Source organism: Camelus dromedarius, chromosome 3 (assembly GCF_036321535.1).
Source record: "Camelus dromedarius isolate mCamDro1 chromosome 3, mCamDro1.pat, whole genome shotgun sequence".
In the NCBI taxonomy this organism is placed as follows: Eukaryota; Metazoa; Chordata; class Mammalia; order Artiodactyla; family Camelidae; genus Camelus; species Camelus dromedarius.
This window is the reverse complement of record NC_087438.1, coordinates 83,045,082-83,117,170: the sequence shown is the minus strand read 5'-3', so window position 1 is coordinate 83,117,170 and position 72,089 is coordinate 83,045,082.

The following is a 72,089-nucleotide window of genomic DNA, read 5'->3' as shown; positions in this document are numbered from 1 at the left end:
CTTTCGTGATTTACTGTGTGAGTAATTCTATTTTCCATCTATTGATACTTGTACATCATTTGTCCTGGCAGCCATTATAAATTCCTGAGGGGGGGATTTATAGCAGAAAATGCTACTCACCCATATAAAACACTTTTCATACATTTATTTACACCAATGAACCTCATCTTTGTTATCTATGAGTTTAATTGAAAATGTTTAAAGCATGCTTTATTTTCTTTGTGCCCAATGCAGATATTTACATATTTATATATGCATGATATATAACTATATATAGTATATAATTTCTTATTTGTGTACAATAGATAATATATAATATGCAATTCTATATGTAAATATATAATTAGTGTCTCTATCTACACAAACACTCTCTGTCCTGCTATGAAAACTATTACTAGAAAAGACTGTCTTCCTTGTTTTTCTGAGATTAGCACATTAAAATAGATGTTTAACAAATGATTTTTTAATTTGGTGGTAAATTTGATTAAAATTAAAATAGTGTAGAAACAATATATTTCCTTATAGTTTAAAGACCAATATTGTGTCTTTATATTTGATTGTCCAATACCATATCTGGGTAATGTTTTTGTTTATATAATAACATATGATATTTATTTTATTTTGCAACATGTCTTAGTATATATACATATGCTTCAAGGTCTCATGCCTCATATAGATTCTTTTTTTTTCATGCTTCCTTTTCTAGTTTTGTTCTCCTGATGAGCTCATCATTTTGATGGGCAGAGCTCTGTGTGGATTAGCAGCCAATTCTTTACCTGTATAGCAAAGTTTTTTAACCTCATCTTTTTGTACTATGAGTTATTGTGCAAAAGTATCCTTTTATTGTTAGAATGTATTTCAATCACACATTATTGCAAACATGTGGAACAGAGGAGAAAACACTTGGATTATATCCCAAAAATGTCTCAAAGACCAAGCAACAGGATTACATTGTCAAATCAACAGCATAAAAGGGCAATGGAGAAAGGCATAAAAACACTAAGATTACTTAAGAGGGTCAGAGTATAATCAAATATTTCATTTCATGTAGTGAATGTATCGGTTATCCAGTCTATCTTCAGTTAGGGAATCACAGATTAATTTTTCTTTTAACAATCATTCTTTTGGTGTTGTTCACATTTACATGATACTAACAAGAGTTTTGCAAAAATGCAACATCCAACTCAAATGATGATAAAGTGATCATGGCACAAATGGAAGTGCTCCAAGGCGAAAGACGTTAAGTGTTGTTGGTGCCATAGCCTTGCAATTCTTGTTTTTTTTGAACCTTGTTTAATGCCATTAACATTTTTGTCAGGCAATTTCCCTTTTGTTTGACTTTAGTGGAACTCTTTCCAAAATAAATCCAATAACCATATGACAAAACAGTTATCTCAGAAACTTGAATGTTATTTTCTATTCTCAGCATATTTATGATCATTTTAAAAAATGCAAATAAAAGTTAGCAGCAGGCCAGTGAAACTGAATTAAATTTATGAAAATAAACACCTCAAGGATTTTACTTGTGCTGAAATATTTCAGTTTCTAAATTAAGTGAAACAGGTAGTCTAAACTTGAAAGGGGAAAAGCTTGATAGTGACTTAGTGAATCATGATTTTAGCAAATATTCTAATAAAGAATACAATTGCTAAGTTCTTTAGGAGAGACTAGTGTGCCAATAAATTTATTAGACAAAAATGACAATTTTATATAGCCAAGAACTTTGGGGGAGAAATAGAGAGGAAATGTATTCTGATTAAAGAAGACTGGATCATAGAAATGTTGAGGACGACTTGTGCCCTTTAGTGACTTTCTATTCTGCCGCTACAGCCTAAGAAAAGAGTGAAGTGATAGATTCCTTACTTCAAGATTCTCTTTTCTCTGTAAAGGATTCCATACACAGAAACCCAATGACTCTCAACTACCATGCAAAGTAGTTTCCACCCTCTCAAGCTCACTCGCTTAAAAACTGTTCCTTACTGAGTCAATTAGAGATATTACCAAAGGAATTTGAAAACTGACATGTAACATAGACATTTGTTGGAGTAGAATTACTTTGGCCGGCCCCTTCTAAAGAGAAGGTCCATGTATTTCTCTTGTTGAAGTCCCCCAAATTTCCTCAGTCTTTCTCTTGACCTCTGTTTTCCTGCTCCTTCTTTGATTCCTAGTCTCTACCCCAGCTATTTTTCAAATAAACAATGTTGTTATTATTGCTGTTAATTTGTCCAGAGTTGGTTCCTATTGCCTGTCAATAAGATGGAACCTTTAGTTATACAGATACTGTTACAGAGAGTGAATTGTAGGCAACAGATCTTCAGGGACATGTGAAATATTTAGAACAGAACATCAGGCCAAGGACGATTGAGATATATTGAGTCCCTTCCTTATTTTAAGATGGTAAGCAGCCTGTGGTGCCTAGAGTCAAAACAAGTTAATCAGGTTATGTTCTGTGATCCACTGGCCATGAGTTCACTGAGGATGAAAAATCTGAAGATTTGAATAAATGACAATGTAGAAAATTTAAAGTAAATACAATAGGACCAGAGAAACAGAGATATACACTTTTTCTGATAGCATTAAATAATATAAAAGATTCAAAGTCAGATTGAAAATTCTGGACAGATGTCACAGAATAAATTCATAATTCTAAGGGTTGTTAAAAATAGGTCTACTCCATCTATAAATAGAACCTTGTGATTGTTGGCTTTCATCACTGTGTCCTGGAAAGGCAATGGCAGAACTCTGAGTAGCTAATTTTCATTATTTACTTTAACTTGAAGAAGAGATGAACCCACCAGTGGTTAACAGTGTAAGTCAAGTGGTCAGGGCTTCATATGAAAGATGGAGGGTTAATGGCAATGTGATTGGAGAGAAAAGTTATAAATGAACCTTTGGGATGGTCTCTAACTTAAATATATCTTTGTGAAGGCTTACCAAAAGAATCTCTCAAGAAGAAAGTCTTAACAACTAAAAGGAATTAGATGACCCATTTTGTGAATATCATTTATCCTTCTTTGCTATCCAGGTCACGACTTGTTCAAGGATCCTAAAAAAGCTGCAATGGGACAGGGAAGTAGACTACACATGGGCATGATGACAATCGTCTTCCTTCAGCAAGGTCAACTCTACCATCACTACTGATTCCACTATTACTGCTGAAACCCTGTTTGGCAGTTGAGTACACATGTTTTTAGCAATTCAACAGCCTTGATACTCCTTTATACTAACATGCATCAAGGTAAGCCGCAAGCTCCCTGGTGGCAGGCAGATTCTATTAGATTCTTTCCACTATAAAGTGAGCAGTATGTTTTTTTCTTGCCTATTTATGTATTTACTCTGAATTTACCTCTGACAGCATTATCTTTCGTGGACTTACCAAATTCCCTATATATGATGATGATATCCCTCATAGAAGTACATGAGCACAACAAACACTCAATGAGGAAATAAATTAATGAGTGCACATGTTTGAGATTCATGTATTACTTTCATGTATTCCAATATCTGTTATTTTCATGTATTCCAAGATCTGGGAGCATTGAAGAGTAAGAATGCCTTATTGAAATCTCAGCAGTGGTGATAATCAGCTTTTCAAGGAAGTCAGGAAGTCATGTTTTGGCTGAGACTTGAAGGTTAGTAGGTACTAGTCAAGCACTGAGTAGAAAAGAGAGTTGCAGGTTTTAGGAACAAGTGGAAATATCTCAAAGTAGGCAAGAGCTTTGTGTGTTTGAGGAACTATCTAACTGTTTTGTATATGTGCGTGTTTGAGGAACTAACAAGTTGGTCTGATGAGAATGTTAAGTGAGAGAAGGCACTGGCCAGATCACACAGAGCCCTGGGGCCATGTTACAGACTTTGGACTTTATCCCAAGTGCAACAGTAGGTTTTTAAAGGGTTTTAAAGGAGGGTGGTGCTACTTGATTTACTTTACATTTTTAAAAGACCACTTTGTTCCCTAGGAGTAGAAGACTGAACAAAAGAGTAATTCACAGATTTTAGGTACCAGATACTCAGGAAACACAGCTGTCATCTGCAGATAAGTGCTGTGGGCAGATGGACATCCTGGCCCCTGAGAAGACCATCCTCCCTATCAGAGTGCACACAGGGCATGGAATATCTGCACACTGCTCCAGTTGTTGATTTTCAAAGTGCCTTTGAAGCTTACTTAAACATTCAGATAATTGATTCATGATGGCTCTTGGCTCTATAGCTTACAATAGGGTAAAACTTATTTTGACTTGAAACGTTTGAACTCAGATGCAAATCACCTCAACCACGGAATAACTTCAGCATAACTCCTTGTGAGCTTTTGACTTAGAGTCATATAGCACCCTCAGGGGCCTGTCAAGGGCTGGTTGGCTGCAAACACACAAGTTTAAATAGCTGAAATGAAGTACGGGAGAGTGTTATATAAAACTGTCTATTTCTGTCTGGAAGCTTGTCTCCTAAGACAACAGTCTTAGTATTTATAGAGTTGATGCCTAGTTACTATTTCTGAGAGTAATTAGAAGGTGGGCTGCAAAGAAGCCTATTTAACAACTTTTTAAGGCTGGAATTTAATTGACCCTATTACCATTCTTAATCATTTGAGTTACAAGTATTTCATGATATAGACTTTCAAGAAGTGTTAAATGCCTGCTATGTATTGCAAGCTAATGCAGGTTAATTGTTATTTCTACTTGATTCAGTCTTGGCAAGTTGTATGTTTCTAGAAATTTGTCTATTTCTTCTGGGTTGTCCAATCTGTTGGCACATAACTGTTCCTAGTGTTCTCATGATTTTTTGTACCTCTGTGATATTGGTTATTTTTTCTCTTCTTTCATTTCTTATATTCTTTATTTGAGTCCTCTCTCTTTTCCTCTTGGTGAGTCTGGTGAAAGATTTATCAATTTTGTTTATCTTTTCAAAAAACCAGCTCTTGGTTTTATTGATCTTTTCTATTTTTTGTATGTTTGTGTCTATTTATTTCCTCTCTGACCTTTATTGTTTCTATACATCTGCTGTCTATCGGTTTTGTTCTTTTTCTAACTCCTTTATTTAGTAGGTTGAGTTGTTTATTTCAGAATTTTCTAGTGTCTTGTGCTAAGCCTGTATCACTGTAAATGTCCCTCTTAGAACTGCTTTTGCTGCTCATATGACTTAATAAGAAAAAAACAAACAACCCAATCCAAAAATGGACCAAAGACCTAAACTAGCAATTCTCCAAGGAAGAAATACAAATGATCAATAGGCACTTGAAAAAATGCTCAATATCACTACTTATCAGAGAAATGCAAATCAAAACTACAATGAGGTATCACCTCACACCAGTCAGAATGGCCATCATTCAAAAATCCACAAATGACAAATGCTGGCAAGGCTGTGGAGAAAAGGGAACCCTCCTACACTGCTGGTGGGAATGCAGTTTCTTGCAGCCACTGTGGAAAACAGTATGGAGATTCCTCAAAAGACTAGGAATAGACTTACTATATGACTTAGGAATCCCGCTCCTGGGCATATATCAAGAAGGAACCCTACTTCAAAAAGACACCTGCACCCCAATGTTCACAGCAGCACTATTTACAATAGCCAAGCCATGGAAACAGCCTAAATGTCCCTCAACAGATGCCTGGATAAAGATGTGGTGTATTTATACAATGGAATACTATTCAGTCATAAAAACTGACAACATAACGCCATTTGCAGCAACATGGATGTTCCTGGAGAATGTCATTCAAAGTGAAGTAAGCCAAAAAGAGAAAGAAAAATACCATATGAGATCGCTCATATGTGGAATCTAAAAAAAAAAAACCACAAAAAAACCACATAAATACAAAACAGAAACAGACTCATAGACATAGAATACAAACTTGTGGTTGCCAAAGTGGCAGGGGGTGGGAAGAGACAGACTGGGATTTCAAAATGTAGAATAGACAAACAAGATTATACTGTATAGCACAGGGAAATATATACAAGATCTTGTGGTAGCTCACAGTGAAAAAAAAAATGTGACAATGAATATATGTATGTTCATGTGTAGCTGAAAAATTGTGCTCTACACTGGAATTTGACACACATTGTAAAATGACTATAACTCAATAAAAAATGTTAAAAAAAAAAAAAGAACTGCTTTTGCTGAATATCATGTATTTGGGAAAGTTGTTTCCATTTTCATTTGTTTTGAGGTATTTTCTGATTTCGTCTTTGATTTCTTCATTGAAGCACTGGTTTTTAGAAGCATATTGTTTAGCCTCCATATGTTTGTGCTTTTCCCATTTTTCTGCCATTTATTCTAGTTTCACACTGTTGTAGTCAGGAAAAAATGCTTAATATAATTATTACCCTCTTAAATTTCTGGAGACTTATTTTGTGGCCCAATCCACAATGTGTGATCCATTCTGGAGAATGTTCCCTGTGCACTTGAAAAGAATATGTATTCTGCTTTGGGGGGGATGGAATGTCCTGTAGGCCTCTATTAAGTCCAACTGACCTATTGGGTCATTTAAGACCACTGTTGCCTTACTGATTTTCTGTCTGGATGGTCTGTCCATTGATGTAAGTTGGGTGTTAAAGTCCCCTACTATTATTGTTTTATTGTCAATTTCTCCCTTTATGTCCATTAATATTACTTTATATATTTAGGTCTTCCTATATTGGGTGCATATTTGTTATCAAGTATAATAGCCTCTTCTTTTATTTATCTCTTTATCATCACACAATGCCCTTCCTTGTCTTTCCTTATAGATTTTGTTTTAAAGTTAATTTTTCTGATGTAAGTATTGCAACCCCAGATTTTTTTATATTTCTATTTGCATAAAATCCCCTCACTTTCATTCTATGTGTGTCTTTAGTTCTGATGTGAGTCTTTTGTAGGCAACATATAGATGGCTCTTATTTTTTAATCCAATCAGCGATCTAATGTCTTTTGATTGGAGCACTTAGTCCATTGACATTTGAATAATTATTGATAGATATGTACATATAGCCATATTATTACTTATTTTCTCATTGTTTTTATAGTTCTTCTCTGTTCTTTTCTTCTTTTTGTGGCTTCCCTTGTGGTTTAATCGGGGTTTTTTAGTGGCATACTTGTATTCCTTTCTCTGTAGCTTTTGTGTATCAATTGTAGTTTTTTGATTTGTGGTTATCATGGGATTTACATAAGTTGACCTGTATCTACATCTTAAAATATAGAGCACTTTAAGCACATCCTAAAAGAGCTACAGTTTTTACTCCCATCCATCACTTTTTGTGTTTTTGATGTCATATGTTATATCTCATGTTTACCTCTTTACTGACTGTTGCAGTTATACTTGGTTTTTAAAACTTTTTGTCGTTTAATTTCCACACTAGCTTATTTAAGTAGTTGATGCATAGTTTTTAACTATATGTTTGCCTTTCTAATGATATTTTTCTTTTCTTACAGATTCTTCTTTTTTATAACCTTTTCTTTTCCACTTAGAGAAGACTCTTTGATATTTCTTTTGGGGTAGCTTTAGTATTAATAAACTCTTTTAGTTTTTGCTTGTCTGAGAAGTTCTTTATTTCTCCTTTAATTTTAAATGATAATCTCTCTGAGAAGAGTATCCTAGGTTGCACTTTTTCCCTTTCAGCCCTTTGAGTATATCATTCCACTCCTTTCTGGCTTGCAGAGTTTCTGAAGGAAAAAATCAGCTAATAACTCAATGGCGGTCCACAGATTTGACTGACTTTCTGTGAGTGCTCACCAGCTGTCTGTCAAGGCTCTCTCTTACCACTGTGGAGACTTCACATAGGGAGCTGACCACTGGTTAGGGGTGTGCATGTGTTGAAACATGCATAGCTCTGTGGTTTCCTAGTTGGGGACATCTCCAGCTGAGGCATCCCCAGCAACTTGTGGGTGGGCATCTTGATGAAATACATGATACAGTTAGGCACCACATTCCTTTTACAAGCATACCTTATTTTATTCTACTTTGCATTACTGTTCTTCACAGATAATGCATTTTCACAAGCTGAAGATTTGTGGCAACCTTACATTGTCAAATGATGGTTAATTTTTTTTTTTGCAATAAACTATTTTTAACTAAGGTATGTACATTGTTTTTTAGGCATAATGCTATTGCACACTTAATAGAGTGCAGTATAACATAAACATAATCTTTATATGCACTGGGAAACCAAAAAATTCTCATGATTTGCTTTATTGCAATATTCTCTTTATTGTGGTAGTCCGGAACCAAATCCTCGATATCTCCAAGGTTCACCTGTAATATCCTCCGGGAGTTTTATCTACCACTCTTCCTGCCTCTTCCCATCCCCTAGTCATGGTTCAGTACTCTAGATGGTGTGAGAGAGAAATTAGTCATTTTGGCAGCATCCCACAGAATAGAGGAAGCCAGGTACTCACTCACACACTCTCCTTTTCCCTAATGAGGTAAATCATAAGTCAGGGAAGATATTTCTTGGCCCAAGGCTGTACTTCCTTGAGGGAAGGGATGTAGGTAAGGTAAAACTCTTTTTCTTAACAACTCCAATGGACCCAAATATGTACAGATGATCCCCAAATTAAGGTGGTTCAACTTACAACTTTTTAATTCTCAAATGGTGCAAAAGCAATATGCATTCAGTATAAATCATACTTCAAATTTTGAGTTTTGATCTTTTCCTGGGCTAGTCATATGTGATATGATACTCTCTTGTGATGCTGGGCAGTGGCAGTGAGCCACAGCTCCCAGTCAGTCATGTGATCATGGCAGTGAACAATGGATACACTTACAGCTATTCTATACCCATACAACCATTCTATGTTTCACTTTCAGTACAGTAGTTAATAAATTACATGAGATATTCAACACTTGGTTTAAAAAAATAGGCTTTGTGTTAGATTATTTTGCCCAAATGTAGGCTAATGTAAGTGTTCTGAGTATGTTTCTGAGCAGGTAGGGTAGGCTAAGCTACGATGTTTGGTTGGTCAGGTGTATTGAATGCGTTTTCAACTTAACAATAATTTCAACTCATGATGAGCTTACTAGGACCTAATTCCATCCTAAGCCAAGGAATTTGTGTTTTTTCTCCAAAAAAAAAAAAATGCTGGAATTTCCCTTCTGGAAACCCACTTTTCTACAGAGGTTCTCTAGCCCATGAGTGTTTATCTAAGTTAACATTCTCCAGAGCCTCCTGGACCATGGCTGTGAGAAACTAGATCTGGTTCACAGGCCACTTTAGGGTCCATAACCATAACCTGGGATTGTCTGCCTATTACCTGACACAGAAATGGACAAGACTCATCCTCAGTCTCTTGGTATATGGTGATAAATCCCCCAGTTCCCTCAAAGCTACTTTTGCCTATGGATTTTGTTGCTGATGGATGGAACACAAACACAAGACATCTTGTGCCCCCATGATGCTGACTCACTCCTTGTACACCTATTTTTAATTATATTTCCTATAAACAGATATATTGGAATTTCAACTAGTATCCATATCTTCATTTCTGCTTGCTTGTTTGTTTTTACTTGTGTGTTTACTTCCTTTGCATGTATTTCAATTATGGATATGTAGACTTGATTTCTCTCTTTTTGTTTTGTCCTATTTTGTCTACATTGTTTGGTTTTCCTTATTTTACTTTTTCAGGATTAATTTTTTAACTCCATTTCCTCCTTCTACCTTTCAGAAGTTATATACATTGCAACTATTTTAGTGCTTGCCATTCTCCTTTTAACATAAATACATAATCACTCAAAAGTTAATCAGAATCTTTCCTAGCCTACAAAAGTAGGATCCTGGAACACTGTAACTCTTTTCACATCTCTCTTTTTGGCTTATATACTGTTACCCAATATGTTACTATTGGTATGTTTAACTTCTAAAATTAGATAATAATGTTGATAATTCATATGATTCCAGACATTTACCAATTTTTTGTTCAATATTGCTTCTTGCATCTCAGGTCTTCCTTATTGAATAATTTGTTTCCTCATTTGTAAAGTACATCCTTAGTATTTTATGTAATAAGATCTGTTGTTGGTAAGCTATCTCAGTACATATTTGTCTGAAAATTCTGAATTGCAGCACTGATTTGCAGGAATCAAAGTGTCCTTGGTTTTCATTATAGTCATAGTCTAGGGCATAAGCAGCCTCTCCATTTGGCTCTTTTGGTCAAGCACTTTGAACAGTGTTTAAAATATCTGTAGATGACAGGGAAAACATGCAAACTAGACTAGATGAATCACAGCGGAGTCCTTCTGAGCTCTCAATTTACTCTTGGACCATGGTTGAATCTAACTGCCTTGTCATGGGACACCAGGTGAACATTCAACTTCAAATGCCCATCATGAATTGGGTATTTTTTGATCCAGCAAGCCATAAACTCTGACATCACCAGGATCATTCCATGTAATTTGAAGTAGATGACATGCTGTAGCCATGAATGAACAAGTTTTATAGCAGATCCAATTAAATTTCAAAGTTTATATATTATGTACATGCTTATTATTCATTTAACAAATTCTGTATTACAAATTATCTTAGTAATATTCATTTATTTAATTATGAGGATCTAGATATAGAGAAAATGTTTCCTGAATACAGGCAACAAAATGCCTACAGTTTTATTGAGTTAAGGCCATTATGAACTCACTTAGAAGCTGTATGTTCAGGGCTATGTATCAGGCGGCACTGAAGATGAGTACATCTGTAAGATTACCAAGAAGTTTTGTGTAAGCAAGGAGGCAGAGAGAAACAGGTTTAGACTAGTGGAGGGAAAGTTGAGATAAAAATGACAACTGCATAAAGAATTTAGGGGATGACTGAAATGTCAAATGAGATATTTATTAAGGTGTTTTCCCTGTGGAGTTTGGTATAAATCTTTTTTTTTTTTTAATCTTTCCTTAAATCTCATACACATATTTTGGTAAAATCTACATGCTCACTAATGATTTGGTAGTGGATTTAATTTCAGAGGATTGTAATGAAAAGCCATATCCTGTTTCAAGATTGGGGGTAAAAAAAAGCTTTTTAAGATGTGATGCTCACATACAGGATACACATTCAAACTGTTGCATATGAGTGGCCTCCAGAACACCTTCGTTACACATGCATTCAGATTCTTAAAGCAATTAGGAGAGTTTGCATTTTATATCAATTGAACATCAAACTTTAGGGCCCTTAGCATATTTATTTCAAAATAACTTCAAAGTGTAACACTGTTTCTAGTATTAATTTGTTGATTTATTCATTTATTCAATCATTTTAAAGTATCTTAATGGAGACAAAATTGATATATCATAAAACTCTCCCGTTTTAAAGTATACAATTTAATATTTTTAGTATATTCATCAAGCTGGGCTGCCATCACAAACTAAGTATAGAACATCTTTGTCCCCTCTAACAAAAACCACAAATCCGTTTTCTCCCTCCAACACCCCTATACCTCACCAATCACTAATCTAATTTCTGTCTTCAAAGATTTGCCTATTTTGGATATTTCAAATAAATGGTATCAGACAATCTGTGGTTATTCGTTGGTGTTTTTTCACTTAAAAACTGTTTCCAATAATCATGTAGTTGTAGCATATATTAGCAATTGATTTTTACTGGTAAATAATATTTCACTGTATGGATATGCAACAAGTTATTTATCTATTCTTTGGCTGATAGACATTTGGGCTGTCTCCACTTTCAGCTATTATGAATAATGCTGTTATGAATATTCATGTACAGACTTTTGTGTGGATAAATGTTTTCACTCTTCTGGGTAAAAGTGTGGAGTTCTATGATACTCTATATTTACATTTTAAACAAATTTCTATATTGTTTTCCAAAGTGGCTGCATCATTTTATATTATCACCAGCAATGTCTGAGGATTCCAATTTCTTCTCATCTTCAACACCACTTATTATGGTCTGTCTTTTTAATTATACTCATAATTGTGGGAGTTAAATGATATCTCACTGTGGTTTTGATTTGCATTTCACAAATGACTAATGATATTAAACAGATTTCCACATGCTTTATGGCCGTTTGCACATCTTCCTTGGAAAATATCTATTCAATCTCTTTCCCATTTTTAATTGGGTTATTTGCATTTTTATTATTGAGTTGCAAGAGTTCTTTTTTTTAACAATTTTTATTGATTTATAATCATTTTACAATGTTGTGTCAAATTCCAGTGTAAAGCACAATTTCTCATTTATACATAAACATATATATATTCATTGTCACATTTTTTTCTCTGTGACATAAGAGTTCTTTATACATACTAGATACAAATCTTTTATCAGATAGATGATTTAAAATCTTCCATTCTGTACATTGGCTTTTTACTCTCTGGATGGTATCATTTGAAGCACAAAACAATTTTTAAAATTTTGATGTAATTCAATTTAACTTTTATTTTTCTTTTTTAGTTGATGCTTTTAGTGTCATGTCTAAGAAACCTCTGTCTAACTCAAAGTTAAAGAAAGTTTATCCCTACTGTTTTCCAAAGGATTTTATAGTTTTATATTTAAGTTTATGATCCAATTTGAATTAATGTTTTTGTATGGTATCAATTCAGGGTTTAAGTTCGTTCTTTTGCATATGGATGTCAAAGTGTCTTAGCATCATTTATTAAGAAGACTTTCATGCCCCATTTAATTGTTTTGGCAACCCTGTGAATTGACCATAAATGTAAGAGTTTATTTCCAAACTTTTACTTCTATTTCACGGTTCTATATATCTGTTTTCATAACAGTGCTACACTCTCTTGATTACTGTAGATTTGTACTAAATTTTGAAATAGAAAAGTGTCAGTCTTCCAACTTTATTCTTTTTCAAAATTGTTTTGGTTCTTCTGGATCTCTTGCTTATTTGTATATATTTTATTCTTAGATTTTCAAATATTACAAAAGAAGAAGCTAGGATTTTTACAGGGATTGCACTGAATCTTTAGATCTATTTGGGAAGTATTGCCATCTTAACAATATTAAAGATTCTGATACATTAAAATGAAATGTCTTTTCATTTATTTAGATTTTCTTTAAATTCCTTCAATAATTTTTCGTAGTTTTCAGTGTACAAGTGAGTTTCTTTTGTTAAATTTATTTGTAAGTATTTTATTCTTTTTGATGCTATTATAATGAAATTTTTTTAATTTTTTGAATACTTATTACTAGTGCATAGAAAAATGTATTTTCTGTATGTTGATCTTCTATCCTGAAATCAAGTTAAACTAATTTATTAGTCCTAATAATTTTTAATGGATTAATTAGAACGTCTGTATACAAGTTCATGACATATGCATCTAGAACTAATTTTACTTCTTCCTTCCCAATCTGGATGTTTTTACTTTTTCTTGCCTAAATGCCCTAGCTATGACCTCTTGTAAAATTTTAAATCAAAATGTCAAGAGTAGGTATTCTTGATTTGTTCCTGATTTTAAATGAAAAGCATTAAGTTTGTCATCATTTTGTGGCTGTGGATTTTTTGTAGATACCCTTTAACAGACTGAAGAAATTGCCTTCTATTCCTATTTTGTTGAGCATTTTTATCAAGGAAAGATGTTGGATTTTATCAGATGCTTTTTCTGAATCATTTTAGATAATCATTTTTTGTACTTTACTCTGTTAATATGGTGTATTTTATTGTTCGGTTTTAACTATCAAGCCAAGTTCACATTTCTGTAATAAATTCCAATTGGTCATTGTGTGCAATCCTTTTTATGAATTGCTGGATTCGGTTTGCTTTTATTTTTTAAAGTCATTAAACCTACTAATGAATGACAAGTATTCTGCTACATGATAAGTTTGAAATTATGATGAAAACCATACATAATCCTTTCCTTCATGAGTTCTTGGTTCAGTTGGGGAGTCAGATTTTATTTAAATAGTCATATAAATTATTACTAACTACCAATGAAAACAAACATAATGGAAAGGAACACGGCTTTATGTGAGGCTATAACAAAAGAAGAGAACTAAACTGAAATGTGGTATGTTTTTCCCTGTAATTTGAAGTATATTTAGTTACTAACTAGGAAATGAAGGAGAATTCAAGAAATTCTAGATGCATTCTAGGAAGAAGAATAGCAAAGGAAAACTGAGGGGAAAAAAGACTCAGCAAAGACAGTTATTTTTAGAGAGGTCTGGATAGAGGCTTGAGACCTAGACAAAACTAACACTATCCAGGCCCTTCTAGGCCATGTTAATAATTTTCAGTTCTACACCAAGTGCAATAAAAAAACTATTGATAAATTTTAAGAAAGTGAAGTAACATGATTAGGTTTTCACTTTTAGAGATAACATAGTCTGCCTTGTGGAGAATGGATTGAAAGAAGGATTTAATGAATGTCAGGAAGTTATTCAGGAGGCCAAAGACATTATTTCAGGAAAAAGATGCTGCCTGATATCTTGGTATAGGCTGGTGGCAGAGGAGATTCAGACAAAAGGAACTGTGAAATAAAGTGAAATTATACCACTGGCTTATTTTTTTAATTGTAACAAATTAATAAATGGTATAATTCAAATTTTTCTAATTTTATCCTCTTTGATTTTGTAGAATTCACAATTTTCATAAAATACTTGTACCCAAGTTATTCAGACATTAGAGCTTTATGTCATATGGAGATAACATGATGATAAACAGAAAATAAAAAAATATTTTAAAATTTATATAAATAATTATATACTGCCAAACAACTAAACCAAGCTTGCTTATCAATGTTCAAACTGTGTGATGAGGTGAATGGAGAAAGAAAAACATCCTTCAACTCAATTTGAAGGAAAAATACTCCCAAATTAATCTAATATTTTCTAAAGCATGTGTGTGCTATTAAGATAATTAATAGGCTTTTTATACTTTTGCTTTTACAAAATTGCTTCAGTTGTTTTAATGTTTATAAATTAGTTAATATTTTTATTATTTTGGAAATGATTTCCTGGTTTTTGCTGTCATTTTGGTTTTTTGCATAACATTTATTGCTGGTACAAATTTTAATAAGCAAGAAATTTATTTTCTTATCACAAATTCTAGTTTCTAATATTTTTATTTTACAAAATCACATTTGCAATGATTAAAACTAATTTGCACAAAAGAGCAATGGAAAATTAATTTTAAAAACACATTTGGTTGCACATATGTTAGAAAGAAAATTGTCTTAAAATGGCTTAATTAGAACAGTTTGTCATCTTACTAGAAACTGGTATAATGGCATTATTTTAACCACTCAACTCACAGAAATTAAAAAAAAAAGTGTGAGAGACACTCTTTTGAACCTTTGTTCTTCTGTGTCTTCAGAACAGTTCTATCTGTCTTATTATCTCCAAGGTACTTGTCACTATAAAACTGAGATATTCAGAAAGATGTTATACTAGAGCATAAAGAAAGATCAGTTTCTCAGTTGAGTGAAATAATATCTATTCAATGTTTGGTATATGCAAACCCTTTTATCTACAAATATGAAATTTCTCTGAAGAGAATTTGATTTCTAACAGTGAATTTCTTATTCAAATGTATTGAGCCAAATGCCCAGGGATGGCCAAAAGAGTAGACACTTTGTCCAATATGAGAAGAAAAGCAATGCATAGTTCTCAGATAGCGTCATATTTTCCATGGCTCCCAGAGGGCTTTTCACCAGTGACTTGATCTCTACAAGGTAACTACTCACATGCTATTTTTCTATCAGTGTCTCCTCCTGTTATTTCACACACACACTCCATATTCTGAGCAAATTAGGTTATTTTATCTTTCTCAAGTACCACCCATATTTTTCTTATTTGGTATCACTGGAAGATACCACTGCCATATCCCAACAACTCCAAAGGTCCAAATTCTTTCCAAACCTCAAGTAGTAGCTTCTCAAATGTGCTAAACTTCCCCTGACCTAAACCCTAATAGCAATCATTTTACCCATCTTCGTATTTCCATAGTGATTATCTTCTTCCTCACAATGACCTTATAGTTATTTATATACTTGACTAACTGATGTACTCTATGAGATTATGAATTCCTTTGCAGTCTATTCCTTCTTATTTTCATACTTTACCTCTTTCTTTGTCTCAAATAGGTCTTGGTGCATAGAATTGTCAAAATGAATTGCCTTCACAGACTTACTGGTAGGCTTAAGCTTATGACGCATATAATGAGTGAATGAGTGACTCACAGATCGAACAGAAAGAAAAGCCTGCTGCTCTCAGCTTTTAATAGTGCCCTAGGGATGCATTTGGAGAAAGACTTCCTCTTATAGAAGTTTCTTACTTGTCAGAAGGAAAAAAAAAATAGAAAGTAAGAGAAAAAGCCAAGGGAGTTAAGAATTTTGACCCAGAAAAACAACAGCGACACTAAAACAAAATTGAGGCAAGACCAAGAATGAAGTAATCAGTATTATCTCCTCGAATAAAGCTGAGACTTTCTACCAAATCCCTCTTTCACCCCTTCTGATGGAAATCTTTGATGCACAGCTTATTTCCAGAAACAAGTCCAACAAAGTAATTTAAAATTGTGGATTACAAAATATTAACTATCTGTTATGGCTATTTGTTATTTTCTGGAGAATCAGTGTTTTAACTCCTTTCCTATGCTTAGGAAGTCACCTCCTACAACCTTGTGGGATTATCAGACTGTGCTTCCTACTGTAGAAGCTAAAGTTTCAGATATTCACTCTTGGAGCCTTTCTTATAGCTAGAGTTCATGCAAATGACCTAGGCATTGCCAATCAGGTCTATGGAGGCGACAGACTAGAGAAAACTCTCTGGCCAAGAGGAAAATTACAGCAAGATCAAAATGCCAGAAGCAACCCAAGCAGGGGTGCTAATGTGGGTGCTAAATGTTCAGGGCTAACACTGCTGAAGTGCAAGGAGCATTTTCCTCGGCTTTGTGGGAGGTAGCTGTTATGTCTTCACAAATTGCATTCCATGAAGGAGTTTGGGGAATTTTTTATATTATGTAACTCTAAGTCTCCTGGCATTCTGGTAATTCCATCCACAACCTAATACTCTTTTAGCACACTATTTTCCTAAATGTTGCAGATGACTTCTCTGTCCACATCTCACTTACTTTTTATAGAACCTGCCAGTCAAATTCCAACTGGCAACACCTGATCTTTGCTTGAGGACTCGCTCTGGCTGCCTGAGGCCTCTCCCCCTGTGCACAGAGCAGAATAGAAATGCTGGGGAATTAATGGTCCACAGGGAGAGTCTTTAATCATTGACTGCTAGGAGTCAGTTCATAACACTCAGTTCTCTCCTCTTAGGGGTAATAATCTATGGGATTAAGCTACTATGGAAGCCTGATTAATAATGCAGTATCTTTTTGGCTTCCTTACCTTGTCTGTATCATTTCCCCACTCCTCTGCTCATGTTTACTGGGATCACTTGCCAAACAAACTATCCTCATATGAATCCTATTTCAGAGTCTGCTCCTGGAATCCAGACTAAGACACTTAAATAATCCAAAATTGGTTTACATGTTTAAACACAGAAAACTGACTTCCTTCCCTTATTAGGGAATTTGACATCACATAAAAATGTCTAGTTACACACATGACTATATATAAAACAGATAAACAACAAGGACCTACTGTATAGCACAGGGAACAATATTCAATTTCTTGTAATAACATATAATGGCAAAGAATCTGAATGATACCTGAAACTAACATTGTAAATCAACTACATGTCAATAAACATTTTTTTAAGCGTAGTCACATGGTAAGTGATAATCTAAGCTCTCATGATGCTTTTCTTTCTTTGCCTTTTTACATCTTTATTTGAATTTGAATTTTGTAAAAAAGTGTGGACATCGGAGTTATAGAGACCTTATGTCAAATACCAGATTTAGCTCTTACTAAGCAAGTGCTCCTGGACTATTTACCTAATTTTTTTGAATCTCATTTTCTTCTCAGAGAATGACTGTACTTATCATTATGCTAAAAATATATCTAAAAATTTTTCAGATCTCATACTAATGCTCAATATATGTACTTTCCCTTCTTCCTCTTTTTACTTTGGTCTCCCTTTTGCTCCTTTTCTTGATCAACTTTCTTTTATCTTACATAAACATTAACTGAACAAAAGTCAGAATACTCAAGGAAACGCAGTTTGGGTGAGGTAATGAACTATACAAGGCACTTAGAAACCTTGATAGTACATTTCCCCCAAGGTGCCAACTCTGATTCTTCATTTGATGATATTTTCACTAAATCTAAGTATTTACCCAATACTTATTCACCAAAGTTGCCTTATACATCCCTGCAATATAGATATAAATCATTCAAGAGCTACTTTTTGAACCCACTTTTTGGCAGCCCACATTTCACTCCTTCTCACATATTTAACATATTTATCATACATCCTTGCTTCTCCAAATATTTCCCCTGAATTATTTCCTTCCTTGGGGCTTCACGCTCTGGACTCTCCCCTTCATTCCTTTTCCTCATCTCTGTGCATTCTAACATCTTCTTGAAATCAGGACAACTAGCTTGACTAATCTGATAAACCAATTTAAGCCAAAATACTCTTCCAAATAACATCTGTGTTATCATTTGGGCTTTGTTAACTCTGAGGAACTACGAGAACTTTAAACATGGAAGCAGAATCTTTAATGGAGATTTATTTGGACAAGAAGGTATTTTTCACATTTTCAACTCCTACCCTACAGTTGACCATTATTCTAGCAGAATATAATCATGGCTCTAGGACTTTGGGATTATAGTAAATTTCTTATTCCCTTGACATTTTAGCAATTGTCAGTTGTCGTTCTGACAATTTTTCATACACTCTTAAAAATGAGTCTTCCATTTAGTTATTAATATAACAAATACTTTTAAAATGCTATTACATTCACAACATTCTCCTAGGCATTAAAGGGTAGAAAACAAAGATTCCTATCCTCTAAGAGCATAGGTAGTAGCTTTGAAATAAAAGAATATATGCATGAGGCTGTTATATGTTGAAGATTGTATATGACTTAATTTCCAAATGAATTTTATGCACAAAACATACTATTGGAGTTCTAGAATGCCAAGGCAAGTGGTTATTTGAAGAGTTAAGAACTGTACTGAGAACTGGGTCAACCTTTGAATGAAAGGAGTGTCTTTGGATACTGGAAGAGGAAAGAGATGGGCATCTCAGGTGGGGAGATTGGTTGCAGCAAAGACTTAGAATAAGACTGAGGGTATCTATACTGGAGAGTGAAGTGACCCAACTGGCTGAAGCAGAGTTCCAATGTTTAGATGTGAATAACTTGAGTGTGTCCAGATTTTGCTTGTTTAGTTACAGTGGTATATGTGCCTACAGGTTATGATATTTTGTGTTAGAGTAGATGGGAAATCACTGGATATATATTAGATATTTTACTGGATCAAAAATTTTACTCATATTGAAGGGAAAGATAATTGACATCAAAGTGAAAAATTATTCACGAGTATGTTGCAAGATTCAAATGAAACTGAGTAGAAAGACCTAACGTGAAAACACAGATTTGAGCTGTGTTAATATCCTATTGGTAGCTAAAGACCAGACTGTGGGTGAGCTCTTCAAAGACAGTGTTTAGAGTAAGACAAGCAGAGTTTGGGGACAGATAAAGCAAGAGTTGCACGTGAAAGAGTTTGAGTATTTGTGGGAGGAGTATGGGGTGATCTAAGAGACAGGTGTTACAGAAGCTGTACTTCAAAGAAGGAACTGTCACCACTATTAAAATAATGCAGTGAATTCATATGACATACAGATTAAAAGGTATCCTTTATATTTAACTCTTAATAAATGATTAGCAACATTTGACAATTTTAGGAAAATGGTGAGTTAGGAAGCTCAGGTAAGGTTAGAATTTTGTTTCCCTATCTCCCATATGTGGCTCATTTGTAGGCTGCAGCTTCCCTTAGGTGGTATTCTCTGACTTCCTACAAATGCTATTAAAAGTTCCTTCACAACCAGCTATCTATATACCTTTCATGTGCTGCTCAAGTTGACTATGTGACATCAAAGAAGGGAGGAGATTTTCAGGAATGATCCTAATATGAAGAAACCAGCATGCAGAGCAAGAGATTTAAAGGCCCAAGGGCAATGATCTTGGTATGAGCTCTACCATGCACAGATAAATCTGCCCCAAGGAAAAATAATGTCCCCAAGATGACTGTAAAGGCTTGAGTTGGAGAGAAATGACTTCTTTGGGAGTGAGGATCCCTTTTAGAAAAAAAGGCAAATACATACTAAAAGTACGAGGCTCATAAGCATTGTTAAGCTGTGAGCTTGAGACCTGTGGATTTTCAAATTTTTTAGTCTTCTACTCCCTAAGATAATTTTAAGTTAGATATCCTGTTTTTAAAATCAGAATTTAAATTTTTTATCACACAATTCAATGGCTTAAAAGATATAATTTTTATTTTAAATATAATTGTCGTATCACTTTTTAAAATGTATCCAAAAGGATTATAAATATAATCACAATGATATAATTACTCCATCATTTAGTTAAAAATATACAAACATATAATTTTTAATGTTCAAAAGTTTGATTGCTTTTTCCTCAGTGGAATTATATTTTCATTCAATTTTCCCCAAATATTTTCATCCTAATATATTTTTATGCTTGAGCATTTTTATTGAACACTATCATATTTCTTTGCAATAAAATATATAATTGAGTATGTATTTATACTAAAATTGCCTATGAAAATTAAATTTAAGTGTCTAAAATTTCTTCTGAAATTAGTTATTGTAATAATTGTTATTAGTAACCAATTGTTCAGGACATTATAAATCATTATAAGTAAAATTTTTAAAACATAAAAAGTAAAGTTCTATTGGAAATAGATCTACTGCTGCGACAGATGGGAAGAAGTGCTGTGGTACCTTTATTAATGGAGTTTTCCTTTAGCACCTGGGAGCTTCTGCATGTCTGGGCGATGCAATGTGTAAAATTTGGGAAGGGGAGAAAAAAGGTGATTTTCCAAGAGGAGCCAGGAAAGAACAGGCATGTCCCTTTATAGCAAGCATTTTCCCAGGAAAGAGAATATGTAGAAGTTGAGGCTCTGAAAATCAATTTCCTTAATGACACCCTTACTCACACACACTTCTGCTCTCTCTCTTTATGTGCTCTCAGGGCACTCCACTTAAAGAGCATTTCAAGTTAAAGAGTGAGGCTCTCCTGAAAAGACGGCATTCTTTCCCAACTCACCCAACCCATTTAGGGAAAAAAGTCTGTTTTTTGTGCAATAGACTCTCTGGCACAGGAGTATAAGACATATAATCTATTATTTTTAAAAAGCCATTATAGGACTGTTTTTAATTTAAGAAAAGGAATTAAAGGTGGGATTCCATTACTCCATTCCATTATAACTCATGAATCGCTTTCCTTACACAAGTTGCAACATGACTTTATTAAAAGGACTCTTTTGAAAAATCCACTCAAGCGTTATGCAAAAGACTTCAGTAGACTGAGCAAACTGGTGCCAAGGTTTCCCAAGAGAACACTATCACAGCAATGCAGCCGAATGCTGTGAAAAAGCAGGCACAGGTGTGAAGGTAGGAAGAAGAAGTGGGGTTGGGTTGTCAGTGGAGACAAGAGTCAGAAGTTTTTGGCATGATATAAATAAGTTCTCAAGGAAGACTCATAGGATTATACTTAAGTGTCAGACCACTAGCTGTGGAAATGGTTAAAGAGAAATGTTTACCCCTTAAAAGCAAAAAGCAGATAAAATGATGAGGAATGTGAGATCGTAAATAGACACTGATATCTAAGAGTTTTACTTAGTAGCAGAAGGCAAATGATCTCAGGTTTGGAACAGCCTGTAGAGTGAGGCTACTCTGTCAAAAATTATACAGAAATGATTTTACAAGAATGATTTTAATTTTTGGATGACCATATTGAACCCTGTTTCAGGAACATGGTGAAGAAAATGTATTATTTGGTGTTCTTCCGGAGGAAAGAACAACATAATAAATGTAAGATGTTGCTTTTAACATCAGAACTCATGCATCCCACGCTAGTAAAAGAAAAAAAAAAGAAGCAAAAAACAGAAACTAAGATAGTGAGCAAGGTATGAATCATATCCTGTTCTCGTAGAATTCTGTGGTTATATATGAATTACACAATTTGGTTATGGGAATCAGCCACTAGAAGTTTGTAAAAATGTTTTTTGACTGAACTGGGCAGAACCAAAAAGGACAAACAGTCTCAAGTAGAGGAAATTGCTACATCTTCAGAGTAAAACTCTGGCATTTACTTACATCTGTGTTCTAAATGTCAAATTCAACACAAGACAAAGTTTAACTGTATGTCAGGTCTAAGACTTGAGAAACACTCTCAGCACAGAGCCTGCTCACTGGAAGAATATTCAACACACATCTTTTTAATGAATAAATAAACTTATTAATGAATGAATGGTTAGCATCCCCAACAAAAAAAAATCATAAATTGCATATAGGGATAAATACTTTACATTTTCAGATGTTAGAAAATCTGGCGCTATTGTATTAATTTTAGGAAACAAACTTAAACAGAGGAAAGTAGTGACTTTAAATTATTTTAAATGTAGTTTCCTAGTTCTTTCAGTATATTATTATTACACATATTCTTAATCTAATTTATTTATGAATTATTTTCCTCCAAAAAAGTATAGGTTCAAGTTTAAAACCTCAAGGTTTTATTTTCAAAGGACAAGTTAAACTAAAGAACTAAGATGTACTTCAAGCAAAGCCACTTCAGAGTGGCAGTTTCCTTTCATTGCATTAATGTGATTTTTTTTTCTTTGCTTCTTAAGATGGAATGGAGCACTCAAAGGAGTTTAATATCCTATGTTGCATCTACTGCAAAGATTAAAACAATACATAGATATGCAAATAAATGAACTCTCAAATGAACTTTCTTCCTGAGCTGAAAAGAAAATTGAAACCAAGTCAATCTGACAAGGTATATATTTTATACACATTTTATGGTGGTGTTATGAAAAATCTACTAAGAAGACAGAGCAAAAGCATTTATCATATCATTCTGACCTCATTTTTTACTTTGTAAGAAGATGAAGTCGAAGAGTAAAAAATATTTCTCCCTTAGTAAGTTATTATTTATAGAAATTATTGAAACAACCATTATGAGGATTAGTTCCGGAAGCATTTCAGTGAGTGAGCATGCCATCTGAGTGTAGGTCATTCTTTCTGCTGAATTGAGTGAGGAGCTGAACCAGATATTCATTATCTTGTGTATTTCATATGTGGTTCATGAGAACTACATTTATAGTATTACTACAACCTCAGACAGATTGGGGGTCCACTTCCATTAGAGTTTCACAGACATTGACTTGGACTTAGAAAATATGAGAATTTTGTGTTTAAAAAATCAAGTGCACTTTGCAATGTATAGTTTTACAGTTAAATTAGTTATAATTTTGTTCCAAAGTAATGTTTTACTTTTGCTGAATTCATGTTAGTGTTACTTATTCAATTTCCAATTTTAAAGTTCACTAATATATTGCTTCAGTGAATTACACACTATTCTCTTTCTGTATCTCCCAAACTATGGGTGTAAACAACACATTGTATATGTACATGCAGTGTCAAATCATTTAAGTAGATTTTTGAAGAAGGTAAAAGTCCTCTATGAGTCACTTTTCCTTCTTCTCCAATCCTAGCATGAATTATCCACCCAAACAATTACCAGATGTTGCCAGCTCACTTGGACATAGTGTTCTGACATTCTGGTTGATCTGGGGTCTGTGACCACTGTTGGGAAGGCTCCCTACTTGCCGCTTGCTCCCTATGCTGAACTACCCTAGTCTAGCTCCAAGTAAACCCTGCTGCCCAGTCACCATCATCTGTTTCTTCTTGCCTATTTGCCTATGATTTTCCTTCCATAAAGGAATGTATATAAATATATACACTTTTTAGAAGAGTTCCTTCTCTCTGCCCTTCCACATTCAAATAAAACATGTTATATCAATTCTTAATATCTTCTTAAAGAAATTAAAAGGTTTGACACACTCAAAACAACCCCTTATGGTACAAATAACCAGAAACTTACAAAATACATCTTTCATATCTGATATTTTGGCAAGTGATCTTTCACAATTAATTTTAAGTAGGCAGACAGACAGACATTAATTTTTAATAGCATATGGTTGTTGAATCTAATTATTTAAAGATAAAATCTACCAGCTTCAATTCCTGATTGCAAATTGAATTTGACTCTGAGACTGTTTTATTTCTCTTGCTCTCTCTCCATTTCTATTTGTGTGTGCACATGTGTCTGCATATACATATCGTGTTATTCAACTTGTTAAGTATCTCATTGGTCTAATAGGAAGACTATTTTATAACTAACAAAACCTGTTGGTTCGTAGGTTAGTATTTTAGTACTTACAAGGTAAATCCTAACTCAGAACTCAAATTTTAGTACGTCTTCAAAGTTGTCTATAATTATTGGGTTTTATAATTAATGCAGGCTTTGAAACAATAACCATTTAAAAGTGAGCAAAACACCTGCCTACTGTTAATCTAAAATGTCCCCTATGTCATCTGATGGAGAGGAGAGCTCTAAGTATGCTTAGGTTTGTAATGAACAGCTCTAAGAAAATTCTCCCATGGTTGAATTGACCTTTCTAAATGTAGTATTCTTGGGATTAACATTTTCCAACATTCAAAACATACCTGCAAAATGAAATGCATCTGCTGTACAATAGAGATTGGAGTGCCTGTGCCTCTTTATACATGCAAATTCTTACATGGGATTTCAGATGTGATAAAAGAGTAGTTGTAATGCTTGGGATGGACTAAGTGATATTAGAAAGAACTCAGGTATGGAAATAAGAACAAGATTTTTAAGCGGAAGGTAGATTCAAATTCAGTTGGCAGCTAATTAATTTACTAAGAAGATAAAATAACAAGACAAAGAAATATGACTGAATTTCCATCAAAGACAACTCTAAAACAGAAAAAAAATTACGTGAGTTACCAATAAAATATAAAATTTAAGAACGTAAACAAATTTAATGGCCTCTGACTTGATCAATTAATTAAATCTTCTATAAAATATATACACAAACTCTTTCCTCTCATTTTAAAGTAAAGTCAAAATACTGATCAGCATGTGTTCAAATGTAACTTCTCTGTATAGTAAAGATGATGCCAAACTGTCTTGAATGAATGGAGTCAAGTGCTGGCTGGGTAAGAAAGCGCAGTGCTCTAGGAAACAGATCCCACTGACTTGTAACACCTCTGAAGCCTCCTTTTTGTCTCTAAAATAGAGCAGGCATGGAATCACAAAAAAACCTAATGAAACTCCTTGGGAACAGCTCCTCAGTCTAAAAGAAGCATTTAAAAATATAATTTCTGATCATCAGTTTACCTTTGTGATTACACTGCCAAGAGAAAGGATCAAATGTCTTCACTTTTGATGAAAATTTTCCTCAATCCCATATTTGGGTCATTAAAGTCACTCAAACCAAACCTAACTCAACAAACCAGACAGATAAAGCCAAAGTTTTTGTACTTATTCTGAGAACACATATATTTCCCTAATTTGTCTGGAAACTAGTTAAAATATATTTTAAATACGTATATGCAAATAAGTATATATACATATATACATTTCTGAATAATGGCAGCTTATCTAAAACTTGTTCTGCCAGTTTTCCTTCCCTTAATAGTATTTTTCATTTCTTGTTCCCCACTCCGGTTAAAAAAAAAAAAAGAGTAAGTTGAGTCTATGTCTCCATCATTGGTTTCATCACAGAAAAAATACTGTATTATTATGAAAGCAAATGTTCATATTTTAAAAAAGATTTAATATGTTCATTAAGTTATATTATTTTAGAAACCCTCCAAATAAGAATTTTTTTCTATCCATGCAACAAAAGAAATTTCTAAAAAATTTTTAAAAGGAGTGAAAATTCAGAAAAAAATTACCTATTGTTTCCTTTATAACAGCAAGTCAATTAAACTCAGGATGAAGTTTTCAGGTTAAAAGTTATTGTTTAAAGTTATTGCTACCTCTATTTTCTGCTCTAAAATCAGTGGAATTAAAAACAAAGAAGAACAGAAAAATAAGCTTTATTTTTAATGAAACTATAGAAGAACTACTAGCAAATATACTGAAATACAGGTCAAAATGAGGGATGATACTCAGGATTTAAACCATTTCAGATCTCAAACAGGACACAGAGTATTTCCAAATTAGGAGGTACAGCCTGGGGAGTGGAAAGGGGTAAACCAGTAATGTCTTCTTTGGAAAAATAAGGCCAATTGGCACATACAGGTTATAAGAAGTCCTTGTGCCAATGTGACACCAGCGGAGTGACAGGGGAAGTGGGGTAAGATGAAGAACATTATGAACACATTATCTGTGCCTCAGGCTCTTGTCACTGTGCCAGGGTGGAGGAGCGCGGTAAGTGAATATCATTTCTAAAACTTCTAATCTCTGGCAACCAAGGAGAAGTTTTAAAAAAGAAAACAAAACAGTAAAGAACATGTGACACACAGGGTTCTGCTATGAGTCAGAAATATCTTCTGCTATCTCTGTGCAGATATACCCAAGGGTAGAGTGTTAGTGAGTTTGTGTAACTGACCTGAATTCTATATGCATGTTTCCCAGCACAATACTCTGGCTCAGACTCAAGTGCCACTTACTGTTAAGCAGCAAGTTGGCCCAGAAATAGTATCTGTCATTCCAAGATTAGCAATTATTAGAAAGATACAGTATGTGATATATGTAAAGAAATTACAAGAAAATGTAAAAAAAAAGGAATGCAATTAATACACAACTTTAAAAATACTGCAAAGAATACCAAACTGAAGAAACTACTGAGAGATAATATTTCTTAAAAACGGAGAACGGAGCTGGCATAGCTCAGCAATGAAAGGAAAAGTAAAATTATTTAGAACATTTAAAAATAGATGCTGTATAAAAGAGAATGGATACTACTGAAAAAGTCAGTTACTGAGAAAACAGGTTGGATAATGCTCAAACAAAATGAAATAAAAACTAAACGCTGAAATTCATATGATTGTATATGCATAGGAAATATTTGAAAAATAACGAAATAAACTTAACAACGGTGCTTCTGGGGAGATTAAACAATTTAGGGGTCTTACAGGAAAGATAGTTACTTTTAATTACGTACTTTTATTTTCTCTTTTTATTTTTACCATTAAAGTTTTATTATATAAATTAGCTATTGTGTGCATACTCCACTACATTTATACTATATTAAACTATCCTACAGACGTTTGTAGCAGATTAAATTTGTACTTTATCCAAGTTAATGGAAACATGATTAGAAACAGAAAGTGTCTTGGCTTTCAGATTTGTTTATCAAAAAAGAAAAAAAAAAGCATTAATCTTTTACAATTTTCCACCAATACCTTACCCTTCCTCTTTTGAACTGAAAGTTTCTTTTTTTGTGTGTGTGTGAGATCCTAATAGAACAAATTGTCCGGAAGAACATTTTAAATTAATGGTTCCCCAAGAGCATGACTGAAAAAATATGCTGACCCTCTGCTTATCAATGCCCTTTGAAATCAGTACTGATTTTTAAAGATGATAGACAGTTGTTCTTTTGAATACCATACCCATGTTCCCATTCTACATTTGTTGACAATAGAACTTTGAATTAACTCCTTGGGAAAAAAATTGTACTTTATTTACGGATCTTTGTTTTATTTGGAATATTGTGCAATGACTGGTTATACCTAACATTATTTGATTAGAATTAAATGTAGATGGAAAAAGTACTAAGGAGGAAGAGAGATCATAGAACATGAGAGAAAAAAAGCAATGAAACAGATGTCAAATGATCAGAGAGCAAAATTATTAACAGCACCTTTAGCCAGATGAAAAACATTATTTCCAGTCTCCCAAGAAATGGTGGATCAGCTAAAAACTCTCTCTGAGACTTTTTTTTTTGATACATGGACCACGCTAACATGATATAAAAAAGTCAAATGAAATGAGATCACTTTATTTAATCAAATATGTATAGATTGCACATTAAAAAAAAAAAAACAACAGCATGCTTGATCCCTGTATTATGTCCTCCAAAAGCACAGCATGCATTCACACCATTGGGTCTCAACATACGGTAGCTTTTGATGGGCAATATTAAAGAAGATGGTTACATAGCTTACAATCTTAGTTAAAACAATTTTTGAACATGTTCATAAGCAAATTATTAAAGACTGTAATACTGATATTGAGAGTAAGAAACTAAGCAAACTGGGAAATGTAAGTAATATAATCAAAAAGGAAAGTAACTGAATACACAAACCGACTTGAAAAATATACAAACAAAAAATGATGGTATTATTTAATTGCTTTAAGTTAGATTTATTTTTCCTCTTTCACCTAAGAATGTAGTGCAATGGTAAACTTAGCTTTAGAAACAGAAATGTTGAAATAATCTACTTAATGGTTTAAAAAGATAATAAAGGTACAAATTTAACTAAAGATAAAAGATGAGGAGCAATAAATCATTGAGGAGAGAAAGTGATACAAATGGAGTAAACCTGATTTATTCCTTGAAAAAAGGACAATTTCCCTACTTAATCGCTGTAATTAATTCTTCTAAATTTAGACTTAAAAAACCCCAGATATTCATGGATGACTGATGTGGTGACTTGTGATTGGAAAAGAGAAAGCACTGTACACTGTGTTTTATTTTTAGTGGTTGAAAAAGAGAGGAAGAGAGAAGACATAACCTTTCATCTCAGCTTTTGTTCTGAAACAAAAAAGAAATCAATTTCCGGGGTCTAGAAAACATTTTCTAATTAAAAAAAAAAAAAAGTCAGATTCCCTTATAGGGCACAGTAAACACAGAAGGTTAATTTAAGTGTGAAAGAATTCCAAAAACAAGAATAAGAAAACAAAAATATAAAACCAGAAACTCAGTAATACAGAAATGGTGATTAACATCATCAAGAATGGTGTAGGCCTAATCGGATCCGCTACTGTGTCTGGAGCTTTTCTTTCTCTTTTAGGTACTTTCATAAATTTACCTTGGCTCATAAAAATCACTCCTTTCATTTTTGTTTTCAAATTCTACAATATTTTTGAGCTAATAAAGGTAAATCTCTTTTCAAATATACTAATATGTCACTGTAAATTTCGATTAGTTTATATTCCCAAGGAGTGTCTCCCATATTGATAAACTCTTTTTTTTTTTAATCAAACTTTATGCTTGGAACCCTTGGATCAAGCGCTCTTGGGAGGATCCTACTTTCCTAGTGCTGAAGCACCTCAGTCCCGGCATTTCCTGTGCATTATTGTTCCTTTCTTCTCTCAGCAGGCCCTGCATCTCCCCAATTAGGTTACACTATGACTTAACACTAATGTTTCATCTGATTAACAAGAAATGTGAAAATTTTGAAATTATTTCATCTAGCTCCTAATTTTTTTTATTTATTTATTTATTTATTTATTTATTTATTTATTTATTTATTTAATTTATTTTTAGCTCCTAATTTTATAAACATAGATATAGGTTCAGAAATTAAGACATAATTGCTGCTCATAATGTTTAATTTTTCCAATTCCTGTGTCATTTTTACTTGTGTGGCAATCTAGAATATTTTAGCAAAGAAAATTAGACCTATGTCTTATTTGGGGGTTACTTCATATTTTGCTAAGGTTTGCTAGAATGATTAAATTTGTAAAACACAAATTCGCTAACACACTTCGCTATCTGAAATCTCAAACAAATTTTTTTGGGTATATTTGGTTACGCTAATGTGTCACTATTTGGAGGACAGCTGGATATCTGCTGCGGTACTTTAAACCAAGTTATTTCAATGTTTTTACTTATTTTCACTTTAAAATTTTATCTGTCAATATCTCATGCTTACTAATAATAGCAGATGATGAAATCAAGAAAGTATGCCTTTTATTTTAAAGCAATCACCCTGTATTTATCAGTCAGGTCTACCAAGGAAGCATACATTATAGATACAATGATTAAAATCTCACTGATAATGACAGATAAAATGCATCCACTTTCAATAGTTTTATTTAAAAGAAATATGACTCTAAAGACACATTATTCTGGTTGGAGTTCTTCCCTTAGGGCAACATTGATTTAAATGATTCATCTTCATTTGTTCTAGTTATATGGAAGAAAACACCAGAATATACATTGACAGTCTTTTATATAATATAATTTCTATTTTGCACTGACCTAATTTTCTTTTTAGCTAATTAAAACACCCTAAATTGGCTCTAATAAAATTCCCTCAGGATCACTTGTAGGAAAAAGAATGGAGAAGTCTGTCCATGGTGTAAACCCATTTCCCTGTTTACAGATTTTCTTTTTTGTCTTTCTTTATGGTCAATAGAAAGCGAGCCTGATTTCCGACCAACATCCTGTGTGCTCTCTCAGGCCTTCCCATAGGCAATGAGAAGACACTGCATGGCAGGCTTCACTTGAGGAAGCTGCCTTCCCCACATCAGGCTTAGTACATAACCAGTGCACTGAAGTTTTTCAAGACAATTGCAGTCAAGGACTCGGGCCCCTCTGAGCCAACCATGCCCATATGCTCATCTGCCCTCCGGGCACATGAGACTCCATCTGGAGGCCTCCTTCTCTGGGGTCTTGGCTGATGCACTTCTCAGGTACTTCCACCAGAGACCTCTTTTATCCTGACTTTGGCTGATCTACTTTTTCCTCTTTGATTCGGTCACTCCTGGCCCTTTCCTTCACTGTTCCCATTCAACCCATGAGTCCGTAAAGAGGTAGAAGTCTTCTGCTGGGGCTTCTGTGCTGCATCCACCTGACCTTCAGCTGATAGTATTCCACGGGAAAAATGAAATACTGGGGAAGTGTCACCACTTTTGCCTCTTGCTTGTACTGTCATAATAAGTGGTCAAGTCTTGATTGTTACTTTCAGCTTTGTCCTAATTGACCACCTGACACCTGACTGCCTAACAGTTAAGTGTTTACCAAATTTCAGACATTACTTAAGTGATCGTGGAACTTGCTTTCTCTCATTGCCAATTGTTAAATGTACCATTCTCTTCAGCCAATATTCAGATTTTATGATAATACTTTTGAAGATACAAATATTTTTTGAGGTTAAAAGAATAATCAAAAAGGGTGGAACTTTAGGCATTATGATAAATGGTGTAAGGTTTAGGGGCATATACCTTGAAGAGCTGGAGTGTTTTAAACATATTGATAAGAACACTTAACATGAGATCTACTCTTTTAATAAATTTTTGAGTACACAAGACAGTACTGGTAATTATAGGCACAATGATGTACAGATCTCTAGAACTCATTCATCTTACATAACTGAAACATTATACCTGTTGAAAAGCAACTTCACATTTTTCCCTACCCTTGGCCCCTGGCAACCACTGTCTTACTTTCTGTTCCTGGGCAGGATTATTTTAGATACTTAATGTAAGTGGAATTGTGTAGATTTGTCCTTCTATGACTGGTTCATTTCACTTAACATAGTGACCTCCAGGTTCATCCATATTGTTGCAAATGGCAGGATTTCCCTCTTTAAGGCTAATACATGCCATACTTTATTTATCCATTCATCTGTTGGTGAATATTTAGGTTGTTTCCATACTTTGGCTATTGTGAACAAAGCTGCAATGAACATGAAAGTGCAGACATCTTTCTGACAATCCTGATTTCAATCATTTGGGATAAACGCCCAGAAGAGATGGAATTTGACCCATATACACGCACCTGGGTAGACACCTATTCTGCCCACTGACGGTGGCCACCCCCACTTCTCTTTAAAAGTTACACTCAGCATGTGGTTACTTATCTCCATAACTGCACAACCTCATCGTGTGTGCTCTTTTTTTTCTCTATCTTGCAGAGATCACCTGAGTTTGTAAGGAACCTGAAGGAAAAGCCAAAGTTGTTACACTGGTGTGTGGAAATCTACCCATTCTGTCCTTGTCCTTGGATATTTCTCCACCCTCCTTTCCTACACCTTCCTTCTTGCTTCCACAAGAAACCAAATGAAGACACACAGACTTCTGCTCCAGGACTTTGCATTCGCTCTTCCCCAACCAGGAATGCTCTTTTCCCAAATAACTCCTAGCTTGTTCCTCCTCTTTTCTCAAATGCTCTCTCTCGGCCACCGTATTAAAAGTCAGAACTCCCACCTAATATACTCCCTTCTTGTTCCCTGCTTAATCCCTAATACCTAAAATATCTAGAACATGGAAGGGACTCAATAAATATTTGTTGAATAAATGAAAAGAAAAAAATACACTGCAAATCAGGAAATCAAGAATATCCTTTGAAGTCACAAAAGGCATAATGTATTATCCCTGAAACTCATCTGTTACTTCAATATAGATAAGTAGTCTATTTCTAAAGTTCAAATACTGGTAGGATTGAAATAGACAGCAAATTCCTAAGTGGCTGTAGCTAAGAGAATTGTTTCAAATTGCAGTGAGTAGGAAGTAACGTATAGTCCTGGATTTCTGTGTACAGCCAACGAATTATTTTCCAATCATACCTGACCTGGATGCAACTCTCTTCCTACTTTAAGATAGAGCTGAAAAAATAATCTGCTCCTCCTTTGGCAGCATAGTTCAGAGAGAGACCCAGCAAAGATCAGAGAGCACGCAGAAGAGAGAGAATGAGTAAAAACACACAGAACACAGAGGACATTCCTCCTAATAAGTAGCTCCAAGCAGTACTGAAAAAGTGCATGAGCCTCCTGAAATTCTAGCACGCCACAGCCTCAGGGAATGATTAATAAGAAGAACTGCTTTAACTTTGAACCTTCAGCAATTGCAAAGATGCCAAGAATGGTCTGTAGTTAGTGGTAAACCTATTCCAGAGGAACTGACTATGGAAGCACAGGTTAGCTAACTTTTACCAGCTCTTGGCAGTATGATGAATATTATCTATGTATCCTTCACAGCAACTTCATGCAGTTGCGTACTATGACTTGTAAAAAATTAGGCTTCCTGCTCAAAATCACAATCTAGGAAGGAGGGAGTTCAGAATTTGAACCTAGAATCTTCTGATGTAGTATACGGAAAAGAGCTACTAAGGGATGAGCAGAGAAAACCAGGAACTGATAAGCGTATCAGGAAATGTGACAACCACAATGTTCATTTACTGTAGTTGTTATATATATGTGTATGTGTGTATATATATGTGTGTATATGTGTGTGTATATGCATGCATCTTGTTTAGGATATCACCAAATTCGGATTTAAATCATTTGCAATGAATAATTCTGCTGCATTCATAATGGCTTGAGTAAAAGAATCAAAACTTGATAAGCAGTACTTCTAGAGAGTTTTCTAGATTTCCTAGAGTGTTTTTTAACAACTTTGATTTTTCTGGTGAGCTATCTTTCATATGAGGACAAGATTAAAAATAACAATTTTTAATTACCACTACAGGACACTTACTATGTGCCATGCACAGTGACAAGTACTTTATATACACCATTTTAACAAATCTGTGTAAAAATAAGATAATTATTATATCCACATTAGATGTGAATATGCTAAGACTTAGAGAGATAGTATAACCTATCCAAAGTCACACAGATTCAGAATCAATTCTAGCTAACTTCAGAGCCCACACCAGTCACCAAAAAGGTGTGCCACATAAAGGAAACAGACTAAAGAAAATAAACTAGTATATTCACTTAACATTGAATAAAGATGGTTTGAAGCAATCATATTAGTGGTTATGAAAGCACTGGTCTGTCTATATAGCTTTTTATTTCATCATAACTAACTCGATGTCAGTTACAGTGTTAATGAATACCCACCATAATCTTCCTTGTATGGTTCACTGCTCATGTCCTCAGTTTCACGTTATCTGAGAACTCTCAGGATCGTTGGTTCATAGATTAAGAACAAACTCTCTCTAAGGAGTGTAGTGGAATGAGATCATGGTTGTGGGTGAGCACAGGTGGAACACAACGATAAGTATGAGCAATGGGTTTGGAATGCTGAGCTTGAGAATATACACATCGATAACTGCTACAAGTTCAACTAGGTGGAGGCAGCTTAAGGGGGAGGATCTTGAGATACACTTGCTTTTGGATATTGAGATATAATATGCTTCTGGATACATAGCGACTGGAAGATATCTAAAGAGTAAAACAAATCTACTGGTCATGGATGCAAGACCATCACAAGGTTGTATTGTATCACCATTCTGATTATGGGAAATAAGAGCAAGCTGGTCTCCTAAACATCAAATCCATGTTTCTTACAAGGAAGTTAACTGTGAGTCTGCCTTTGAGATGTGCTTTATCCCTGGTCAGTATGTAAGTCCCATATGCCTGTTTTATTAGGATAAAATAGTCAAAACTATTTAGTGCAAACTTCTATATTATAACATAACCCACATAAATACAAAGATTCACTTCATAAAACAGGATGCTACAATGGATTCAGGGTTGTAGAAGGAATTTTGATACTATTTTGATACTTATATGCACTCATTCATCCCATTTTGTCTCCAGCTTATGCTAGTTTGCATTATCATAGAGCATTAAATCTATGCTGTCACTTCTCTTAAAAGAACATTTGAATGGTGATAAAGTTTCATTAAAAAAAAACACAATATTTGTGTTGCTTTAAGAGAAAATTTAACAAAGAAAGGAAATATGAAGGATGAAATGAAAAAGTGTTAACAGTATTATTGAGAAACATGTCCCCTATCAATAAATGAATTCTTGTTTTGAAATAGGAATAATGGCAAAGCAATCACAAATCCATCCTGAACCCCTGAAAAGTGTTGCTTAAGATCTCAAAGCAGAAAAAGGACAAATATGAAAGCTCAAATTTATTTTATGGGTCAATTTTGAAATCATATATTAGGATGTCAATAAGGAAATATTTTCATTCCTCAAATAATGTTCATTCATTACAGGATATTCCATCAAACATGACCTGAATCAGATAAACCTGAAGCAGAAAGTTACTCTCAGCTGTAAACTACTGAAAGACAGGATCGTTTTTCTTTTTTTTTTTACTTTAACTGAACATAATACTTGAGCCAAGCTGGCTTTGGTTATGAGTAGAGTGTTCATAAAATATATCACTCAAACTAGGATACCTTTGCAGGTGAAAAAAGCACTTAGCCAGAGAAAGAGCTATAAACCAGGAGGATCATCCCAGGAACCTAGAAGTTACAGTCACCTTATTTATGAGGTATGACAGCACATCTATTGGAAGGACTAAAACTTTGTCCTCAATTGTTTCTAAATTTATTCAATTTTTAAATAAAAAGTATTGATCTGTGGCATGTAAGAGAAAGAATCCTGAATAGGATAATCCATTAAGAATTTAACATATTTGTATGGCAATTTTTAGTTTACTGTACACCAAAGGTAGAAGAAAACAGGGTTGCATCTAAACACTGAGTGCTCTGAATAAAAGAGAAGGAAAAAAGGCATGCGTAATTGTATTATATACAACCAATATTTACTCACTGCTACACTTGGCACTGAAAATGTTTCACTTTCAAATGGTGAAACAGTCACAAGAGATTGTATCAACAGTGCTATGATTAATCATTACTTACAGTATTGCTTTGCTTAGAAAAATATTTCACTAATAGAGAAGACAAATTTCTGTTACCGGAATGACTAAGATGAAAAAGAAAAGCAGTGCTAAATGTGGGGGGAGTCACATACACTCTTGTTGAGTGTGCAAATGGATGCTATCACATTGAAAACACTCTGGAGAATCATTTGGCATTACCTACTCAAGCTGAATATACACAGGTTTTATATCAAAACATATTTATCTGTATTTATCAAATTTATCTACATATTTATCAAATTTCTATCAAAACATAAATATCTATATATATTCACCAAAATAGATACAAAATGTTTATAGTAGCATGATTCATAACAGCTGCAAACTAGACACTATACAAATGCCCATCAATAGGAGACTAGAGAACAGATAAGTAAATGTTGATATATTCACACAATGAAATCCATCAGAATGAAGAAACTACAACTACTCTCAAAATATGAATCAATCTCACAAATATAATCATTAGCAGAAGAACCCAGACACGAAACACTGCATATTGTATGTTTCTATTTATGTAAAGTTCAAAGACAGGCCAACACAATCAACAGTGTTAAAAGTCAAGATGGCTCATAGCCTTAGGGAGTTAGTTAGCATTGACTGGAAGGGGTCAGAGGGAGAGCTGCTCTGTGGCTGTTGAGATTTTGTTTCTTGATCTGGATGCTCTCTACATGGGTGTTTTCAGTTTATAAACAATTTAATCCAACTGCAACATGTTATTTGTGCACTTTCCTTATGTAAATCATACTTCAATAAATAGTTTTTAAAAGAGGAAAGCTTCAGTCCCCTCAGTACTAGTGGAAATGATAATAAATTTCAAGTTAACAGGGTCTGAACCAAAGATGTTTTAAAGCATACAGAAGCATTAATTCTGTTTCAATATTTGGGAAAAGTAGCATAATGCAAAATATATTCCAACATTTTATAAAATAGTTTGACAGCACCATTTCCATTCTAAATCTCCTTTAAAAAAAGAATCCATTAATATTTCAGCAAAATTTGGAAATACAAAAAGATATAAAGAGTATAATCCAATTATTTAAAGTTTTTGTATATATATACACACATAATATGTATATTATATACAATAAATATAATATATAATATATATACATATAATACATAAATGAATTTATAATACTAGTGATTTTCCCCATATTTCCTTTTTTAATAATCACACATAATGCTTTTTAAGAAGTTATTTTTAAAATGTTTTAAAAAATATAATTGCAACAGTGTTCAGGACTGTTTTCTAGACAGCAGAAATAAGAATGTATTGAAAAGATTCTACTTTTGCAGGAAAGGAAAATTTTTGTCAGTGGCATTGCCTTTGGTAACTTATTAAAAATAAAGGATGCAAAACATAATTTGTGTTTTTGGACTAATGTCGCTAGAGGTTATACTCAGTCATTCATACTATATTTAGAAATGCTTGCAGAGATATATTGAAAAAAATTCTAGAAGTGAAATCATCTTTTGCTGACAAATGTGCAAAGACCTATCTCTTGCATTCTAAACTCTCATTCAAATGTTTGCTATGAGTGCAAATTTGTATAAATTAAATAAAAAATATTATAGTGAATTATGTTTTAGTTGGTAAACCTGTCATATAACAACTTTCTGTATTTTAAATTGGTATGTGTTTTTGCATTCCTTACATGCCTAATTACATTTAAAAAATTCTATTTATATGGCAATACATGGTTATTAAAATGTGGAAGTAAAACATAATTTGTATCTGATTCTATGTTATTATTGCATTTAGAACTAACACATACCACTAAGAAGCTAGCTAGACGTTAATTAATTACTCAACTGATATTATAAACCCTCTATGTTGTGTGTAATTTAGATTTTTAAGAAACTTTAAGCAATATTTGTAGAAATTGGGATTTGGGGGGTAGGCAAAGAATTTATTATGACTTTTTCAAATTTAAATAATTGAATATAGACTCAAAATACATCTGAAAATTCATTATGCAATCTATTTTTTAAATTGAATTAGATTTGGGGAAAAAGATATGCCTTGAATATGTTACATAAATATGACATTAATGCTAAAAACATATTAACTACATATTTGCCCACTTTCCGATATAGATGTTTATCTATGAAACACATCAGACAAATACACACATTTGTCAACTGCCTAAGATGATAATAATGAAGGATGCTAGAAAAGCATAATTTACTGCAGGATAGTTTTACAGATCAGAATACAGAGAATAAGGAGAAAATGAACCAAGAGGATGTTCAGAAAGATAGGAGAAAATGAAACCTGAGCCTTCCAGTTCAAACTCTGAGTATGAAATCTGATGACTTTATATGAATTCATGGGTAAGACTGAACCAGACTGAGAAGATGAAAGTCTTGAGCAACACTGCCTCCCACACCTTCCTCCCAAACAGTAACAAAAGGATGGCTCCCCTCCCCCACGCTCGCCCCGGCTTCTTCAAGATGCAGCCCCACTTGTCCCTTTCTCTGTCCACAAGCCCCAGAGAACCTCTTGGCCTTACTCATCCTCTCATCCATGGAGGACTCTGTCCCATACAGGAAAGGAGAGATTATTGAAGCCATGCCTTTCCTCCTCTCAACTCCTTTATTCTGTTGGCTGAGTTACAATAGGAAAAAAAAACCATCAAAAAAGCCATTGGCTTTTGCATTTTGTTTCTTTGCCTCAGTAGTTGTGAAACAAAACCGTTACGATGGGCAGGATTAGGGACTTCAATTAAGAATTTTGAAATTCATTTCTATAAATAAATTAAACTGTTAACCTCTGTCTAGTAAAGTCAATAGTCTGGACACCAGATTGGAACAAAGTTAAAGTCTTAGTATTTCACATGTTACTAGTCCATACGCAGAGATACTCAGATTAGCAACACAGAATTTCTTCCCTAGCTACCTTAATTTTGAATTGTCTCATTAAGAAATGCTCTGCTTAGAGCATTGATATTAAAGAGTTATATGCTAAACACTTACTCCTCTAGATTCCCTAAGTTATACACTTTAACAATTTCTAGAAAGCTGTATTTCAAGACTTTGTCGAGCTGGTTTTACTGAACCTTTACTTAATTAAGACTTAACGCTTGGCCTCAGGTCTTTACTGATGTCTTCAATAAGGGCAGTCTCTGTGCATTATGTCTACAGAGGCAGATTTATCATGAAGATGAAGAAGTTCAACTTCAGGGCCCCTAACTTCCTCAGGAATCTTCCAAGGAAGGCCGTGGGAGGGGTTCATAGAGTTGACAATTTTGGTAAAATTTGCAAAAGTGAAATATTTCATTAACAACCTGTTAAAACCACTGCCTGAGTCCATTTCACCTCCTCTGACACACTTTACCTCATATCTGACGGTATTAGTGTGGGCCCCAAAATGTTTGTATCTAAGAGGAATTCTGGTTGGCCATATATTTATTTTGGACTTAGTGGTTTACATTATGTGATGGCACTAACTTTAGTGGAAAATTGTGCAATTCCTACCTCTTCTGGCATATACTTTACCAGCTTTCCTGGTGTTCTGATACAAAGCTGCAGGGCCTGAGGTCATAACATGACCAGCATTCGAAGAACAAGGGTGGTGGAAAAGAAACAAGGTTTGAAACATACAGAGCCATAGCTAGTCTTTCAAAATCACTTCCAACCATGAAACAGGTAAAATTGCTAACAGAGAATTCTGTTCTCGTCGGTGCCAAGTGAATATAGAAGTTTCTACCTGCCAAGAACACACTGAACAAAACATCATAAACAATTTAAACAACCACTATACTTTATGTTTTTCTTTTCCATGGGAATTGAGGGAAATAGACTTGTCAAAATTTCTGTCTTTGTAGGACACAAACCTGTAGCAATACTATAAATAGTAACGAGTCTGTGTGTGAAGTTGCATGTTTTATGCATCTCAATGTTTCAGATCTTACCTTTGTGTATCAGGCACCTCTTCTTTCTCTAAAGTCTGGAAATTCCAGGCAAAAGAACAGGTAGATCATACCCAAAGCAATTAATCCTGAAATGGAAAAGATAAAGCTCTCAGAGAAATAATGAATAGATTCTTGGATTGTTCAATAATCCAATTAATGAAGAAGAACACATATACAAATACACTAGAGAAATACTTAAATTTCTTGCTGATTTAACATCAATAAATGACATTAATAAAGATAGTAAAATCCACATGCCACTGTAACCAAAGCATCAAAGACATACTGGCCAATGTATGTCAGTTTAAGGAATATTTAAGATTAGTCTACCCAAGAAACCTTGAAATGTAAATTTCCTAAAGAAATTAACAGAGATTTTTCCAAAGTTGACAATTATAAAAATTTATGTGACATTACAAACAAGTTGTAAAGCTCAAAGGAACTTCTTAAAAATACCAGTAATCATGAAAATGTTCGATCAACCATGCTATTTTCTCTAAAGATAATGATATAATTAAATTGTTGTCATGTACACCTGTACACCTAAACTCGTATGTCAATTATACTTCAATAATTAAAAAAAATGTTGTTCTGGATGTTTGTTCCTAAAGTATGCAGCCTACAAATGTAGAGGGAAAAAAAGTATTGTTACAGCAAATTGTTAATGGCTTGTTGTCAACTTTTAGAAGTTTTAATTTTTTTGTGATTTATTTTTTCACTCTAAAGAAATGTTATCTTTTCTTCCTAATTTTGCATTTGTAATCACATATTGTTTTTTAAATTAGGCACTTCAAGATAATATGTTTCGGGCCTCCTAAAACCTTTCTTAGTCCCTATGTTTCAGTAACTTTTTCGGTTGCTGAAGGAGACGGCCACGTAATTTTTTTCCCAACAGGGCTCCTTTGAGAATGAAAGTTTTATACAAACAATTTCAGGTTGTAAACCAGGAAAGCCCCTAGAAATCCAGAAATGGGTAATACTACTTAAATAAATACTAACTAGAGAAATTTCTCATGGGTCAGTCACATAGATACAGGAACACTGATGTATTCTGAGAAACTGGTATGACTTGTTATTTAGCTATCAAAGCAGCAACTCACTGTGTTTTTCTTCGTTCCTTGATTCCCAGGAAACTCAGAGGTAAGTTTTGGGCTCAACAGCTATAGAGTTCCTTAGTTCAGTACCTGCTGGATGATTCTGTAGCCCAATTGACCTCCCAATGCTTTCATGTAACTCTCTCCTCTCTTTTCCAGTTTTTAAAAAATGGCTATATGGTTTTAAAATATATTTTCTACTTAATACTGCAAAGTCTTTTTTGGAAATTAGTATTATGTAAAGACAATAGGTAAAAAAGAAAAGCCTTTAGACTCATTATTATAAGAAGAGCTGCCATTTATTAAAGAGTAACTCTGGCCCAGGTCTTTCATGTAAATTATTTTTAATGTTTTTCCTTTGTTCCAATGATTTCTAGATCTCATTATCTTCTACTATCATTCATTCATCAAATATGGGATATATGTTAATAACGACTACTTTCTCAGAACAGTAATTGATCGTCAGCTTCACAATTATTAATCAAGTTCTTTTTTTGGTAGAATGGAGGGAATTTTCCACACAAACACTCATACCCCTATACATATGTGCATATATTGTTGCACATATGTAGAGATACAGATACATACTCACATACATGTATACTCCACAAAGAAAACCTCGAAATGGAACACTGTATTTCTAATTTCTTATCTGGGGGAGTATTGTCTGTGGTGACCAAAGGTGTGCGTATTGGGATGTAAATCGGATACAAGAGGAAGCCCCCTGTCAGAATGTCAAGCACACCCTCCAGTCCCTTCTTCTTCATGAATAATAAGGACATTAAGATGCAAGCACATTTTAAGAACCCTCATGGCGTATGCCGTGACTACTCAGAGAACACAATGAAAGAGAAAGACTCTTACTTGATGGGACTTCTCAGTTGCATGGCCTGCCTGCTTTTTCTTCCCTTCACATGTTCAGAAGAATATTACATATTAAGGGACATTTCTTGAGATGAGGAAACTTATCCTCTCTCCTTATTCCTATTCCACATGAGAAAAATCAGTCAAAAAATGTGAGGACTAAAATGAATGGGAAGAAAACATTAAGAAAGTATTAGTATTTCTTTAACTATTTTGGTATATTTTGTCCATTAACACTGATTATAACAGTGTTTTGTGAATATTTTCATCTTTCAGTCATTTAAAAGTTATCTTTTCCAGACTTTAATTTTAAGATAGTAAACTGATGTTAAGTTAGCAAAATTCTCTGCCTCCCCCGTCAAAAAAATGAGGGAAAACAAACAGTTAAAGAAAACAAACCACAGCAAAATTATAATAGCACAATCAAGGAAAATTATTAGAGGACGGAAAAGAACTGAATGGAAGTTTCAGAATATTGAGATGCCTTGGCTTGGGACAATTCAAACAGCTCTGAATTCTGCTCAGTTTATACTGAAAAGAGCGACAGGGATTAGATGAGAAAGCAGTGTCCCCAAAAATATCACTAATAATTCCACTCAGGAGAGCAACAGAAGGAGAAGGGCGAGATGAGGAATTCTGAAAGAGGAGGTGGACATTTCCACTGGCCCTCTCCTGAGTCTCTGTAAAGGACAGGAAAACCACTGTACGTCACCATTTTGGTGATTCCCTAATGGGCGTTAACCTGGAATGGGTAAGCTTAACACTTCCACAAAACACTCAGAGCCAATGAATGGCAATTTAATCAAAAAGAAGATGGAAGATGAAATAAATAAGCAAGAATGGCTGAGCAAATGGGAGGCAGACATTGCTTATAGAGAACCTCAGCTGCTGCCTGACTTCCTTCACCTCCACCCTTAGACTTTTAACACAAGTGCCGAAAAACAGATTATGCATATATTTCTCTCCTCCACTGTTGGGTAGTGGAAATGATTGAAAAGATGAGAAAACAACTGAACTGGTCATAGAGAATGGGTCAGTTTCTTCAAAGTGAGTTAGGGGAATTATCTGAAATCAGGGGCGGAAAGAATACAGATTCAGGACATTTAACAACTGGGGTGGAAATGAAGACAGAGACCAGAGGGTACCCCCTGGTTCTGCAGCCTCCTCCACCCCCAGTCCACTCACTGCAGAAATTCAGTAATCAACATGGATCTCAGAGAGAAGGCAGATTTCAGGTGGGGAAGTAACCAAGTAAAACTGTAGCACTACATAGTTTTGCGCACATAGAGGGTCTAGATAGAAGGGCCAAGTTACCAAGTTATGCAAGAACACAATGAAGAAAAAAGGAAGGTAGCATTTAGGTGAAGTTACTACATCAAAAAGAGAAAGTGAAGAAAAAGAACATGGTATATAATGAACAGAGGTGACTATCCTGAAAGAAAAGAGAACCCAAGAACTTACAAAAACTCAAAAACCTTATCAGTCCACAAACATTCCTCAACAAGACATCGATTCTAAAAATAATGGGTTTATATCTTAAGAGAGAGGGCTGAAATATATTTTGAAACCAGAACTGTTATTGAAGGTAAAAAAAATTCAAATCTACACTAAGGGATTAAAAAAAAAACTATTTTAAAATTGTTTTTTATTGACAGATGTAGAATAAATATTAAGAAATTTGCTAGATAATTATATAATTTCTATCAAATAAACAGTTATTTATACTTAAGGTAGGAGTAATAGCTTGTTTCTCACTACACTTTTGACTCAAGAAAGGCATGATTAAAAAGTCACTATAGCTACCGACATATTACTTTCATGTTAAAAAAAATCACTTTCCAAGATGTAAAAATTATGTTTCATACTTTGACTTTTCCTTACAAAATGAGATTTATGAGTTCATAAATGATTTTATGAATGTGCAAGTGACATATATGCTTTCTATTACTTTCTGTTAATTCTTCACTTTTTCAGCTACATTAAGAGTACGCAGTAGCATGAGTAGAAGGAAGTCACAGTCAGAAGGAAGTCAGAGTCAGAGTCTGGTTCAGAGTTGTCACTGACTGACTCCCATCTTGAGAAAGGCTCTTAGGTTTTCACTTTTCTCATTTATAAAAATACAGACATTCGACCTGTAAGCTGTCTTTAAAGAAAATAATAAAAAAAAAATCCCTTTACTCTTCTCCTATTTTTCTAACTTTTGGACCTTTTGAAAAGAAAAATGTTAATGGTCCAAAATGCTTCAGGGAAGGTTTCCATCAGTGGGAATCGCACTGGACCTAGAGTCATGGAACCAAAAATTTAGTCCTAATTCTGCCACTCACTTGTCTTAACAATGATGGAAATGTTCTAACTTCTTTGAGCTTCTATTTCCTCCTGGATAAAACTAGGCAGTTAAATAAAGGGTTTTTTTTTTTTTCATTTTCTCCTCTTTTTCCTCTCCTTCCTCCTCCTCTTTTTCTGTAAGTTGTACAGACTTTTTTGAGGGTCTTGAAAATGCATACACACACAGTGTCTTGCACATAATTTCAGTGTGTCTTTTTAGGGAGTAGTCCATCAACCTCATATTAAGAATTCTATGAACTAGATAATCTGTAAGGTCATTGCCAGAACTAACATGGTAAAAATTCAACTTACTATTCTAAGGCAACTGGCAGGATTTCATTTTGTGATGTCTGAAGATGTTTTCACAACATTAATAATTTACCTTTTACTATGCCTATCTCCTTGCATATATGTTTTTCATAAAGTTGGTTAGATGTTTATCATTTTGTCTAGGATCTTGTGCCAAGTCAATTTATCTAAAGATTTCAGGATGTGAAATGAGAAGTAGTATGGTACAGTGAATAAAATCCTTGGCTTATGAATCCATACACCTGAGTTCTACTCTTTGATCTCAAGTGTTCTCTGTAACTCTGAGTAAGTCACTTTATAGTTCCTTTCATAATAAGGATGATGAAACTCACCTCCTTTCTTTTTCTTCTTCTTCCTTTTTTTTTTTTTGATTGACGGAGGTACTGGAGATTGAACCCAGGACCTCATGCATGTTAAACACACGCTCTACAACTGAGCTATACCCTCCCCGTCTTCCTCCATGATTCCTCAGGTGATCTCCTACTCTAAATTTTTATTAGGAGTTAAAAATAGAGGACCTATAAGACTGTTGTTTTTATTTACAGGAATATAATAACATTTGAGATGTTATCAAGTAGTTTATGGTGAATCCAGTTTGGCAAACTCCCAGACGTGTTTGGCTGAGCGCACTGAGGCCAGCTTGTGCAGCCAATGGTAGGTTCACCAGAGCTCCTTCTCAGGACCAGCAGCAGCAACCCCTCAGACAGCTCCATCTAGACCAGCCTGGCCTTCCTGCACCTGTGGCTCCACGTCACACTATCAGCCGTGTTTCCTGACAGCTATGGCTGCCTCAGCCTCCCCAGGAACGAAGGCCACATTGTACTCTGCTGCTTTATAATGTCACTGAAGCTATGGAGACTCTGGCTCTACCCATAATTTCCATATCTGGACGCGGCACGGTGCTACAGGAAGAGAAAGCTGGCCTTGTCAGTGACTGCTGGGTGGGACTACATAAAGTACCCTGAAATTGTGGAGACATTAATGCCCTGGGACAAGCTATGAACAGCAAGAAACAGAAGATCAGAAGGAAGAAGATAAATTCCTTGTCCTTCCTCCCCTCAGACAGCTTCTCTGGCAACATCCAAAATGATCAAGAAATCAATTGTATATTTCTTGTAAAGTTAGCCTCAGTTGTCACCTTTTATTCACTCTCCCTTCTCTCCACTTCATGATCCTTTTCTCTTCACTCTTGTTGCCATGGTACCACACCACTCAATATAGTGCAGCATGTACGCTCTACCTCGGGCTCTGTTTTCTAATTTATGCAAGGCTCAGACAGATGGTAATGCCTAGGATCTTTCTTGGCATTTGCTTCTAGTCTACAGGGACACTTGAGAAAAATGATAGCTAGCAGAGCAAGCAGAGAAAACTGAGAAATCTGGCTGAACTCCAAATATGAAGCTGATACAAATGTGTGAGTCCATCAGTAGTCAAGAAATCTACAAATTGTTCCAAAGTCTCCAAGATTTTATTATATTTTTATTGTATTTTACACTAATCTTACCCTGATATTATTAATGCCTCTAGATTTTATTTATTATTTATTATTAACTTGATGGGAGGGATATTTTATAAGGAAAGTAGAGAAAATGAAGAAGAAACATACAGGCAGAAACAGGGACTCATGTGAGAAATGGAAAAACAATGAAAACAATGAGATGACAGGAAGATATTAATCCCACATGAATTAATATCTAATTTCTATAGAAGCCCAAGTTAAATATATCATGCAAATATTATAAAAGACATTTTAGGTTAAAAAATTTGATTGAAGTGGGGTATAGCTCAGTGGTAGAGCAGGTGCTAAGCATGTAGGAGGTCCTGGGTTCAATCCCCAGTACCTCCATTTAAAAAAATAAGGTAAAAAGAAAAAAAAAAGGAGAAGAAGATGTTATATATATATATATATATATATATATACACACACACACACACATATATATATATATAATGGAATACTACTCAGCCATAAAAAAGAATTAAAATAATGCAATTTGCCACAGCATTATGGACTTGGAGATAGTCGTACTAAGTGAAGTAAGCCAGAAAGAGAAAGAAAAATACAATGATATCACTTATATGTGGAAACTAAAAAAAATGACAAAAATAGATTTATTTACAAAACAGAAACAAACTCACAGACATAGAAACTAAACTTACATTTACCAGGTGGGGAAAAGGTGGGTAGAGAGATAAATTGGGAGTTTGAGGTTTGTAGACACTAATTACTATATGAAAATAGATAAACAGCAAAGTCCTACTGTACAGCACAGGGAACTATATTCAATATCTTGTAATAGCCTTTAATGAAAAGAATATGAAAAGGAATTTATATATATATAACTGAATCACTATGCTGTATACCAGAAATTAACACAACATTGTAAACCAACTATACCTCAATTAAAAAAAGAAAAAAATAGAAAAAAATTCCTGAAGCCCATTAATCTTTATTCAGTCATGTAATAAACCATAGTAATGATTAGTGATGGACATGCAAATAAACTATCTGTATCTCCTTTTAAAGACGGACTTCTTGCCACTGTTGATGGGAGTCTGATCAGAAACCTTTCAGCTGCCAGCTAGTTGGGGGACTGCCTCAGTTGCAGAAAGCAAACTTATCTATGAACGTGCCTTTCCTAAGTCAGCACATTCTAGTGACTGATGGAGAGCGTTATATAAAGGCCTGGCCATTTTGTCCCAACGAGGAACATCTATGATGGATCATTTGAGGTCCCAAGTTTCTTCTGGGGTGAACCAGGGCTGCTGTTGGCTTATATTACACCTCAACTTCTCCTCTGCCCAGTCTATCTCCTTTCCCCTCACAATGACAGGTGTTGACCTCAAAGGCATTCCTTAAACACTGCACACACTAAACTGTACATACTACTCTCCTCCACGTTCATTTCTTTGTGTGAATTTGTGTGTGTGTGTGGCAAAAGAGTATAAAAGTGCTTCCCTTTAATTTACATACCTGGCCCCCAAGCAGAAGTGAAAATAAAATATTTAAGAATTTGACAACTCAGATGCCAATCAAAACAGATACCTCTTGAAGACCCTTACTGTGCATTACCTTTTTATTTGATGGTATGTGTGAAGGTAAGAGGTGGAGCAATCAATATGGAAGTATCTAAATATTTTCATAACTGATAGGGACATCCTGGGTCATCCTGCCTGAACATCAATCCTCCCCTAACTGAAGTGGGAACATTATTGCAGCAGATTCTTAAAATGGAGACAGATTCAGGTCAGGAATACAATTTCCGATTTCTACCAGAGAAAAAGGCAGGGAAAGATAGAAAGTTTTTCACAATGGCAAAATGCCCTGTCATAAGGTAGCCCTCTAACTGACCTAGTGCCCACAGTACTGTCTCTCTTACAGCTGAAAAATACTGGTAGCTCTGACGGGAAGAAGGCCACTCCACCAGCTGCTTCAGCAAAGTGCAGGCAGGAAAGTGCCTTCACACAGAGGAGCTGAAAGGAGAGTGCTAGACTAAGCAGTGAGCACTCCTGCTGAGAGACTGCCTTTCGAGACCTGCTCTCTAATTCTCATGGCTACCGGGCTCCAGAGACAAACTACAAACGGCGGTGGCAGCGCAGGTGGGGCGAGGGCAGTGAGAAATAAAGACAAGGAGACAGAGACAAAGCTGGAGAAAAACCTCTCTTTCTCTTTTCCCTATCTTTTGGACTAAAAGCATTGATCAGACACCACATACCCACTGACAGAAGGAATCTGATTCAGCGATACTAGACAACTCAGACCTCCCTGTCTGAACTAGAAGCCAGCACAGTAAACTTCCCCAGAACGAGGATAGCATTCTGTAGTTAGAAAGCAAGAGGCCGCTCCAAGGAATTTGAGCAAATGTGCCTCTGTCAACTACCTTAATAGATAGCAGAAGACTTTAAAAAATTTGTTTAATTCATATTCTCAGCAATATTTGGGAATATATTGTATAGATAAAATGTTTAGATGAAATAAGAGAAATTGCTTTAGGTTTATAAACCCAGTTGCTGAATGTATTTTTAGATGTGAATATTATTGTAACTGAGTAGAATAATGTACTTATTGTTAGGTGGTAAATATTAACCTTATTCAGGTTAAAGTGCTACATCTAAATGATTAAACAAAATATAAAAAGGTGGGAGTGAAGAAAGACAAAGAAAGTGAGAGAAAAAGAGCAATTTAGTTTAAATATCATCAAATATAAATTTATTCTTTCAACTTTTCCTTATGTTTAAAAATATTCAAATTAAAATTAGAAAAAAAGGAAAAGCATAAACTTAAAGGCAGGAGTAAAAATTAAAGATGCATTCATAATAAATACATTAAGCCTTGAACTGTGCATTTTCATGAGAATAAATATCATTCATATATATATAGTGTATATATATATACACATATGTGTATATATATATGTGTGTGTGTCTGTGTGTGTTTTATTCTAAAGTTGCCATTGTGGTCCTAAATAGCTTTAGAACATGACTGAAAGAAGAGAAATCAACTTGGTGACTCACTGTAAAAGGAACAGCTATTTCTATTGTTAAACAAATGGATTTAATCCTATAGAGATTCTATTCTCAGCAGATCTCTTCTGAGCCCACCCAACCATGTACCCATCTGTTCAGTAATAACTTACTTTGTTTGAATGTAAAGCTAATTTATCTTTGAATTGCAATCATCGAATATCAATATTTTTTTAGAATGTGAGCCTGATGGAACTCTTAACTAAGAAAAAATATGACATGTATTTTGGCTACATTGCTAAGGTATTTGAGGTACTGCTTTTTTTCTCCCTGCAGAATACTGAGTATATAATTTGTACTACAGTGGACTACTTCAAATGTGAAATGTGAAATTAGTGACACTACAAAAAAATCCTACCCGCCTCCATGTATGCTTGCCATTTCCTTGATATAAATCAAAATTGTGATTTCTGTTGTGAGATACAAATTAATCTGGAAGAGATAACAAATTATTGTCAATCTTTTTATATTACAGTGTGAATTAACTGATCCTTTCTAAAAGCATATTTTTGATAAAGATAAAAGAGCAAACATAAGTCAATTTCAATCAAAATTTGGAAAAAAATTTTCTGTCTAATTTAACAAAACTCTTTTAAACTGTATTTAGAGTAACTTCATCAGTAGCATTGCCTAGAGAATAATATGACAATATAATGAGAACAACATGTCATCAATTTTTAAATTTTCAACTTTTCTCTCTCTTTTTTTTTTTTTGCAAGTGAGGGTATTTCCATAGGCTTGTTAGCCTTTATCTGTTCTTATTCTTTGATCATTTTTTAATACATTGGTTTATTTGTCTTACTTAGTAATTTGTACCATTTCTTATAGATTCTAAATATTAATCCTTTGCCAGGTATTAGGTTGGAAATAACTTCTGGTCTGGTTTTAGTTTATTATTTAACTTAGTTTTATGGTATCATTTGTGTGTAAAGGTTTTTTAATTCATTAATTTTCTGTTAGAAAATCTATCAGTATTTTCCTTTTTACTTTGTCTTTCACAAGTTTCCTTACAAATTCTAAGGATGTAAGTATATGCTCTTTTGTTTTCTTCTAAGGGCCTTATAATTTTACTTTGCACATTTAGGTATGTAATATATTGGGGATTTCTCTTTCTACATGAGTACAACAGAAATCTAATGTTCCACCCGCTCCCTCCTTCCCTGTGAATAGTCATTTCTCCATTAGCATTCATTAAACAGGTCATACCTTTCCCTCCATAGGTTGCTCCTGGCATACATCCATTTTGGTTGTGACTCGTTCTGTGCTCCCTTCTGTCTATTGGTCTAGCTATGGTCTTTTCCAGAACCAGTAAGAAAGTTTTAATTATTATCATTTCATAATAAATTTCCCATCTTTATTCTTCTTTAAAGTTACCTTAGCTGTTCTTAGTCCTTTAATCTTACATGTGAATTTCAGAATTAGCTTGTCAAACTTTAGATTCAATTTAGAAGTCGTCAAATTTGACCAAGAAATTCACAAATGGTCAATAACCAGTTTCTAAATTATTCTAAAAGATACTCAAACTAAGGTATGGAAAATCTCAGTCTTCCTTGGCACTGTCAGAACATCCTCTTAACATGAAATTTTTGCAACATATTGGTGAATTGGACTCAGGACTTCAGGATATTTCTTCTTCATTCATAGTAAAACCCCCAGAAAGTAGATTTTATTTCTGGTTAACAAACTTCTTCAGACTTACGCAGCAGTAATAGCCTTGGTTTTAATCTTCAATTACTTGTATTTGCAATATTTTCCTTCTGAAAAATGTGTGTCCGATTACCAAACTGTATGTTTTATAGATAAAACAGTAAATCATTTTTCAAGGCAAAGCAATGAAACATTGTATTTATTTAAAATCAAAACACTACATATAATATTTTGTATACAATTTTCATAACAAAAGTTTTATATTAAATTTTGTTTGTGGTTTTTTCTAACCTTGTAAGTTAATATTTATTAACTTATCCCAGGAATTACCATTTCTGTAAATCAAGTCAAACACACTTTTTGCATAAAATTTTCAGATTCGTATGCCACAGGCACTATAGCACCTTACTTTGAAAAATGTATCAAAAGCATTATCATCTCACAGCCCATTGAGTTAATGCCTAATGGCACTGATGAGGAATCTAATTCTGGACTTGCTTTAGCTGAAAATTAAGGCTTTGGATATAGTGAAGTGATAAGTAAGATGATACATTTGCTAATTTGCATGTTACTATATATCTGCCTTTGCAGGAAAAAAACCCCCCACATATTTGTGTACTGGTGGTTTTCAGGACAAGTAGAGTGGGCTTATCCAGGGACTGCATAAAGAGCAACTTCTTCTAGCTCTATTTCAGGTCTCCAACAGAGACAGAGCTTCTGCAAAATGAACCAAATCTATCTTTAAAACGTGAGACCATATCAAAATCAATCAAGTAAACATATCCTGGACATGGCCTCTAGATAAGAACTTTGGAGAAAACTGAAAGATATATTTTATTTCATAAGAAGACAAAAACCCTTGACAAGTGGCTCATACAGGTTCTGCCCATATAATTCTTATAATGAAATACTGACAAGTTTAAATTCGATAGAAATTATTGAGTGGTTTCTACATATTAGGTACTCTGTTAAAAGTCACAACTACAAATATCAAGAGTGTGTATGTGTGTGTGTGCATTAGTATTACATCTTGTTTCAGAAAGCATTTGTGCCTGCATGTAAGGATTTATAAAATACACACAAACATCACAATGAATTAAAAACAAAAAGACAAAAGGGCAAAGAGGGAATATTAAGTGTAATTATGAATGCGGCTCATATAAATAGTTCTCCCATAGAGTCCTTTCACTTCTGCAGGTAGGACACTAAACTGCAACAAGTCAAATGCATCCATTTGCATTTATCAGAAAATTTCCTTAGGTTAAACTTCTAAAAGGGGAATGACTGAGACGAGGATATGATCATTCCAAAGACTTGTGACTCATAAGGCCACGTTGCCCTCTGCAAAGGTTATTCGATTTATGATCCGGCCATCATTCTATGAGAATGTCCAATTTCCCGTATGTTAATTAATTCTGCATAATATCATTCTTTAAATCACTGTCACCCTAATTAAACAATCCTCCATCCTATTTTCATTTCCATAGTTACTAAATTGTCAGCCCCGAATTGTCAATGTTGTGACTTGCCTCTCTGAAACTGTACTTTTCTCTTTACCTGGGGCATCTGTCATTTTCTTAGCAATGTATACACATTTTTTAAATAACAAGGACATTGTACAATACATAAGGATAATAATCTATTTTCTGCCACATGTGTTAGAATACATTTTTGTGGATACCTTTTCTAAAAAAAATTATCTACTTACATTTTTTGGGTTTAATTCACTAAACATTTCCTGTGTCATTTCTGCCCTTGTCAAATGTTATAGGTTGCATTTATTCAGACCAAGGTTATGTAAATAAATATTTATACCTATCTTGCATATACATTCATGTAGAATTTATTTTGGCATAAAAGGTAATCTGGGAATCTTACTTTACATTTCCAGATGGTTATACTATTGTACTAACACATTAATCCTTCATTTCTTAACCAAGATGAAATGTTAAATTTATAATTCATTTTCCAACTGTTTGTCCTGTTTAACTGATAATATTATAATGACATATAATTTGTTTCAATTTTTAGAAAGTGAGAAAATTTTCACACTTTCATCATGATTTTCTTAATTTTTTATTGACATATGGTTGACTTACAGTATTATTATATTAGTTTTAGGAATGAAGCATAGAGATTCCATATTTTTCATAGATTACACACCAAAGTTATTACAATATTAATGACTGTATATTCCCTGGGCTGTCTGTTACATCCCTGTGACTTATTTATTTTGTAACTGGTAGTTTGTACTTTTTTCATCCCCTTCACTGATTTCACCTATTCCTCTACTCCTGTCCCTTCTGGCAACTACTAGTTTATTCTCTGTATCTGTGAGTCTGTTTCTGTTTTGTGTATTTGTACTTTCTTTTTGTTTTTTTTTGGGTTCCATGTATCAGTGAAAACACATAGTAGTTGTCTTTCTCTGACTTAAAGACTCCGTGAAAAAATATTAGAACTATAGTTACTATCAGTAAGTTTACAGGATACAAAATTAATATACAGAAATCTGTTGCGTTTTTGTATATTAATAATGAGGTATCAGAAAGAGAAAGCAATAAACTAATCCCATTTATAATCTCATCAAAAATAATAAAATAACTTAGAACAAATTTAACCAAGGAGGTTAAGAACCTCTACTCTGAAGACTGTAAGACACTGATAAAAAGAAACGGAAGACAACATAAATAAATGGAAAGATATACTGCCCTCATGGATCAAAATATTTGGTATTTTTAAAATGACCGTACTACCCTAAGCAATCTACATATTCAATACAACCCCTATCAAAACAACAAACGCTTTTTTCCCCCACAAAATTAGAACAATAATGCTAAAATTCATACGCAGCTACACAAGACCCGGAATAGACAAAGCAATCTTGAGGAGGAAAGATGAAACTGGAGGTATAATGCTCCCTGACTTCAGACTATACTACAAAGCTATAGTAATCAAAATAGCATAGTACTTGCACCAAAACAGACATGGAGATCACTGAAACAGAATAGAGAGCCCAGAAATAAACTACACACAGATGGTCAATTAAACTATGCCAAAGGAGGCAAGAATATACAATGGGAAAGATAGTCTCTTCAATAAATGGTATTGGGAAAATTTGACAGCTACATGTAAATAAATGAAATCAGACCATTTTCTCACATCATACACACACAAAAAAAACTCAAAATGGATTACAGACTGAGATGTAAGACCCCAAACCACAAAAATCCTAGAAAAAAAATAGATAGGCAGTACTCTCTTTCACATCAGTCTTAGTGATATTTTTTTGAAATATATAGTTCTTTGGGCAAGGAAAACCAAAGCAAAAGTAAACAAATGGGCAGCATCAAACTAAAAAGCTTTTGCACAGCAAAGAAAACCGTCAACCAAGGGAAAAGGCACTCTACTGAATGGGAGAATATATTTGCAAATGATTTGTCCAATATGGGATTAATAGCCAAAATATATAAAAAATGCATACAACCCAGTATCAAAAAAAATCCAATTTTAAAATGGACAGAGGACCTGAAGAGGGCTATTTCTAAAGAAGATATAAAGATAGTCAACAAGCACATGAAAAGATGCTCAGCATCACTAATCATCAGGGAAATGCAAAGCAAAACCACAATGAAATATTACCTCACACTTGTCATCAATTACCATCATCAAAAAGACAAGAAATGACAAGTGTTGGTGAGAATGTGGAGAAAAGTGAACAGTTATGTTGGTGGGAATATAAATTGGTGCAGCCAGCGTGGAAAGCAGTATGAAGGTTCCTCAAAAAATTAAAAGTAAAACTGCCATATGATCCAGCAATTATTATATTTTTCTCAATCATATTTTTCTCTTTCAATGTTATGAACTATTAGGTGGATAGTTACCTTACTAAGTAATGGAGATTAAGCAGTAAACCAGAGATCCACATCAAGGCTGTATTTTAGTATAAGAAATAATCACCAAACAACTAATCACCTGTTAATTATTTAATTGCAAACTCAACTAGCATATGGAGCAAAGAGAGCTACCAAAGTGATCTAAAATGGTGATGATGAAAAAGCTTATTTGAGAAACAGATTTTAAAGACAAGCTCCAAAGGATGAGAAGCACTTACTAATGACAGAAAAAGTAGCAGTAAAATTTTCAAGCAAAGGTAACAAACATGTGCAAATGTCACAGATGATAAGCACTTGAGGACTGTAAAGACTACTGGGTTGCCTGCAGGAGAGAAAAAGGTGCAGTGGCTCAATTTGAGAACAATGTGCAGGGACCACATCTTTCAGAACTTTAAAGGCAATGTGAAGAATTCTAAATATTTTTCTGAACAACAATGACAAGGTCTTGAGTTGACTTAAGAAAGAGAGAAATGTTACGGGATCAGCTCAACTTTAATATAAAGAAAGGATCAGGAAGGAACAAGAATGGATATAGTGGGACTGATTAAGAGATTATTGCTGTGGTTAGGAAAGAGATGACGGTGGCTTACACTAGTGTCATGACAGTAAGAAGAGAAGATATGTTAAAGAGACACTTAAGAGGGAGAATTAAAAGGGTTCATTGCCTTAATGAATATAAATAGTAGGAGGACAAAGTATAAGGGATACTTTTTAGGGGTCAGATTGTGAAACAAGGTAGATGTTAGAGACATTGACTGTGATAGAAGAGAAATAAGTTTTAGATGCATTTCCTTGTATTAGTCTATTAAAAACAATGATACATATCTAGACCTAAGAGTTGAAGTTTCAATGAGTGCTACATATATGGAAGTCATCAGCATGAGAATGGCCAATTAAACTATGTGACAGATGAGATAGCTTATCTCAAGAAAGAGCATTCTGAGAGAAAAGGACTAAATTAAGAGCCTAAGGAATTGCAATACTTACAGTTTACATTTACAAAAAAGAAACTAGCAAAATCTGATAAACAATGACCAGAAACATAGGAGAAAAACTAGGAGAACGCAAGAGAAGCTAAGAGGAACCAGAATAAAACAATAAACTACTTCTAACAGAACAAATCTAGAAAAAAAAGAAGAAGAAGAAGAAGGAGAAGAAGGAGGAGAAGGAGAAGAAGAAAGCATAATTTATGAAAATCAGGAATGTTAAGCAGGGGTTAACCCAAAATTTTTTTAAAAGAGAAAATTCAAAGATTCGTAAGAAATTATTTTGCTTACCTCTATGTAATAAAATTAAAAACCTGAAAGAAATAAGCAATTTTAAAAAAACACATAATTTACCAAAACGAACCAACAAGAGAACATCATTTAAAAAATACTAAATACTAATAAACTCAACGAAATTATGAAGAAAATTCAGTACACTTCTGATAAAAGAAGACTTGAATAGCTTACTGTGTTGTTTGATAAATTTAGCATCATAAATATATTTTTCCATAGGCTAATTTATAAATGTATGATCTTGATTTTAAACAATCTATTTCTTAAAATACATGGCTGAATCAAAACTGCACATGGAAATTTTCTAAAGTAAAAAAGAGCCCTGAAATTTATGGAGTAAAAGAGCAACAGTAGGTGATTAACACACCTAAATAGTAAAGTATTATAAGCCTCAGTAATTAAAATAGTGTTGTATCGGCACAGAAATACAGGGTCCAATAGAACAGAATAGAAATTGCAAAAATATATTTAAACATACTAAGAATTAGTATTTGATAAAGCTATAGCATACCAGTAATAATAAAATTGCCTATTCAATAAATAGTTTTGGTACAAAAATAGTGTCATACATCAGGATAAACTTCAAATGGTTCAAACATTTAAATGTAAAGAAATGAGTCTGTAAAAATTACCAGGAGAAAAAAGAGAGACAGAAAGGGGGAATTATTTTATATTGTCAATGTGGAAAAAGTCTTTCTGTGACTCAAAATTCAGGAACCATAAGAAAAAAAAATTACCACCACCACCACCACCACCACCAACAAAAACAATACATGGCAAAAATCACCATACAGCCATCAAAGGTTAAATGATAAACTGGGAAAAACACATGCAAGTCACATCACAGTTTATCTCTCAAAGTTATAAAGAATTCCAACAAAGAAACAATAATGAAAAAAACAGATAAATAGGCAAAGAAGATGAATAGAGTTTTTTTTGAGAAAATTTTGAAACCTGCAAATGGCTCTTAAACATATGAAAACACAATGATTTCACTCACAATAATAGAAACTCAAAACAAAAAAAGGGCTCACTTCTGTAGCACATGCACCAAGAATTGAAGTGACATGGGGAAAATAATCACATTTCCTATGCAAGGATGACATGCAAATTCATGAAGCATTCCACATTAAAACAGAGATGCCATTTTTAAGCATCAGCTTGACAAAACGGCAAGAGTTTTAAAACACTTGTTTTAAAGGGTTTAAAACTCTCTTTCATTGCTTATGAAAGTGTGAATTGTTATAATCTCTATGGATGGCAATTTTGAAGTATCTATTCAAAATCATAAGACATACACTCTGTGAGCAACCAAGGATTATTTCTTACACATATGTTCATATACATAGAAAATGATGCATACAAGGTTATTAATTGTGACATAGATTGCAATAGCATAGTTTAGAAAGAAGCTAATTATCCATCAACTAGGGGCTCTTTCAATAAATTACAGTGTATCTACACAATGGAATAGGATATACTGCATATGTTGATCTGGGGAAAATGTCAAGACATATTTTTTAAGTAAAAAACACAAATGTAGAAGTGTGCAGAGTATGACACCACTGCTGTAAAACATAGGGAAATAATGTATTCATATTTGTTTTTGCATACATAAGACTTGTCTGGAAATACAAAAAAAGCTAACACAATAATATCTATTTAACGGTGTACTGGGACCTAGGCAAAGGGAAACAGCGTTGGAGGGAGACATTGCCTTGTGTGACTTTTTATCCTCTTTGATGTTTGAAACTTGTGAATTTTATTTAAAGCATAAAGCACTTAAGGAAGACTGTTAAGTAATGAAGAGAAAAGGATGTCCTTTCTCTGGGTGATGAGAACATTCTTTAATCTTACTGGTAATAGTCATTACAGTCACTATAGACGCTGATGAACAATAGTTTGTGTACCAGGGAAAGGTTATGATTCTGCAGAGGTTCTAATCTTGCTAAAACTGATGGACCTGTCACTGGGTACTTATCAAGAAGAGATGTCAAAGGCTTGACGAGAAAGTCTCTTACTGGACCATAATACTATCTATTATAGTTGAAATTAACAACAGGCTCATTATTTAACGTGTCTCCTTAAAAATGGTAAGATGATATCTCCCCATCTAACAGAATGATACTGCAGCGCATACATCCATTTACTCATATGAAGACTATGTATAAAGTACACTGTTGGATTATGAAGCCAACTCAATGGCCTCTGCTTTCAATGAGCTTTCTACAAGGGCAAATGAGTCATGCATATAAATACACATAAATAGAAAAATGCATGGGTTTTAAAATGCAAACGATTTTGTGAGAAATAAAGTGCCATGGGTTTTAGAAGAACCAGAGACAACCCTCAGCAGAACAGGAAGGGAAAAATCAAGGGAGGTCTGGCACTGAAGTGAGCGAAGAGCATCTTCAAGAGGATCTGTAAGCCAAACAGTATTCCATGAAGGGAATTCCAGGAAGGGAAAAGGAGGACAGGGAGTGGGAAGAAGAAGCAGTTCAATCTGGTTCAAGAATACATTATTTGAAAAGTGGAATCACTGAGCCCAGATGAAGACTGAATTAAAGGCTAAAGAGTTTGGAATTTACATTCTGAAGGCTGGGAAGGCTTAACGTGGAGGAGAATGGGAATAAGAACATTCAAAAAGCCCCTCAGCAGGTCTGACCTGACAAGAGGCTTGCAGGATGGGCTGGAGGAAAGAGCTGATCATGGGGGAAAAGAACAAGTAAGAAACTACTGGAGAAGTCCAAGTGAGACATTAGAATTATCACATGGAGAATGGAAGGGAATAGATAAATGGCATCATGTGGAGGTGTAGGGAAATAAAAAGGAATCAGTAAATATCTATTGTATGAATGGATGATTAAATGAATGAATAAATGAATGAATGAAGCCAGACAGATGGAAGCAACAAGAAAGGAACTAATTTTTATTTCTATTTCTGACTCAAGTTATTAGTCAAGCCTGTATATAGTTCTTTCTCCAGAGTCTTTCCTCCCTGCCAGGCACCATCAGAGGAAACGCAGATCCAACAGCCTGTTACTGGAAGGGGAAGGGAGAACCTTGGCTTTTCTCCCAAGCTTCTGCTCTTTCTGGTAGTTTCTCTGATCAGTGGGGCGAGGCTGAAATGCATTGCAGAAGGGCTGCATCTTCACAGGTGTGCATACTGTAAATTCTTAGTTACTTAGAAGGGATTTGGTCTTATTATTTTTCTTGTAGCCATCTACTACTAATGACTGGATACATAGGTTAGACCCAACCAGGAAAGGATGGGTGACACTCTGATTCCTCTATGACTACAGAATTTAATTCTGGATGGCCTTCACAAATGAATGGAAAAACAGATGTCTGAGGATGCAAGGGAGGAAGAAAGGATGTAAAGAAGGAAGCAAGGAAAAGAGGAAGGATAAGAGATAAAGAGTAAGGAAGAAAAAGAGAAAAAAAAAAAGAATTAAGCAAAGAAGGAAAGAGAGGAAGGAAAAAAGGAAGAAATGAATACAAAGAAGGAAAGAAGGAAGAAGAAACTCATTGTTTTTTGAAACTTTTCTGTTGGAATATTTACATTTACCCCCTTCAGTCAAACAAAATAAATGGTTTAATTTTTAATCTTATGGATGAATCCCCTGGATGATGATGATGATGATCTCAAGCCTTCTTATAAAGTCACTTCCTTGGACAGAAGGTCACGGTGGAATAAAACTGCTTATGACAAGGAAGTGCAATTATTGTGAGGACTGTTGGGGAAAAGTCTAATAAGATAATTTATGCTTCCTTTTTAATTCAACTGATATTCTATGGGGAACTGCACTTTTAGCAGTCATTGTCACATCCAGTTTCTATGGAAATTTTAGGCTGCTGCCATTGGATAAAGTCAGTGGTGCCATGGGAACAACATCTTTGATAATGGCAAGTTTTTTCCCTGGAGGTGTGACTTGCTTTTTTCCTGAGATGTGACACAACCCACTGACAACTTAAAAATTCCTCCATAGATACATACAAGATACACTATTCATGCTGCAGTTCTCAAAATTCTGTAAACCAAGTAATGATTTTTCAATTAAAGGATGAAGAGAAAGGAAAATCACATAATAATCAATATGCGGCAGAGACTGTCTTAACCTAAAGTCAGCCATTAAAACTACACCTCATGTACAGATGTGTTCCTTATGTGGACTTTCCTCCCTTAAATATATGACACGTCCTAGTCAGTCAGAGAAGCCTTCTGTCCCTCTCCACACTTTTCCACACTTGCCACTCCACCCAACAGTCAATTCCACAGTGTTAAGAATCATAGCAAGCTGCAGTAATCTTAGCCTTCAGTTTTCAACTAGCCTTTGCTTGGAGGGGTCACCAGCAGATGGAAAACTTATGTAAGTGGAACGAGAAGTATTTCCTTATTAAAATATGTCTTGTATAACTTCAACAAGTTACTTTCATTCTAAGTAACAAGATATTTTCATTCTAAGTAACAAGATATTTTCATTCTAAGTAAATGTTTTAAGATTATTTAACAATGTATTATGTGTTTTATGAGCATGGTTAATATGCTAATTCTGGAATATCTGAAAGTTGATTCCATGATGATGTAAGAAATCCTGGGGTTTTCATAGCAAATGTTCTAGTCTATAAACATTCTCAATAAAAGGAGGAGGAAGAAGGAGCCAAGGAGACTGGATGCAATGGCCTCTAAGGCAAAGTGGAGTCCTACGTCTTCCAGGTTCCTGCTGTCTCCTCGTGTCTTCATTTTTCTTGGGAGGCAAGATTTTTTGTGTCAATCTAGTATCAACAGAAGAGGCTAGGATACATGTTTTGGAACAATGCACAGTAAAGCGCTGCTTTAACCTACATGCTAAATTTACTCGTTTTTCGGGATGGTGGGTATTAATGGGTATTTCAGAAAAGCTAAAGCCCTTCAAGCCATCCCTGAGTCCAGTTACTGCTTCACTGACCACCACTCTTCCATTTCATATGGTGGATCTCAGCTCCATTTCAATCTGATTTTTAAAAAATTACAAATGAACTGTGAATTGTTTAACTTTTCTCACATATGATACAAATGAAAAAAAGAGATGAGTTAGATTAACCTTTTGTTTAGATAACAAGACTATTTATGTTTTATTACTGGGACCAGCAGAGCTCTCAGCATGCTACAGATTGACCTGCATGGTTATTTTATTGCCTGCCTGTCCAAGGACTCTACTCCTGTTAGATTCTTCCAATGTGAAGAAGTTCGAGGGGATAGAACTCTTTGGGGCAATCTGTTAAAGTGTGATGATCTCTTCTATTATTCTAACTATTGGTACAGGAGATGGCTACCCAAAGGTGAATGTGCCTTCCCTGCTGGGGGCCAGCTGTTCCACTCCAGACAGTCCTTAATAATAGAGACCAGGTTATCACAGTCAGGCAAGTGGTAGGATTCACATGGACTAAGGAAAATCATATATCAGTAAAGGTATTCAGATGTAAACACCAAAAATCACTGATCCCTAGACTTCTCCATCAAGTGCTCCAGCTGTGTTAACAGAAAAATTGTTCTTAACTAACATTCTGCTTATTCTTAGACCTATTTTGTTGGCTCTGTCCTTTTAGAGTTATGCATAAATTGGAGTTTTATTCTAAAAACCTGTCCCAATTTTTGTCAGAAGATAAAACTATATTTGTTACTTGACACACTAGCATATGTGCCCTGGAGTTTTGGCGATGCCAGGGTAGAAATACAGTTTCGTGTCTCTTTCAGCTCTGCTCATTGTCCCTGCTCTACCATAAGCCCATATATCTTCTTTGGATTTCTTTTGTCTCCAAAAGGCATAAGCAGTATGTATAGCCCAATTAAAAGATCTTTCTCAATCCCTATCTAAGAAAGGGACAAACATGAATGAACAAGACCAGGAAACAATCTGCCTCCAACTGCTGCCCAGAATTTAAACCATAATACCTTGAGATGTTGCTTCATCAAAGCCGCCTTGGCCTTGACATGTAAGGCTCCCTGGGCAGTAGTCTTGGGCGGATAAAAAGGCTAATCACGCTGGACTTTTGGAAAGAAAAATGGGAGCTGTATGTAGTGCCAGTCCATGTATCATCACTATTTTCAGGACAAGTGAAATGTCAAGGCTAAAATACCCTCCAGCTATCTATAAAATAATGTAAGCCAGGTACACAGTCATGGCAGAGTTTTGAAATATTATTCAATTGGTTTTCCCCATCAGGAAAAACCAAAAAATATCTATTTTCTCTGTTCCACATTTATCAAAAAGGGTACTGAATTAAAAGTAAAAATACGGCAACAGCCTGGTATCCTGTCAAATTTAATCTATGTGCAGCAGTTCAATCCAGCTGACAAAAAAATGCATTGTACTGAAATTGGAAGGCTACTTCAGTAAGATACTTGGTTTTTCTTTCTTTTCGACTATTATTTTGCTCTGTACACTTGCTTTCTTGAAACAACAAGAGAGTTTTTAATGTTTTGCTATTGCTCATCTTGGAAATTAACTCTTCTGTTGTTTGCAAAATGGAGAGCTACTATAGATTAAAGACATTCTCTTTTATTTAAATTTTTCCTATTTTAATTAACTTTTAAAAGATTTACATTCACAAGTAGTATATAAAATTATAGAAATATAAAGGCATAGATATTTACGGTATGAACTGCTTTTGATAAACTAATTGAACCCCAAATGTTAATAGTTATTGCTTTAACAGGTGGCAGAATTATAAATAATATTTCTACTTCTTTACCTATGAGCCATGGTTAAGTCATTATATTTATTTTAATGTTATTTTAATCAATGAAGAAGGTACAAGTTTATTGCTGCCAACACACACTTTGAACAATGGTAATGCTCTATTATTTGAAGTTATTTATTTTTTTCAATCAACATTTAATGAATATGGGTCCATGATATGAGCTACTTATACAGGTTTTGAGAACACAGTGAGAAACAATACATACTCTATCTCCACTCAACTCATAATCTATTTGAATTAGCATAATTTTTTGATGAAGACTTTTATAAAGGCTGTCGTACAGTTTTTAAAAAGTCATTTAAAGCCATTAGAAATTGGTACCAAAGATAAAGACTTTAGCACTCACCTGTTTACACATATACAAATAAATGATACAAAGAGCTTGATCTTTATACTGATTGAGGGGAAAAAAATCCCCAAAAGATGTCCACAACATATCAATGATACTCATATAACTGCTACACTTACCGATCTAGCATTAAAAGGACAAAACCTTGCTAAGCTGGACAACTTACTTATTACTTCTACTTTCAAACACACCATGTTCATCAGAGTCAGTTAGTAGGTCAAGCTTTCAATTCCAAGAATTACAGAAAAGAAAGCAAATAATGGGGATGGTTTCTTGCTCTTCCTTGTTTTTCATCACTGTGAGCTCCCTACCCTCCCTCTTCCATGATCTGGTGCTAGTAGTCATGACTTTGACTTTGGAAAAGTCATATTTATGAACAGTATTGCAAAGTAAAAACAGATCTTTCCAACTGTGACCTCTGAGAATAATCAACAACTACATTCCATGTGAAAAAAATATACAGACATGGATGTCAGAAAATAATCATATAAATGAGGGCACCCAGATAATTTCACAAGGTTCATTTGCTTCTTCCACATGAACATGGAGTTCTCCTCATTCCAGAAGTGATGACTTCTCAATTAAAAAAACAGAAAGTGTTCAGTTGGAAGGAACCTTAGAATTTTACCCAGTGCACATTTGCTGGTGTTGCAATGAGGAAACTAAAATCTAGACTGATTAATCTCAGAGCTGGCAAAGCTCTCCTGGCCTCTACTGTGATGCTGTTCCAGTAGACTTCATTTCTGATATCTCTGAAATGCAAAGGCATGTTTACCATGAACGTGTGGAAACTTACGTTGCAAGTTCCCTCACTGGACTGGGCCTCCCTCTAAAGACTGGGGAGAGGCCTAACAATTCTGATTAGTGAATTTGTAAAACTGTATTACAGAGTGTTCCTCCAAATTGTTTAAAGTTCAGATTCCACAAAATCTGGATCCTCTCCTGCTAATACAGCACAAAGTTTCATATCGTTGTAGCTTAGTAACTCTTTATTGGGGTTGACTGGAGGGAAATTAAGGCAAAGCTGGAGGCAAAGCTTCAGCCAATCTTGATCAGTAGGGACTTTCCTTCCATAAAATATCAATTTCAAGGCATTCTTAATACTTATCAAAGATTCTTTTTGTTTTATAGAAACCCATTTTTTACCATCAGTTTTTTTAAACCTATGTAATATCAAAATACCTTCAGAATTCATATATTTGCTGATTAAATAAAAACAGCAATTTTAATATGTGAGGTAGAATATGTAGATGATGAACATGTATTTCAAGACTAAAAGTTTGTCTCATATTAATGATTTTTAAAATCATTCTGAAACAAAATTTTCACTTATGTACAACAGAGAAAAATTGCAAAGATAGTAGTTCTTCCTATTTTTTTTAATTTTCTGGAGTTTCTCATTGTACATTGTTTACACAGGAGAGAATCTAGAGCTTTTGTTAATAAGGTAATCCTGAAATATCATTCTACAACCAAGAAGAGAATATTTCTTTTCTCAACTGCCTATACTTAACACTTAATTTTGGTTCCATGATTGATAGCATGAGTTAATAATGAAATACATCAACACTGAGCATATTATGGAATGAGCAGAGTATAATATCAATAAAGACAAAAACAAAAAATGTCTTAGGGCTGGCATACAAAAAAAAATGTGTATTTCTGAAGCCATGATGTACAAATCTACAAATACAGAAGATGTCCTGACCATTTGAGGAAGGAAAGAATAATAATAAATATATTAATTATTCATGACAGGTTATAAAGGATTTTTAATTGAGGAAATTATTGGGCCTTTGTTTAAGAAGTTTCTCTAGCCCTTTGAGAGTTTGGAAAATACACTGTATCTTAAGCAACATAAATCAATTACTATAATTAGATATTACCAAGTTATCCAACCTCTAATGGCAGGGCTCTAGAGAAATACATTTAGATGGCTATTTAATGAAAATAGTATTTTAGGGGAAAAATCACACTTGTTTGAGGTGAAAAAATCCATTACATTCCAAAACAAATCCAATATAGTCTTTGGGAAAAAATTCAGTTCACTTGTCTGCAGTCACCCATTCCTTTAACAAAAGTAGATTAGAAGAGAGAACTTTTCAGGAACAGTTTTCACAGCACTCTAAGGTTTTTGAAATATGTTAATAAATATTCTTGGGGTAGGGGGTAAGAGTCTATGACCATTTATTTGGGAAAATTTTTAACATCCAGAATTCCTTCTTAGTGAATTCTATAAAAGAATCAAAATTTTTGCAGTTAAAAAAAACCTTTTTGCTTTCTTTAATCTAGGATTTCTCAAACATTATTACCCTAGATTTTGGTTTCTTTGAATACTTTTTAATGTAGTAGTGGTGGTATTCTATCTAACAAAACTCAAGAAAAAATTGGGGGAATCTCAAAAATTCTTGTTAAGTTTCACAAAGTAGATTCTTAATAAATACCTGTTTCATGAAAAAAATCAAAGGCAAATATGTTGTTACAAACCAGCTTTAACAATGTGAAATTGTTTATTTCATTTATTTTGTTCTCTGTGTTTACCTGGCAAAGTGTTGACGACATGAATAAACTACATTTTTCTATTATTTGACAAAGACATTGAACTTTTATATTGTTTGTAACAAACATGCACAATCAATGCTAATTAAGTATTCTGAAGGTAATATTAACTAAAAGAATATGAATACTAAATTTGTCTAAAACCAGGAATATTTTGGCTACGATACTCACAGGCACATTCGCCAATTCTAAAATGATGGATTGTCTAATCCTATCCTCAACTATTTGAAGTTTCTCCAAACAATCAAGTCAGTATTCTAACGGGAATATATCCTCACTTTAGAGCCAAATTTGAAGTTATTATGAACATTTATCTCAGAGTTTAGAACTATCATTTCAAAAAAAATTAATCCAAATTTTAAGAATTAAATTCTACTTGTATTGGACTCTCTGGTGAAAATAAACTACCCATTTCTCTCAAGCTTTTGCTCTTGATTTTGATCTATTTAAAATAAAAAGAGGAAGTGAGAGAAATTGCCAGTGTCATGAAATCTGTCTTTGACATTGAATAGCTCACTTAAATGCTGCAGAATTGATAGTTCTGTATTGGATGCACAATGTGATCATAATAGTGTAGGGTTATAACATTTTCAAGCAGCTCAGATCTCAGGCTTGCTTTTATTTACTTATTTATTTATTTATTTATTTATTTTTTAAATGAACTGTTTTAACAGTCTGTAAGTCAGATAGAATTTTTTTTTTAACAGATTGGGAGACTGAAGCTTAGGAAGTTCTTTGAGACCCATTATGGGTAAAGAAAGCAACCACCCTGTAATAAGTTAAAGAATAAAATACTTTTGGTGATAAAAATACCAACTTTGACTATAAATTAAAATTGAGACTTTAGAACAGTCCATTTAACTTAGAATGAAATATACATTTTATGCTTGGTTGAACAGGCATACATGCTATAAAAACTGGTCCCTCTGAATTTTAGAGAAATACTGAATCAACTCCTGTATCCAGCAGATAACAGTTGCCATTTAATGAGAGCTAACTATACTCTAGGTATGGTGATATGATAAAAACCTTCTAAATAGGTACTGCTTTATCATCATCCCTATTTTACAAGTTGAGGAGAGAGACATTCAGTTTGGTTAAGTAATTTCAAATTTTAAAAGTCAGTAAATGCCAAAGAATGACATTTTCTAATGCTGGAGCTCAGATCACATGACCTACTGCAGTATGGTGCACACCATGAAAAGGTTGGGGTGGTGGGGGAGGGGACAGAAAAATGAGACTGAATGGACTACCATGGCTATGGGGTTGATGGTCTGTCATTTATGGTCTGTCACACATAACTTTGTAGATAGGAGAAGCTAGAAAGATTTCACAGGCCTAGGAGTTAAGTCTACCCAGGTCGAGCCCAGGGTAGGACCAGGCCAAAGAAGTTCTCCAGCTCTTTCCTGAAACCTACCTCTGGATAATTCTGGTTGGGGATGAAGACAATGAGCCTCTTCTCCACAGGCCAGTTAGTGGCTATCTAGGCAGTAAAATGCACACTAAAGCTATCCCTGATGCCATCTCTAGCTGAGCTGTACCAAAGACCACTCTCAGCTGGATGAGTAACATATTCAAGAGGCTGAAATAGAGGTGGGGCAAATGAAACCTATGCCTGGAGAAACATCTGACCACCTAAGAAAGTCCAGATATAGTGAAGTGCTTAGATATCAATTGTCCCTGACTGGGTGGCCTGAAGTGAATATATATATATATATAAATATGTATATATATTTAATGGTTTAACAAATACATGTTGGATAGAGTCCTGAGGATTTCTACAAATATTAACTCACTTATTTTAAACTTCATAATCATCCTATCAAGGAGAAACTATTATTATCCTCACTAATTAAGTAACATCTCCAAAGCTTCTAAGCTGGTAAGTGGCAGAGCCAGAATTCTAATTCCGGGAGACTGGTTCCAACCTGTATTCTTAACCACCATGCAACGCTGCCTCCCATTGCCTCAGAAGTATCAACCCAATGATGGTCCTGGAAGATTGACTGGTCTAGAAACACAACAGCAAGTCCATACAACACAGACCAGACTCACTACACTAATGACCCAAGCAGACTAATTATTCTAGATACTGACTCCTTCACATCAATTAGGATGCTACTTTAGGTATGTATTTTGAACAAATGCATTAGCATGGGCTGAAAATAAAAGTCCTGATATAAGCAAGCTGAGGAGGGTGAAAATAAAACCACAGAGATGATCAGAGAAACAATAACCATAGAGGGTAAGAAGCGTGGACTTGGAGCCAGATTACCTGAGTTCAGATTCCAGTTCCACCACTCACTGTGTAGCCTTACAAGTTACTTTGACTTGAATATTTGATACCTCATCTTTAATTGGGGGGTAGAAATCATACCTATTTGGGCTCTTGTGAGATTAAATGTAAAACATTTATAATGGAGTAAAACACTTACTAAGGATTAAATAAAGATGGGCTACTCTGAACCAATTTCCACACCAGAGAATGAGAAGAACCTGGGCAGTGCAAGAAGAGAAACAGGGGCCTCATCATCACCTAGATGCTTTCTCAGACATACTGGGCCAAATGATATTACCAGTCCCTTAGTGAGAAGCAACTGGAACTCAACACCTGTACTCTGTTTAATGCCTCTTTGAGAGTGTTGATTAAAGGTATGTTCATGTTGGTTGCTCTCAAGTATTTTTTTGTCATCTAGAGTGATTCCAGAATATGGCCAAACATTTCTCCCAAGTCAGTATGCATCCTCTGTGCTATGTGATCTTGCCTCTCCCATTGGAAGAGGAGTCTATTTCTCCACTCTCTCAATCTGGGCTGACATTTGTCTGACAGAATGAAGCAGATGTGAGGTATAACACTTTCAAAGCTAGATCTTAAGAAGATGTGCAGCATTCTGTTCTTTCTGAATTAGCATGCTGTCCTGAGACTACCATGAAAAGAAGCCAAGCCAGCCCACCAGAGGATGAGCCCACGTGAAGAAGAATGAAGGGCCTTAGCTGACAGCATGTCAGGCGCACTTGTCAGACATGTAAGTGATGATGTCTTTCCTTCCAACCCAACCCAGCTCACCCTGTAGCTAAATGCAGCTGCATGAATGAGCCCAAGAAAAGCCAGCAGAAGAACCAATAAGAATTTTGGAAAATAATAATGTATTGTCTTAAGCCACTAAGTTGTGTGGGGGATTTCGCTCAGCAATAAATAATCTAAATAGCACCTTCATGAAAGTCCTGAATAAAGAATGTTTTTAGAATTTCCTATGTTATTTCAAAGACTGGGCAGACTCCACATACTAAAAGAATCAAGCTTTTGGCATCCAGATGAGGCATAAAAGACAGACATTTTGAGGAATATTGTCTTTGCCAGGTTTATTTCAGTCTGATTTGATGCTCTGGTAACCACCACTTCCCTCTGAGACGCAGGAAGGCAATTTTTCTGTATAGGGTATTAGACGTCTAGAAATATTTATAAATAGAGCATAGATGAGACCACGTGCCTGGGAGCTAAATGATCTAAAATCAATTCCTAATTTACAAGCAAGTGACCTTAGAAAGTATATTACGTAAGTGTTAAAAGTATTATAAATGCATATATATGTGTGTGTCCTACACATTGAATAAACAAGACTCCGAGTGTAGAATCACAAAACAGCCTAATTTTTATCTACCACTCTTCCTTTCAACATTCTTTTGCAGGGAATTCTTTCCTTCTCATGCATAAAATTAAATTATCAAACCCGTATCCTATTTTTTCCAGGTACCTAACTAAGTCATAAGGCTACCAAACTGTTAGAAAAGAAAATGTAGTCTTATATAATTAAAAAGAGAAAGCAGGGAAACAAGGTAATATTTAAAATATAGCCTATAGAATTAGACTATAGAAGGAAGAACAAAAAATCATAATAATTAATAATGCTTTTAAGTCCTTTATTTAAAGAGAAGGCTTGTCAGATTGGATTCACAAATAACTAACACAGGACTACATACTTTTATGAAATATTAATGCCAGGTGATATACAAAGTTTTTTAAAAATAAGTATTAGTCATGATATTCCAGATTGATAATGGTCAATATATCAAAATTTAAAAATACCTAAATATGGGGCAAAAATTACTGTCTAGTGTATAGGTTTTCTTTTTAAGAAGGAGACAATACAAAATAAAACTTTTACACATTTATCTAGAGGCAATGAAATGTAAAGAGCAAAGATTTTTAGACAGGCAGAAAAACACTTCCAAGCCTTTCTGTCTTCTCAAAATCAGAGCCAAAGTACCAAAAATATAAAGCATTATATCAGTATCTGTTCTTTTATGGCATTGCTCTTGGCAATAGGGAGATAGACTCTATGATTTATCTCTTCTCTAAGTGTCCAAAGGCTTATTGTCTCATACGAGGAGACAGCTCACATATTCAAGGGATAGTTGAGTAACAGTGACATTCTGGTTTGAACTAATCGATATAAACACTGAGAGCTGTGAGAGCTCCAGGTAGAAGCAGACCACTGCAGGAGGGAGCAGAAAAACAAAGCATCATAAGGAGGAGGGGTAAATGAGTTAAAACTTGGCCTTGAAGTGGAATGATGAGAAGTGTATATTGGGGCAGTGGTTGTGGGAGGTGGGATATATTTGAAATAAAACAGGTTTCTGTTTGGGGGTCATTGTTTTTCATTGTGCTTATGAGTGAATGGATGAATAACTCAGAAGTCTGCCTATGAGACAAGAAGGAACAGGGCAGGGCACAACCATTAAAAAAGTAACACAGTGATTAACACCAAGATGGCGGCATATCTGACTTCTAGTAGACCTTGAGCTTCATTATACACTCATTGTAATGTGTTAGCATCGTAAATGGCACTCCCACAGGTGCCATGAAAGTTCCAAGTCTAACCATAAAAGGTCAAAGGGTGGGTAATGGCCCAATTCCAGGGAATCCCACCCCCTTCTCCAAAGTCATTGGAATAATCCTCCCACTTGTTAGCGTATAAAGTTACTAAGCCCATAAAAACTAGCAACGGCTCTCTTTTCCTATCAGGAAAGAAAATGCAAAAAAAAAAAAAAAAAGTACATGAGGCGCAGCTTATAACAGCCTACATGATGGATGAGTTTACTAAAGAAATTGTATATATTTGTGTATATAGTTTCTCAGGAACACAATGACAGAAAAATCCATCCTGAATGGTGTGAATGATTATGATCAGTTGTGGTTTCACATGTGGTGGATTAAATAGAGGGAAACCACAAATTATTCATTTTTTTTCATATGATTCTGTAGTACCTAGTTGGTTCAAATGAAAATCATTGTCAAAATGTTCTGTTGCTCCAAAGAGAAAAATATTAAACCATTAATCCATTTGATTAATTTATTTGGCAGTTTAAATATTTTTCGTTTACTCTATGGTCCCAATTTCTAACAAACTTGATTCTTAAACATTAATGTTTAACAGAACACTTCTAGGACTCCTGTCCAAAATAACTGCTATTCTACTACCAGGGCCTATGTTGAATGAATGACTATTCAATCATACACAACCAATATTGGAAGAATTAATTATCCCTTTTAATTTTGTCTAGCTACAAATATTTGATTAGTAAACAAACAAGCTAGAGAGGAAGAAATGTTTATCTAGTTCAGCATTAATTGCCATACTGTGGCTGAGGGTATTATCAACTCCTCATCTATGCATCCATTCTTGATATTTTTTTTTCAAGTCAGAACGTTGTGGCTGGGATGCAATAGAGAATAGAAAGGCAACGTCTCTGGCTTCATGATGTATGTTTTCATGAGACTGCCCCTAACCATCATAATTCTGATTGGAGAAACAGACTATATAAAAAGATCAGTATATGATAAGCATTAATTAAGAATAAAAAATAAAGGAGAATGTGAGGGATACAGCAAGCTGGGGTTTAGCCATAATACTATTTTTTGTCATCTTAGTGAATACCAAATAACTGATTTTACAATTTTGAGCAAAAATTCACTTCAGAGCCCAACCTATCTGTGCCAGGAACTGAGAGGCTGAAGAAGGCAAAATAAGGCTTGTTTACTGCTCTCAGGGAGGCTATAGGTGAGTATGGAAGAGAAACAATAATTCAGCTATAACTTGGATATATGCAAAAATTGGTAACTACTACAAAAATGTTTTTCAGCCCTTATACATGTCAATCCATTTTCATGGTGACTCCCATCCAAATACTATGTCCTTGATTCTGTTGTGCTTACTGCTTTAACTCCTTATCCAGTCACCTGAATACATGAGACAGTCTGAGGACCAAGAAAGTAAACCTATCTAATTTCAGTGGCAAAAACCTCTACTTGGGTTAGCTGACACACTAAATTTACTGTTACGTCAATTACATGTGTCATTTCTTTGACTCTTCACCTGATTTTAGTGGTTGGAAACTTACTTCTTAGAATAAGGTAAAATCAGACGTAGCCATTTTTTTTAAGATGTGTGAAAAAATATATTTCTCATAAACTATAAAATTTGGTTTAATTTCCCAAAACAAAACAAAAAATAGCAGAGGGAAAAAAAAAGGACATTAAAAAAAAATCAAGTCCTATTATGACAATCCATAGTGTATGCTGACTTACAGCATACCTAAACTATATATTGTGTTTCAAGTAAAATGGTAATTGTGGAGAATAAGATTTTTACTCTTTAAATTCTCTTCCATTTTATTTGCTAAAATATTTATTAGTGTCTACGGGTGAGATATCAGTTAATATATACATTTTAGCAGGAGAGCATATATAAATTTAGGAAAGAGAAGGTAAAGAGTCAAACTGATGGGTTTAATTATTTCGCAAAGTGAAGATGATGGAAACATTTTCAAGTTATTGTTATTTACATAGACCACTATGTTTGAATGTTTATATAAGTTCCCGCCCAATGTCATGTATAGAAATCCTAATCTCCCTAGTGATGATATTAGGAGATGGGACCTTTGGTAGGTGGTTAGTTCATGAGGGTGAAGACCTCATGAATGTGATTAGTGCCTTTATAAAGAAGACTCCCAGAAAGACATACCATCCCTTCTGCCATGCGAGGACACTGTGAAGAGGCAGCTGTCTAGGAAGTAGGATCTCATCAGACAGCAAAACTGCGAGTGCCCTGATCTT